Source organism: Aegilops tauschii, chromosome 2 (assembly GCF_002575655.3).
Source record: "Aegilops tauschii subsp. strangulata cultivar AL8/78 chromosome 2, Aet v6.0, whole genome shotgun sequence".
Lineage (NCBI taxonomy): Eukaryota > Viridiplantae > Streptophyta > Magnoliopsida > Poales > Poaceae > Aegilops > Aegilops tauschii.
The window spans coordinates 386,157,483-386,229,571 of NC_053036.3; the positions used below are offsets into that span (position 1 = coordinate 386,157,483).

General features: G+C 44.6%; 3 protein-coding genes, 1 long non-coding RNA gene and 1 pseudogene across 4 annotated transcripts; 1 reads left to right on the top strand and 4 right to left on the bottom strand.

Moving 5' to 3' along the window:
* The first annotated feature begins 18,019 nt into the window (after positions 1 to 18,019).
* On the top strand, positions 18,020 to 27,185 carry LOC109751430 (uncharacterized). Its single transcript, XR_012203834.1, has 2 exons — positions 18,020 to 18,470; positions 26,126 to 27,185. It is a non-coding gene; the product is annotated as an uncharacterized lncRNA (long non-coding RNA).
* Positions 27,186 to 28,344: 1,159 nt separating this feature from the next.
* On the bottom strand, positions 28,345 to 39,692 carry LOC109751435 (ubiquitin-like modifier-activating enzyme atg7; annotated as a pseudogene).
* A 941-nt stretch (positions 39,693 to 40,633) lies between these two features.
* LOC109751433 (COP9 signalosome complex subunit 8) lies at positions 40,634 to 44,770 on the bottom strand. Its single transcript, XM_020310324.4, has 5 exons — positions 44,550 to 44,770; positions 44,356 to 44,432; positions 44,068 to 44,249; positions 43,254 to 43,361; positions 40,634 to 41,042 (listed from the first exon to the last, which is right to left on the bottom strand). The coding sequence occupies exons 1-5, from the start codon at positions 44,631 to 44,633 to the stop codon at positions 40,903 to 40,905; spliced, it is 591 nt and encodes a 196-aa protein (XP_020165913.1). The 5' UTR covers positions 44,634 to 44,770; the 3' UTR covers positions 40,634 to 40,902.
* A 5,935-nt stretch (positions 44,771 to 50,705) lies between these two features.
* On the bottom strand, positions 50,706 to 51,551 carry LOC141041056 (uncharacterized). Its single transcript, XM_073507168.1, has one exon. The coding sequence runs from the start codon at positions 51,549 to 51,551 to the stop codon at positions 50,706 to 50,708; it is 846 nt and encodes a 281-aa protein (XP_073363269.1).
* A 1,759-nt stretch (positions 51,552 to 53,310) lies between these two features.
* LOC109751438 (uncharacterized) lies at positions 53,311 to 56,131 on the bottom strand. Its single transcript, XM_020310327.4, has 7 exons — positions 55,808 to 56,131; positions 55,088 to 55,168; positions 54,915 to 55,003; positions 54,744 to 54,818; positions 54,250 to 54,371; positions 53,938 to 54,147; positions 53,311 to 53,669 (listed from the first exon to the last, which is right to left on the bottom strand). The coding sequence occupies exons 1-7, from the start codon at positions 55,928 to 55,930 to the stop codon at positions 53,560 to 53,562; spliced, it is 810 nt and encodes a 269-aa protein (XP_020165916.1). The 5' UTR covers positions 55,931 to 56,131; the 3' UTR covers positions 53,311 to 53,559.
* Between the last annotated feature and the right edge of the window lie 15,958 nt (positions 56,132 to 72,089).

Below are 72,089 nucleotides of genomic sequence, written 5' to 3' on the forward strand. Positions count from 1 at the left end.
GGACAACACTCTCCCCTCTCGTTGCTATGCATCACCATGATCTTGCGTGTGCGTAGGAAATTTTTTGAAATTACTACGTTCCCCAACAGTGGCATCCGAGCCAGGTTTTATGCGTTGATGTTATATGCACGAGTAGAACACAAGTGAGTTGTGGGCGATATAAGTCATACTGCTTACCAGCATGTCATATTTTGGTTCAGCGGTATTGTGAGATGAAGCGGCCCGGACCGACATTACTCGTACGCTTACGCGAGACTGGTTTCACCGTTGCGAGCACTCGTTGCTTAAAGGTGACTGGCGGGTGTCTGTCTCTCTCACTTTAGTTGAACCGAGTGTGGCTACGCCCGGTCCTTGCGAAGGTTTAAACAGCACCAACTTGACAAACTATCGTTGTGGTTTTGATGCGTAGGTAAGAACGGTTCTTGCTAAGCCCGTAGTAGCCACGTAAAACTTGCAACAACAAAGTAGAGGACGTCTAACTTGTTTTTGCAGGGCATGTTGTGATGTGATATGGTCAAGACATGATGCTATATTTTATTGTATGAGATGATCATGTTTTGTAACCAAGTAATCGGCAACTGGCAGGAGCAATATGGTTGTCGCTTTATTGTATGCAATGCAATCGCCATGTAATTGTTTTACTTTATCACTAAGCGGTAGCGATAGTCGTAAAAGCAATAGTTGGCGAGACGACAACGATGCTAGGATGGAGATCAAGGTGTCGCGCCGGTGACGATGGTGATCATGACGGTGCTTCGGAGATGGAGATCACAAGCACAAGATGATGATGGCCATATCATATCACTTATATTGATTGCATGTGATGTTTATCTTTTATGCATCTTATCTTGCTTTGATTGACGGTAGCATTATAAGATGATCTCTCACTAAAATTTCAAGATAAAAGTGTTCTCACTGAGTATGCACCGTTGCGAAAGTTCTTCGTGCTGAGACACCACGTGATTATCGGGTGTGATAGGCTCTACGTTCGAATACAACGGGTGCAAAACAGTTGCACACGCGAAATACTCAGGTTAAACTTGACGAGCCTAGCATATGCAGATATGGCCTCGGAACACTAAGACCGAAAGGTCGAGCGTGAATCATATAGTAGATATGATCAACATAGTGATGTTCACCATTGAAACTACTCCATTTCACGTGATGATCGGTTATGGTTTAGTTGATTTGGATCACATAATCACTTAGATGATTAGAGAGATGTCTATCTAAGTGGGAGTTCTTAAGTAATATGATTAATAGAACTTAAATTTATCATGAACTTAGTACCTGATAGTATCTTGCTTGTCTATGTTAATTGTAGATAGATGGCCCGTGCTGTTGTTCCGTTGAATTTTAATGCGTTCCTTCAGAAAGCAAAGTTGAAAGATGATGGTAGAAATTACACGGACTGGGTCCGTAACTTGCGGATTATCCTCATTGCTGCACAAAAGAATTACGTCCTGGAAGCACCGCTGGGTGACAGGCCTGCTGCAAGAGCAACACCAGAAGTTATGAACGTCTGGCAGAGCAAAGCTGATGACTACTCGATAGTTCAGTGTGCCATGCTTTACGGCTTAGAACCGGGTCTTCAACGACGTTTTGAACGTCATGGAGCATATGAGATGTTCCAGGAGTTGAAGTTAATATTTCAAGCAAATGCCCGGATTGAGAGATGTGAAGTCTCCAATAAGTTCTACAGCTGCAAGATGGAAGAGAATAGTTCTGTCAGTGAGCATATACTCAAAATGTCTGGGTATAATAATCACTTGATTCAACTGGGAGTTAATCTTCCGGATGATAGCATCATTGACAGAATTCTTCAATCACTGCCACCAAGCTACAAGAGCTTCGTGATGAACTATAACATGCAAGGGATGAATAAGACAATTCCCGAGCTCTTCGCAATGCTAAAGGCAGCGGAGGTAGAAATCAAAAAGGAGCATCAAGTGTTGATGGTCAATAAGACCACTAGTTTCAAGAAAAAGGGCAAAGGGAAGAAGAAGGGGAACTTCAAGAAGAACAACAAGCAAGTTGCTGTTCAGGAGAAGAAACCCAAGTCTGGACCTAAGCCTGAGACTGAGTGCTTCTACTGCAAGCAGACTGGTCACTAGAAGCGGAACTGCCCCAAGTATTTGGCGGATAAGAAGGATGGCAAGGTGAACAAAGGTATATGTGATATACATGTTATTGATGTGTACCTTACTAATGCTCGCAGTAGCACCTGGGTATTTGATACTGGTTCTGTTGCTAATATTTGCAACTCGAAACAGGGGCTACGGATTAAGCGAAGATTGGTTAAGGACGAGGTGACGATGCGCGTGGGAAATGGTTCCAAAGTCGATGTGATCGCCGTCGGCACGCTACCTCTACATCTACCTTCGGGATTAGTATTAGACCTAAATAATTGTTATTTGGTGCCAGCGTTGAGCATGAACATTATATCTGGATCTTGTTTGATGCGAGACGGTTATTCATTTAAATCAGAGAATAATGGTTGTTCTATTTATATGAGTAATATCTTTTATGGCCATGCACCCTTGAAGAGTGGTCTATTTTTAATGAATCTCGGTAGTAGTGACACACATATTCATAATGTCGAAGGCAAAAGATGCAGAGTTGATAATGATAGTGCAACTTATTTGTGGCACTGCCGTTTAGGCCATATCGGTGTAAAGCGCATGAAGAAACTCCATAATGATGGACTTTTGGAATCACTTGGTACTTGCGAACCATGTCTCATGGGCAAGATGACTAAAACACCATTCTCCGGTACTATGGAGAGAGCAACTAATTTGTTGGAAATCATACATACAGATGTATGTGGTCCGATGAATATTGAGGCTCGTGGCGGATATCGTTATTTTCTCACCTTCACAGATGATTTGAGCAGATATGGGTATATCTACTTAATGAAACATAAGTCTGAAACATTTGAAAAGTTCAAAGAATTTCAGAGCGAAGTTGAAAATCATCGTAACAAGAAAATAAAGTTTCTACGATCAGATCGTGGAGGAGAATATTTGAGTTACGAGTTTGGCCTACATTTGAAACAATGCGGAATAGTTTCGCAACTCACGCCACCCGGAACACCACAACTTAATGGTGTGTCCGAACGTCGTAATCGTACTTTACTAGATATGGTGCGATCTATGATGTCTCTTACCAATTTACCGCTATCGTTTTGGGGTTATGCTTTAGAGACGGCTGCATTCACTCTAAATAGGGCACCATCAAAATCCGTTGAAACAACACCTTATGAACTATGGTTTGGCAAGAAACCAAAGTTGTCGTATCTTAAAGTTTGGGGTGGCGATGCTTATGTGAAGAAACTTCAACCTGATAAGCTCAAACCTAAGTCGGAGAAATGTGTCTTCATAGGATACCCAAAGGAGACTGTTGGGTACACCTTCTATCACAGATCCGAAGGCAAGACATTCGTTGCTAAGAATGGATCCTTTCTAGAGAAGGAGTTTCTCTCGAAAGAAGTGAGTGGGAGGAAAGTAGAACTTGATGAGGTAACTGTACCTGCTCCCTTATTGGAAAGTAGATCATCACAGAAATCAGTTTCTGCGACACCTACACCAATTAGTGAGGAAGTTAATGATAATGATCATTAAACTTCAGATCAAGTTATTACTGAACCTCATAGGTCAACCAGATTAAGATCCGCACCAGAGTGGTACGGTAATCCTGTTCTGGAGGTTATGTTACTAGACCATGACGAACCTACGAACTATGAAGAAGCGATGGTGAGCCCAGATTCCGCAAAATGGCTTGAGGCCATGAAATCCGAGATGGGATCCATGTATGAGAACAAAGTATGGACTTTGGTTGACTTGCCCGATGATCGGCAAGCCATTGAAAATAAATGGATCTTCAAGAAGAAGACTGACGCTGACGGTAATGTTACTGTCTATAAATCTTGACTTGTTGCAAAAGGTTTTCGACAAGTTCAAGGGATTGACTACGATGAGACCTTCTCACCCGTAGCGATGCTTAAGTCTGTCCGAATCATGTTAGCAATTGCCGCATTTTATGATTATGAAATTTGGCAAATGGATGTCAAAACTGCATTCCTGAATGGATTTCTGGAAGAAGAGTTGTATATGATGCAACCGGAAGGTTTTGTCGATCCAAAGGGAGCTAACAAAGTGTGCAAGCTCCAGCGATCCATTTATGGACTGGTGCAAGCCTCTCGGAGTTGGAATAAACGCTTTGATAGTGTGATCAAAGCATTTGGTTTTATACAGACTTTTGGAGAAGCCTGTATTTACAAGAAAGTGAGTGGGAGCTCAGTAGCATTTCTGATATTATATGTGGATGACATATTGCTAATTGGAAATGATATAGAATTTCTGGATAGCATAAAGGGATACTTGAATAAGAGTTTTTCAATGAAAGACCTCGGTGAAGCTGCATATATATTGGGCATCAAGATCTATAGAGATAGATCAAGACGCTTAATTGGACTTTCACAAAGCACATACCTTGACAAAGTTTTGAAGAAGTTCAAAATGGATCAAGCAAAGAAAGGGTTCTTGCCTGTATTACAAGGTGTGAGATTGAGTAAGACTCAATGCCCGACCACTGCAGAAGATAGAGAGAAGATGAAAGATGTTCCCTATGCTTCAGCCATAGGCTCTGTCATGTATGCAATGTTGTGTACCAGACCTGATGTGTGCCTTGCTATAAGTTTAGCAGGGAGGTACCAAAGTAATCCAGGAGTGGATCACTGGACAGCGGTCAAGAACATCCTGAAATACCTGAAAAGGACTAAGGATATGTTTCTCGTTTATGGAGGTGACAAAGAGCTCATCGTAAATGGTTACGTTGATGCAAGCTTTGACACTGATCCGGACGATTCTAAATCGCAAACCGGATACGTGTTTACATTGAACGGTGGAGCTGTCAGTTGGTGCAGTTCTAAGGAAAGTGTCGTGGCGGGATCTACGTGTGAAGCGGAGTACATAGCTGCTTCGGAAGCAGCAAATGAAGGAGTCTGGATGAAGGAGTTCATATCCGATCTAGGTGTCATACCTAGTGCATCGGGACCAATGAAAATCTTTTGTGACAATACTGGTGCAATTGCCTTAGCAAAGGAATCCAGATTTCACAAGAGAACCAAGCACATCAAAAGACGCTTCAATTCCATCCGGGATTCAGTCCAGGTGGGACATAGAAATTTGCAAGATACATACGGATCTGAATGTTGCAGACCCGTTGACTAAGCCTCTTCCACGAGCAAAACATGATCAGCACCAAGACTCCATGGGTGTAAGAATCATTACTGTGTAATCTAGATTATTGACTCTAGTGCAAGTGGGAGACTGAAGGAAATATGCCCTAGAGGCAATAATAAAGTTATTATTTATTTCCTTATATCATGATAAATGTTTATTATTCATGCTAGAATTGTATTAACCGGAAACATAATACATGTGTGAATACATAGACAAACAGAGTGTCACTAGTATGCCTCTACTTGACTAGCTCGTTGATCAAAGATGGTTATATTTCCTAGCCATAGACATGAGTTGTTATTTGATTAACGGGATCACATCATTAGGAGAATGATGTGATTGACTTGACCTATTCCGTTAGCTTAGCACTCGATCGTTTAGTATGTTGCTATTGCTTTCTTCATGACTTATACATGTTCCTATGACTATGAGATTATGCAACTCCCGTTTACCGGAGGAACACTTTGTGTGCTACCAAACGTCACAACGTAACTGGGTGATTATAAAGGTGCTCTACAGGTGTCTCCAAAGGTACTTGTTGGGTTGGCGTATTTCGAGATTAGGATTTGTCACTCCGATTATCGGAGAGGTATCTCTGGGCCCACTCAGTAATACACATCACTATAAGCCTTGCAAGCATTGTGACTAATGAGTTAGTTGCGGAATGATGTATTACGGAACGAGTAAAGAGACTTGCCGGTAACGAGATTGAACTAGGTATCGAGATACCGACGATCGAATCTCGGGCAAGTAACATACCGATGACAAAGGGAACAACGTATGTTGTTATGCGGTCTGACCGATAAAGATCTTCGTAGAATATGTAGGAACCAATATGAGCATCCAGGTTCCGCTATTGGTTATTGACCGGAGAGGTGTCTCGGTCATGTCTACATAGCTCTCGAACCCGTAGGGTCCGCACGCTTAACGTTACGATGATAGTTATATTATGAGTTTATATGTTTTGATGTACCGAAGGTTGTTCGGAGTCCCGGATGTGATCACGGACATGACGAGGAGTCTCGAAATGGTCGAGACATAAAGATTGATATATTGGAAGCCTATGTTTGGACATCGTAAGTGTTCCGGGTGAAATCGGGATTTTTTCGGAGTACCGGGAGCTTACCGGAACCCCCCGGTAACTTAATGGGCCTTAGTGGGCCTAGGTGGAAGAGAGGAGAGGAGGCCAGGGCAGGGCCGCGCGCCCCTCCCCCCCCCCAGTCCGAATAGGACAAGGAGAGGGGGGGGCGCCCCCCCTTCCTTCCTCCCCTCCACCTTTTTCCCCCTTTCTCTCCTAGTCCAACATGGAAAAGGGGGGAGTCCTACTCCCGGTAGGAGTAGGACTCCTCCGGGCGCGCCTCTCCCTTAGGCCGGCCGAACCCCCCCTTGCACCTTTATATACGAGGGCAGGGGGGCACCTCTTGACACACAATTGATCATTGATCTCTTAGCCGTGTGCGGTGCCCCCCTCCACCATATTACACCTCGATAATATCGTAGCGGTGCTTAGGCGAAACCCTGCGTCGGTAGAACATCAACATTGTCACCACGCCGTCGTGCTGACGAAACTCTCCCTCAACACTCGGCTGGATCGGAGTTCGAGGGACGTCATCGAGCTGAACGTGTGCTAAACTCGGAGGTGTCGTACGTTCGGTACTTGATCGGTCGGATCGTGAAGACGTACGACTACATCAACCGCGTTGTGTAAACGCTTCCGCTTTCGGTCTACGAGGGTACGTGGACAACACTCTCCCCTCTCGTTGCTATGCATCACCATGATCTTGCGTGTGCGTAGGAAATTTTTTGAAATTACTACGTTCCCCAACACAAAGTCAAGAACACTCGAGTAGGAAAGAGGAATGTTGAATGAGACAAGAAGCAAAATCTCAAGGAATAAGACTAAATTTGAAACCATTCTGGTTAGGACAAGATAGAAAAGGAATAATAACGAAGGAATTTATGCAGCACTCCGGCTGAACAAGGAAAGAATAGAACATGAACTTGAGAAATGGAACGATACTTGACTTGAGGAACAACACAAAACCTCCGGAAGACTTGACGGAGTGGAATGAGAATAACGGGGAAGAAGATGACAACTTCTACCATGAATGAAATAGAGAGCATCCTTAGAAGGAAACATTGACCGGAATTGTTGAGAAAATCAACAACGAAAAGAATAAGCTTGTTGTGGACTTATGGATAACATATCAAAATTAGGAGGTGGTAACCTACCACAAGCGGAAAAGATTGAAAAGCTGAGAAGAACGAGGAAATGCAAAACTCCACTTCAGAAGAATATGGAGAATTAATTGCACTTTGAGAAGCAAGAAGAAGATACTTGAGCTACACCTACAAGAATCTTGATGAACACTTGAAGAATGAATTAAATCATGACGAGCCACCGTGATGAACTCCGGTAACAAAAGAATGACGAGATAAAATTGAAGGATGAAAGGGATAAGATTAAATCCTTGCGATGATTAAGATGGAGCTTCGTGACGAGACAAACGAGAAAAACTTGGAAACTCCGGAGAAGAAAGGATTAAGGGTAGATATAGTGCAAAACTTGAGAAAGTCTTCGTGAACCACCGGTAGGGCTGGAAAGAATGAATGAATTGATATGATAACAACAGAAAGAATCTTGAACGAGCCACCGTAGGAATTGAAACGAATGACGAAAAGAGAATGAATCACCGGAAAGAATTAAAAAAGCACGAAGATACTTGAGGGAATCTAGAGACAAGAGAACGAAGAGATCGCAAACTGATTAAAGAGCAAAGCACCGGAAGAATATGGAGACGAACGAAAAGGCATGAATATAGAATAATCGGAGAACGGATTTGAAAACTTAGAACGAAGAAATATTGTGAAATGGAGGCCTCCGGATAATTGAGACGGAAAACAACTCCTGAAATACTCCGGATGGGTGAAAATAATTGTACGACTTGTAACAATTTGATAGGATAGCCATCGAGCTAGCACCGCGAATTTCTGGGAGAACGGACAAGATTTAAGAAAAACTCTTCTTCGGTCTTCAAATGTTGAGAATGACGACGAGAAAGAACACCAAAATTGTTGAGATACTCCGGGAGAATGAAAAGCGAAGAGGTTGAGCCAACAATGAAAATAATTTGAAATTGATCTTGGAAAAGCGTCTGACTGATGAAATTCATACTTACGTCCACTTCGAAAAGGATTTGAGAAAAGCTCCGGAAAATTAGAAGAGTCAGGTAAGATCCTGGGAAAAGACCTGTGGGTTAGGGCCCACCAAAAGAAACACCGTCGAGAGGAATTGAAGAAGAGGCGATGCACCGGAACAACTGCGGGACTTGAATGAGGTGACAACCTTGAAAAGATTGAATGCAAACACTATTCTTCTGAGATGTCTTCATCACTCCGGAACGATTAAATGGCGAGAGGCGAACAAGCAAGGGGAAACATTTGAGCTGAGGGAAAGAATATGGTCAACACCGAATACTTGAATTGAAACCTCCGGAAGTAAAATGAGAAAAACGATGATTAAGTAGACGAGAATTCACCGGTTGAGACAATTGAGGAAAGACTGAAGATACTCCGCACGAATGAAATTGATGCTCGAAAGAGACTCAAGCTCCGGGAATAAAAAGGGTGGGAGGGCGGGAAAACAAAGGCAACTTGGAAGAGAGAACCGACGAATAGCGTGAAGAGAAAAACATCGGTTGAAATAATGCAAAGCTTCGCACGAGTAGGATGGATACTCGATTACGGACTCCGGCTCCGAGAAGAAAAAGGGTGGGTGGGTGGGAAAAAAGCAAGGACAACTTCGGACAGGGAACAACGTCGATTGAAAAGAGCTCAGGATTGATCTTGCAAAAGGTGACGAGGATCGAAACCACTCAAAGAGAGGTGCGCCGGATTGAAAAGAGGATGGACAACGAACGAAAACTAACCGCGAGATCCTAAAAAAATTTGAAGGGGAAGAGGAATAGTTCAAAACACCTACGTCAAGATTTCTCACCAGAGCGACGAAGGGGCAGAGGAGTAAAAAGAATTCCTACCCTCCGATATAACTAGACTCCGAAAAAGTTTTGACCTAGACTCGACAACGGCCAAACTATACGATCAATCAAGGGGGCTCCTAGGGTCGGTTGAGGCTCTGATACCAACTTGTCACGCCCAAGATGCGACCCTATCCTAAAGGAACTCGAAGGTGCCACCAAGGATAGAAGCGCATCTTGAAGACGCTTTTGCAAGGTGGATATCATTACATCAACATTACATAATCGATGGGGATACATACAAGGCAAACAATTGCCGCAAGAATACATCGATACATCATACATAAGAACAACATCCGACTACGGATAAAACACAAACAGGAACTCAAACGACATCCACCCTGCTAGCCCAGGCTGCCGACCTGGAACCTATCCTCCGATCGAAGAAGAAGCAGAAGAAGAACTCCAAAACAAGCAAAACCGCTCTCGCGTCATGATCATCGCAAAACCTGTACCTGCAACTGTTGTTGTAGTAATCTGTGAGCCACGAGGACTCAGCAATCCCATTACCATGGGTATCAAGACTAGCAAAGCTTAATGGGTATGGAAAGGATAAGTGGTGAGGTTGCAGCAGCGACTAAGCAGGTATGGTGGCTAACATACGCAAATAAGAGCGAGAAGAGAAGCAATGGAACGGTCGTGAAACTAGCAATGATCAAGAAGTGATCCTAAACTCCTACTTACGTCAAAACATAACCCAAAAACCGTGTTCACTTCCCGGACTCCGCCGAAAAGAGACCATCACGGTTACACACGCGGTTGATGCGTTTTATTTAAGTCAAGTGTCAAGTTCTCTACAACCGGACATTAACAAATTCCCATCTGCCACATAACCGCGGGCACGGCTCTCGAAAGTTTATACCCTACAGGGGTGTCCCAACTTAGCCCATTATATGCTCTCACGGTCAATGAAGGATATTCCTTCTCCCGGGAAGACCCGATCAGTCTCGGAATCCCGGTTTAATAGACATTTCGACAATGGTAAAACAAGACCAGCAAGACCGCCCGGATGTGCCGACAAATCCCGATAGGAGCTGCACATATCTCGTTCTCAGGGCACACCGGATGGGCCAGACGTCGGGTTGGCATAGACCCTGGTTGCCCAGGGGGCGCCGGACATCGCTCGGTTTTGGACCAGCACTTGGAGAAGCACTGACCCGGGGGGGTTAAAATAAAGATGACCCTTGGGAGCGCGACTCCCAAGGGAAAAGAAGTAGGTCATAGGCAAATGGTAAAACCAAGGTTGGGCCTTGCTGGAGGAGTTTTATTCAAAGCGAACTGTCAAGGGGTCCCCATAACACCCAACCGCATTAGGAACGCAATATCAAGGAACATAACACCGGTATGACAGAAACTAGGGCGGCAAGAGTGGAACAAAACACCAGGCATAAGGCCGAGCCTTCCACCCTTTACCAAGTATATAGATGCATTAATTAAATAATAGATATTGTGATATCCCAACAAAGTTCATGATATCCATGTTCCAACATGGAACAAACTTCTTCATCTTCACCTGCAACTAGCAACGCTATAAGAGGGGCTGAGCAAAAGCGGTAACATAGCCAAACAATGGTTTGCTAGGAAGGGTGAAAAACATTAGAGGCTGACATGGCAATTTGGGAGGCTTGAAGAGCAAGTGATAGGTAGCGCAACATAGCGATAGAACGAAGCAACTAGCATAGCAATGATAGTAATGAGATCCAAGGTTACGGTCATCTTGCCTGAAATCCTGCTAGGAAGAAGAACGAGTCCATGAAGAAGATGAAGCCACGAAGACGAACCAAGCGTAGACGAACGAATCCTCATGATCGCAACGAAACGGGAACTATCGAGAAGAAGCACACAACATGGTAAACACATCACACATGAACAAGGCATGATGCTCAATCAAGTATGATGCATGACAAGGCTATATGATGCTGCTCATGGCAAGAGATGATGCATACAAGAGCAACACATCAAAGCAAGTTTAAATGAGGCCGGAACTAACATATAACAAATCCGGTAAGTCCTCATATGCAAGTTTCAAAATTGGTCCATATCTGAATAAGCCTTATGTTCAAGTTAGTAAACATCAAGTTAAGATGCACCAAGATGATCTACACAAAATTCTAGTCAAGTTACATATAAAGTTCATTTAGTTCGGAGCTACGGCCTAGAAGATATGAGCAAAACAAGTCAAGCATGGCATTGATGCAAAATGCATTCAAACATCAAGCAAACACACTCAAGATAAGGATGCAACAAGGTAACATGAAACTACATGCAAAACTATGCAAGTTTCATATAGAGCATGCTCAAAACGGAGCAACGGTGCAACACATACACTCCAAACAAGATATAACAACAATCTGTCCAAAACAGCAACTAGGCATTTTGCACGCATCAAAACAATATGCTACAGCACCCCAGCATGAACAAAAAAGGCATGGATGTGATGTACATTTAAAGCATGACAAAACATGAACACGGAGCTATCTCTAGAAATCACTAGAGCATGCTCAAAAGGACATGGCAAGATTGCAAATAATAACAGTTTCACAGACTTAGCAGAAATCACTGGACATGGTAGAAATAACATCAGGTTGCTAAGTTTAGAGCTATCAAACAACATGCTACAGGAACAGATCATAGCAAACAAAGGCATGGCATGAATCTAATAATTTTATTGAACAAAAGTCCCTTACTGATAAAGAGCCAAAAAGGCACAGAAGATATGATGGCACCCTGTAAACATAGCAAGTTTCATAAACAGATTCAGACTTGGCAGAAAAACGAGGTTCACCGGAGTTGTGGCCGAGGAGGTCGCCTGCGAGGTCGAGGGAGCTCGGGGGGGCGGATCTGGCCGGCCGGCGAGCTTCTCCGGCCGGGATCAGGCGGATCCGGGCGGGGCGGCGCGGTAGGAACGGCGTGGCAGCGGCGACCGAACGGCGCGAGGTCGGCGGAGGCGGCGCGCGGGCGGCGGAGACGCGGCGGCCGGCGATTGGCGCGGAGGCCGAGGCTGGCGGAGGCGGGGACGCGGGAGGCGCGGTGGGAGGCTGCGGCGGCGGGGACACGTGGCGGCGCGCAGTTGGCTACGGGAGGCGGCGAGGGCGACGTGGCACAATCCCATTGGTCGGGCGATGTGGCCGGCTGGACATGTCCAGCGCAGATGGACACGTCCGGCGGCGCGAGGAGGAAGAAGCTAGGGTTTGGACTGCAAAATTCGGGGAAGACACCTATTTATAGCTAGGGGAAGCTAGGAGAGTCCAAACGGGGAGCGGTTTTCACCCACACGATCGTGATCGAACGGCGGAGAGCATGGAGGGGGTTTTGCTGGGTTAGTGGGCTGAGGTGGAGGGGTGCTGGGCTGCAAAGAGAAGGAGGTTTCGGGCTACGCGGTTAACCATTAGGGCGTCAAACAACCTCCAAATGGAACGAAATTTGACGGGCGGTCTACCGGTGATATACCATGGCCACTCGGCAAATCTCGGCCCATTCCGAGAACATTTTTCTCCCGCTCACGAAACAAGGTCTGAGAGGGGCGACGGGCGGGTGTGGGAGTGTCGGATCACGAAACGGACAACGGGGAAAAGGACCTGATGCAAGTTTTGAGAAACATGCAGATGAAATGCAGATGATGACATGGCAAAATGCAACACGCAAGCAAATGACAAGGCAACGACAGCGAATACTGGAAGAGACCTGGCGCATCGAATCCGGGGTGTTACAACTCTCCTCCACTAACAAGATATCTCGTCCCGAGATCTTAGGATCGAGACGGAAGGAAAAAGGGATGAGGTGAAATAAGAACAAAAGAGTGAGGATGAACAAAGTCAAGAACACTCGAGTAGGAAAGAGGAATGTTGAATGAGACAAGAAGCAAAAGCTCAAGGAATAAGACTGAATTTGAAACCATTCTGGTTAGGACAAGATAGAAAAGGAATAATAACGAAGGAATTTATGCAGCACTCCGGCTGAACAAGGAAAGAATAGAACATGAACTTGAGAAATGGAACGATACTTGACTTGAGGAACAAGCAAAAACCTCCGGAGTGGAATGAGAATAACGGGGAAGAAGATGACAACTTCTACCATGAATGAAATAGAGAGCATCCTTAGAAGGAAACATTGACCGGAATTGTTGAGAAAATCAACAACGAAAAGAATAAGCTTGTTGTGGACTTATGGATAATATATCAAAATTATGAGGTGGTAACCTACCACAAGCGGAAAAGATTGAAAAGCTGAGAAGAACGAGGAAATGCAAAACTCCACTTCAGAAGAATATGGAGAATTAATTGCACTTTGAGAAGCAAGAAGAAGATACTTGAGCTACGCCTACAGGAATCTTGATGAACACTTGAAGAATGAATTAAATCATGACGAGCCACCGTGATGAACTCCGGTAACAAAAGAATGATGAGATAAAATTGAAGTATGAAAGGGATAAGATTAAATCCTTGCGATGATTAAGATGGAGCTTCGTGACGAGACAAACGAGAAAAACTTGGAAACTCCGGAGAAGAAAGGATTAAGGGTAGATATAGCGCAAAACTTGAGAAAGTCTTCGTGAACCACCGGTAGGGCTGGAAAGAACGAATGAATTGATATGATAACAACAGTAAGAATCTTGAACGAGCCACCGTAGGAATTGAAACGAATGACGAAAAGAGAATGAATCTGTCAGGGCAGTAGAAACGAAAACCTTTTGATCTGTCTGGATAGCCAATGAAGTGGCAACTTACTGTTTTGGGATCTAACTTTTCAATGTTTGGATTAAACATTTTGGCCTCAGCAGGGCACCCCCACACCCTGAAGTGTTGTAGGGAGGGCATCCTTCCTATCCATAGCTCGTACGGTGTTTTGGGCACCGACTTGCTTGGTACTCTATTGAGAATGTGAATGGCGGTTTTAAGCGCCTCCATCCATAATCCCAATGGCAAGTTGGAATAACTCATCATGCTGCGCACCATATCCATAAGGGTACGGTTGCGCCTTTCAGCTACTCCATTTTGCTGATGCTCGCCTGGCATTGAATACTGGGCTACTATGCCAGTCTCCTGCAAGAACTTCGCAAAAGGTCCAGGGACTTGGCCATATGGAGTGTGTCGACCGTAGTACTCTCCCCCACGGTCGGACCTTACTATCTTTATTCTTTTATCGTGCTGATTTTCAACTTCAGCTTTGAATATTTTAAATTTATCCAACGCTTCCGATCTTTCTTTGATTGGATAAATATAACCATTGGGAGAGTAATCATTTGTGAATGTTATGAACGAGTCATATCCATCCACACTTTTCACCGAAAATGGTCCACAAATACCAGTGTGAATGATTTCTAGTGTGCATGTGCTATGGATTGCACCTTTTTTGATTTGTTTTACGTACTTTCCTTTAACGCAATCTATGCATTGTTCTAAGGCTGAAAATTCTAACGGAGGAAGAATTTCACTTTTGACTAATCTTTCTATTCTCCCCTTCGAAATATGGCCCAAGCTACAGTGCCATAATTTCGATGAGTCAAATGTTCTTTTTCTTTTCTTTTGTTCTTTATTCGACGCGGAAACATGTTCTTTCACATTGCAAACGGAATAAACTTTTTCACGAAGTGATAACAAATAAAGCTCATCATGTAGTAAAGCATCACCCACATAAGCATTATTTAACTAAATGGCACACTTGCCATGTCCAAAATAACATTCATAATTATCTTTGTCCAAACAAGAAACACTTATTAAGTTTCTATGACATGATGGAACAAATAAAACATCTCTAACTAGAAGATTGATTCCATCAGCTAACTCCAAGGAGATATCACCGACAGCTTCAACTTCTGCTTCAACTCCGTTCGCCACTTCAATGCGTCTTTCGCTTCTTAGCGTAGTCCGCGTCGAATGGAATCCCTGTAAAGAATTTGCAACATGAACAGTTGCTCCTGAGTCAATCCACCAAGTGGATTTTGAAAACTGTGCATACAGGGATTCATTTACAAGTGAAACTATATTGTTACCTATTTTTGCCATGATTGACTTTAGCCAATCAGGACTGTCTTTCTTGTAATGCCCGGTCTTCTTACAGTGGAGACAAGTGTCTTTGTCCACTGGGAAAGGTTGTTGCTGACGCTGATGCTGATAGGAAGCTTTTCCTTGTGGCTTTGAAGGAGAACTTTTGTTGTTTTGATTGTAATTCTTTTTCTTGTGACCCTTCACATAGTTGAGTGTACCACCATGTGAGGCTTTGAGTATGTCCTCTTCTTGGACACACATTGCTATTGTTTTTCAATGTCCCATGTTCCAGGTGACATATTGTAGTTCACAACAAAAGATTCAAACTCCTTTGGCAGTGAAGCCATGACCAGGTGGACCAGGAGCTTTGGTTTGATCTCCAGATCCTCATCCATGGGCTTTAGCTTTGCTGCCATATTGCTCATCCTAAGGATGTGCTCTCTTATTCCATGACTACCACCTGTGTAGCATTCCGTCACCAGTTGCTCTAACACCTGGGTGGTATATATCTTTGAAGAGCCAATGAACTGGCTCTTTATCTTTGAAAGCAACTCCCCTGCGGAAGTGCACTCTGCAATGGAGCCCACAATGGTGCTCTCAATTGTATTCTTTATAAAGGCCATGCACTTGTTGTTTGCATTGACCCACTTTTGGTTTTCTATGATGTAGGACATCTCCAAAGGAGCATAATCCCCCCTCTTTTTAGCCCACGCAGCATCATCATCAGTGGCCTCTCTTACTGGCTCTGTAGGTCTGACCGGCTGTGGTTCATCCAGAACCCAGTCCAGATCAGCACAGACAAATGCCAGTTCAACTTTCTTCCTCCACTCACTGTGATTGTCACCTCTGAGTGTCGAAACATCTTTTAGGCAACTCATCAAGTGAAAGCCTCCTGAAATCACAATTTAAGTGACATCAATATAACAATCATATGCATTAATCTAACGTTGGTCAAATTAAACATATAATTGTCTATGCAATTAAATCTATATTACTTTGGGCAAAAAATTAGAAATAAATGCACCTTTAAATTTCAATAATAAAACATGATCATGTTATTAACAACGTTGGTCATAAAAATAACATAATCATATTCATTTTAATAATCACTTTAACATGCTCTTAAAAACTTAATTCTATCGAAACTTTTGTTAAAGAGCACTATTAATTATTTACGCAGCGGAAAAACATGAATAAAAATTCATGAACTTTTTACTATTTTACAGAAACTTTTCTTTGACCGAATAAGAAATCATGAACTTTTTTTTAGTTTTCTTTATAAAATTCATGAACATTTCTTTTCTGAAAATTTTCTGTTTGAATTTTCAGAAACTTTTTCTGTCACTCTTGAGTAAAATTGTAGAAAAGAAAATGACAGAGAATAAATAAAAAAGAGGAAAAACTAAACTGCAGCACAGCCGGCCTCGGCCCAGCTCGCGCGGCAGCGCCCGCGGCTGCTGGCCTTGGCCCAGCGCGCGCGGCGGCGCCCGCTGCTGGCGGCCTCGGCCCAGCTCGTGCCTCCTCTTTCGGCCCAATGGCCAGCGACCGCACTAGGGTTTCAATCAAGCCCGTCCATAGCGATCCGACGGACCAGCGTCGTTTTCGCCTGATCAAAATCGATCGATGCGGTGAGGGGCGAGGGGAACCCTAGTCATTTCCTCCCCCCGCGCGCCGCTCGGTTCGTTCTCGCCGCTCCCACTGGCTGAGCACGGGGCTGCGCCCCGGCAGCCCTGTCCGGCCACCAGCGGCGGCGGCTGAAGCCACCGCGCCGCGCGCCTCCTCTCCTTTTCTTTCCTCCCTTTTCTTTCTCCTGTGGCAGAGAGAGAGAGCAGCGTGGCTGAGCCCTCCTCTTCCCCACTGCGCGTGACGGCGGTCGAGTGGCGGTGAGGTTGGAGCTGCGCCGGCCGCCGGCGACGCCGTGGATCTACCACCACGCCGGAGCCCCTCCCCTATCCTTTCCCCCTCCTTTGTATGTACTGTCTCCATCCACCACCTCCCCACAGAGAGAAAGAGAGGCAACTGCCGTACGACGGCGACCTAGATGGACGGAGCGGCTGCGCCCCTGCTAACCCCTTCGCCGGTCGCGCGTTCCCCTTGCGGTGAGCGCGCCGCCGTCGAACGGGTCGATGGTGGTGTTCTTTGCCCCTGAAAAGGGGTGGTGTTCTTCTTCTCGATGCCTCGGCTTGCCGATGCGCATCGAGATCGAGAGGAACACCGCGGCCTTGCGGCGGCACAACTTTTCTTCTTTGCCCTTCTAGGGTTCTTTGGGGGAGGGAGTCTTTCTGTGATTTCTTTTCAACCGAAAAAGTCTAACCCGATCTGGCTGATACCATTGATAGATTGCTTTGGATCGGATAGGTTAGATCATTCCGGTGAACCTACCTTCTGCCTGTCCAGACGAGCTCGATCCAGCGCCGGCCATGGTGAAGTAGGGGCCGGTGACGATGTGGACAGAGAGTGGACGGCGGCGGTGGTGGAGCTTCCCGTGAGCACCGCGCTAACCCTAGATCGGTAGGGATTGTAGGTGGGGATTATGGCAGCGATTAACCTCGTAAGTCGTGCTCCGGCCCTCACATCTGTTTATATAGTGCGGGTCACAGGGGGCCACCAACTATGGTTTGATTGGGCGCCCCCGATCAGGGCGCGAGTCAGGGGCCCGTTCGACCCGTTGGGTTCGAACGGGAGAGAGATCAACCTAACACATTCAAGTTCGATCCCCCGACATCAGCGTCGGCGTCTGCCCACGCCTTCTCCTCCAAGGCTTCCTTGGGGACGGGGAGGGGGCCGTTGATCACCGAGTTCGCGCCTGTGTCGTCCTCCACGGGGGCTTCGGCTTCCTCCGCGCCGACCGCTTCCTCCGCGCTCGCGGTTTCGCTTGTGTCATCGTCGACCTCGATGGGGACTTCGGCGAGCTCCGCGCTGACCACTTCCTCCGAGCCACCCGCGTTCGCGCCTTCACTTGTGTCGTCCTCGACCTCGACGGGGACTTCGGCGAACTCCGCCTCCGCGTTCGCGACTTCTTGTGTCGTCCTCGACCTTGACGGCGAGCTCGGCGTCCACTATTTCCTCTGTGCCCTTCGCTTCGGTGCTACCTCCATCATCATCCTACTCCGTGTCCGCGACTCGTCACGCGCAGACATCCTCGGGATTGGCGTCCTCCTCTTTTGCCTCGCCAGCACCCACCCCGGTCGCCTCTTCTTCAGGTATGCTTTCTTGTTCCACCGAAAGAATCTGGTCATGCTCTGTCTCTGTGATGTACTCTGTTTATTTTCCAGAAAATGGATGTTGCATATTGTACGTGTTGGAATATTAGGCAAGTTCATGATTAATTCCAGTAAATAATTCATGACTAGAAGAGATACTAGCATGCAATAATCTAGCAAACTAGAAGAACAGCAAGACATGCATAACAGCAGCAAACACGTAACAATAGCTGTAAAAACAGACATGAACAGAGGATGTTGGACGTACTGATCGTTAGCTATTATGGGTGCGACAGTGTTGATGACGATGTTGGCGACGATCTGCTGCTGACGGCGATGAATACGACGATGAGTAGCACCGCCCGACTTGGACGGAAGACGACCCGTGATGACGAATTTGAGCAGTCGCGCACAGCGCTTCCCAAAAACCTAATTCATCCTCTCCCGGTGCAGGATCGCAAAGACGAACGGTTCCGGAGACCTGCTCTCCCACGCGCCGATGCACGCCGGCGTTTGGGATGGAGTAGACTACGATGGCGGCGCAAGTTGTGAGATGAGGCAAAACCCTAGGTGTTTTTCGGTGTGTCTCTGGCCGCAGCCGGTAGCTGTATATATATTAGGACCAGAGGCGGTATTGTGTCGCGACCACAATCCCAAACCGACTCGGTTTCTAATTCGTATACTTACCGGACAAGAAATCAAAAACTTGTCTGCCAAGACATAAAAATAAAATGGCAAAAGGAAGCTGCGCTCCTGCAAGGAGACGGACCGGATTTCGGCGGACCATTCACGCGCATGTCGCATGTACGCCCCGCCCCGCCCCGCCCCGCCCCGCCCCGGCCAGGCGAGCGAGCGCGCGCGTGTGGTTTTCCCTTTCTCTTCTCACACACCACTTAGAGTGGTGGAGAGAACCCACTATATAAAGAGGTCCAACTCTTCTTCAACTTCCAAGGTGGGACTAAACTTAGCACCACCACTTGCCATTTTACACATGGGCTTTGAGATTTCAGAAATTGCTATGGGCCTAGCCCATTAATTCTAACAATCCCCCACCAGATCTCAAATACCCATTTAGAGATTTGCCTTCTCTCACCACTTGTTTAATATACCAGTGTTTCAGCAGAGACTGTTAAGTTGAACTTCTGCCTAGAACTTTAAGCTACATCCATTCACAACTTGACAATGGACTATGCCTTGAATTGCTAGTTTTGTGTGAACAGGTTTCACTCAAAGTCTTAACCAGTACCTGACCGCCAGTAGGCTACCCCGCGGTTTGGAGCTTATACGTCATACTCCCTGGTCTCTTCGTGAGCTTACTAGAGATCACCCAAATCTCATAGACTGCGACGTTTACAGTCAGAACTCATATAGGTGTGTTCTTTCAAGACTGCTCTGTAGGACAGCATCTTTGCTAATTATAGCCAATAGAACCACATTAAGGCATGTTGCCAACCTGCCTTACAGATCTGAGCCTTACAGCTCTGAGAGTTTTGCATCTTCACTTGGAGACGATCATAAGTTATTACTCTCCTCAGTTAACCAATAGCTTGTTCTTCCCAGATCCTAATTCACGGGATCTCCGATCACAAAGGTTGGGTTACTACTATGGTGTAACATCTATGGGTCTCATACCCATCTCCCTCGATGCAATATCTATCACATTTCGTGATAGTCCCTTTGTAAAGGGATCTGCCAGGTTTTTGTCTGTTTGTATATACGTAACAGTTATTACTCCGGAGTTTCTCAACTTCCTGACAGACTTCAAACGTCTTTTCACGTGTCTTGATGACTTTGCACTATCTTTAGAATTGTTCACTTTAGCGATAACCGTTTGGTTATCACAATTCATAAGAATAGCCGGTACAGGTTTTTCAACAACCGGCAAGTCCATCAAGAGCTCACGCAGCCATTCTGCCTCAACAGTAGCTGTGTCCAAAGCAGTTAATTCTGCTTCCATAGTTGACCTCGTCAATATGGTTTGCTTGCAAGACCTCCATGACACTGCGCCACCACCATGAGTAAATACATACCCACTTGTTGCGTAAAGTACATCAACATCGGAGATCCAATTTGAATCACTATATCCTTCTAGCACAGCAGGATGCCCTGAATAAGTAATTCCGTAACTCATAGTACCTCTCAGATAGCGCAAGACCCTTTCTAGTGCATGCCAATGATCATCACCCGGGTTGGACATGAACCTACTCAGTTTGCTCACAGCAAAAGAGATATCTGGTCTTGTAGCGCTAGCTAAGTACATGAGTGAACCGACAATTTGAGAGTATCTTAATTGATCTCTCGTTTCTTTCTTGTTCTTTCTGAGTGTCACGCTGGGATCATAAGGTGTTGGAGAAGGCTTGCTATCCATAAAACCGAATCGGTTCAAGACCTTCTCAACATAGTGAGATTGCGTTAATGTAATCCCACTCTCATCCTTAATAAGTTTGATGTTTAGAATTACATCGGCTTCTCCCAGATCTTTCATGTCAAAACTTTTTGATAGAAAAGACTTGACCTCATTAATTGCATTAATGTTTGTACCAAAGATCAGTATGTCGTCCACATACAAACATAATATGACACTATTGCCCCCACCATGGCGATAGTAAACACACCTATCAGCCTCGTTAATGACAAATCCTGCAGAAGTCAGAGTTCTTTCAAACTTCTCATGCCATTGCTTAGGTGCCTGTTTCAGACCATACAAAGATTTTAACAACTTGCACACCTTTCTCTCTTCACCCTTTACCACAAACCCGTTAGGCTGATCCATATAGATCTCCTCTTCCAACTCTCCATTGAGAAAAGTTGTCTTTACATCCATTTGATGAATGATAAGACCATAAGAGGCAGCCAAGGAAAGTAACACTCGAATGGTGGTCATTCTAGCAACGGGTGAATAGGTGTCAAAGTAATCTTCGCCTTCTTTCTGAGTGTAGCCCTTGGCCACTAGCCGTGCCTTGTACTTATCAATAGTACCATCAGGCTTTAGCTTCTTTTTGAACACCCACTTACAGCCCACAGGTTTACAACCATATGGTCTATCAGTTAGTTCCCACGTTCCATTAGAAAGAATTGAGTCCATCTCATTATGAACAGCTTCTTTCCAATCATCTACATCCGGAGATGCATATGCTTCTGCAATCGTCTTGGGTGTGTCGTCCACAAGGTATACAATGAAATCATCACCAAAGAATTTTGCAATCCTTTGTCTCTTGTTCCTTCTAGGAACTTCATTGTTATCCTTCTCAAGGACTTCCTCATGTGATTGTTCGAAATATTCATCGGTTGTACTAGATTCAGGAATTATCTCAGAAGAAAATCTAGCAATGCTATGCATATCTTTCATAGGAAATATGTTCTCAAAAAATGTTGCATCACGAGATTCCATTATAGTATCAACATGCATATCAGGTACTTCAGATTTTACCACTAAAAACCTATAAGCAATGCTCCGTTGAGCATACCCTAGAAAGACACAATCCACTGTCTTTGGTCCAAGTTTGCGTTTCTTAGGAATAGGAATATTGACCTTTGCCAAACATCCCCAAGTGCGCAAATAAGAAAGTGATGGTTTTCTCCCAACCCACTCCTCATAAGGGGTTTTCTCTTTATTATTGTTGGGAACTCTATTCAGGACATGACATGAAGTCAATAGAGCCTCCCCCCACCATGCCTTAGATAAACCAGCAGTGTCTAACATGGCATTCACCAAGTCAGTCAATGTGCGGTTTTTCCTCTCGGCCACTCCATTTGATTGAGGTGAATAGGGAGGCGTCCTCTCATGAATAATACCATGTTCCTCACAAAATTCATCAAAAACTTTTGGAAAATACTCTCCACCACGATCGGACCTAAGACGCTTGATCTTTCTCTCTAGTTGATTTTCAACTTCAGCTTTATAGATTTTAAAGTAGTCTAATGCTTCATCTTTAGTTTGCAACAAATAAACATAGCAAAATCTAGTCGCATCATCAATCAAAGTCATGAAATATCTCTTTCCACCTTTTGTCAACACACCATTCATCTCACAAAGATCATAATGTATGAGTTCTAGAGGTGCCAAGTTTCTCTCCTCGGCAGCCTTATGAGGCTTTCGAGGTTGCTTAGATTGCACACAACTATGGCACTTAGAACCTTTGGCACCTGTGAAGTTCGGAATTAAACTCATGCTGGATAGCCGAGACATTAAACCAAAATTAATATGACATAAACGAGAGTGCCAAATACTTGCATCATCATTAACACTAGCACAAATTTGGTTTATTGACTTATTGCAAAAATCTGAAAGAGAAAAACGGAACAAGCCTCCGCACTCATAGCCTTTTCCTATAAATTGTCCAAATCTTGACACGATTACTTTATTGGACTCTAAAACTACCTTAAATCCATCTCGACATAGAAGGGAGCCGCTAACTAGATTCTTGTTCATAGTAGGGACATGTTGCACGTTCCTTAGTTGCACGATCTTTCCCGAAGTAAACTTCAGATCCACCGTGCCAATGCCACGAACAGAAGCATGTGACCCATTCCCCATTAGGACGAAAGAATCCCTTGCGACCTGATAAGAAGTAAACAGGGAGATGTCAGCACACACATGAACGTTAGCACCCGAATCAATCCACCACGAAGATGATTGAAATACTGAAAGCACAATAGGTAAATTACCATACCCATCAGTATTGCTAGCGGTCACCATGTTGACAGTCTTGGAGCTTGTTTTCCCTCTGCGGTCTGCACGTTCAGGGCATTCCTTGGAAAAGTGTCCAGGCTTCCCACAGGCGTAGCACTCTAGCTCAGCCTTGTTGAACTTCTTCTTCTTGAAGGTAGTAGTCTTGGTAGGCTTGTTGAAAACAGGTTTGTTCTTCCCTTTGTTCTTGTTCTGTGGGTACCTCTGCACCATGTTAGCAGTAGGCTGAACCTCACCTCCTTTTTCAGTGGTATCTTTAGCCCGAGCTTTTTCTTCAACATCAAGAGATGCAATCAGATTTTCAACTGATATCTCCTGTCTCTTATGCTTCAGAGTTGTGGCGAAATTCCTCCATGAAGGAGGCAACTTTGCAATCATGCACCCAGCCACGAATTTGTCGGGTAGAACACATTTAAGGAGTTCAAGTTCCTTCACAATGCACTGTATCTCATGAGCTTGTTCAACCACAGAACGGTTATTCACCATCTTGTAGTCATGAAAACTCTCCATGATGTACAGTTCACTGCCTGCATCTGTTGCACCGAATTTTGCATTCAGTGCATCCCACAGAATTTTTCCGTCGTTTATGTGCATGTACACATCACACAGACGGTCAGCAAGAACACTCAGAATGCATCCCACAAACATAGTATTGGCTTCCTGGAATTTTCTCCGATCTTCGTCGGTCATTCCCTCTGGAGCACCAACACTAGCGTGGAAAACTTTCAGAGCAGTAAGCCAGAGCGTGGTCTTCACCTGCCACCTCTTAAAGTGCACACCGGTAAACTTATCCGGCCTCAGTGCATCAGCGAATCCAGCCATAGTTAACTCAGGAAATTGCCTATAATTAGGTTTTTGGATTGTTGGAATATTAGGCAAGTTCATGATTAATTCCAGTAAATAATTCATGACTAGAAGAGATACTAGCATGCAATAATCTAGCAAACTAGAAGAACAGCAAGACATGCATAACAGCAGCAAACACGTAACAATAGCTGTAAAAACAGACATGAACAGAGGATGTTGGACGTACTGATCGTTAGCTATTATGGGTGCGACAGTGTTGATGACGATGTTGGCGACGATCTGCTGCTGACGGCGATGAATACGACGATGAGTAGCACCGCCCGACTTGGACGGAAGACGACCCGTGATGACGAATTTGAGCAGTCGCGCACAGCGCTTCCCAAAAACCTAATTCGTCCTCTCCCGGTGCAGGATCGCAAAGACGAACGGTTCCGGAGACCTGCTCTCCCACGCGCCGATGCACGCCGGCGTTTGGGATGGAGTAGACTACGATGGCGGCGCAAGTTGTGAGATGAGGCAAAACCCTAGGTGTTTTTCGGTGTGTCTATTAGGACCAGAGGCGGTATTGTGTCGCGACCACAATCCCAAACCGACTCGGTTTCTAATTCGTATACTTACCGGACAAGAAATCAAAAACTTGTCTGCCAAGACATAAAAATAAAACGGCAAAAGGAAGCTGCGCTCCTGCAAGGAGACGGACCGGATTTCGGCGGACCATTCACGCGCATGTCGCATGTACGCCCCGCCCCGCCCCGCCCCGCCGCCCCGCCCCGGCCAGGCGAGCGAGCGAGCGCGCGCGTGTGGTTTTCCCTTTCTCTTCTCACACACCACTTAGAGTGGTGGAGAGAACCCACTATATAAAGAGGTCCAACTCTTCTTCAACTTCCAAGGTGGGACTAAACTTAGCACCACCACTTGCCATTTTACACATGGGCTTTGAGATTTCAGAAATTGCTATGGACCTAGCCCATTAATTCTAACAGTACGTGGGTATTGCTTGGCTTGTTCTGTTGCCAAGGAAAGCATATAACTGAAAGAGAAATCAGTCGTGGTTTGACTGTATACATCTTCTTGGATTCGTCCCAACTAAAATTTGCATTGTACTACTCCCCACGACACTTATTTCCGATGGGAGGGAGTACATTTTAGCTGGTTGGTAGTCGGTATACTATACTACTCTATATGTTATGCTAATAATATGCCTAATGATACTTTCATCCGGAATTACTTGATGCTGAAATGGATGTAAAGTAATTCAGAACGGAGGGAGTAGTTATGTGAAATTGATTCGACTGTGTCTTTTAATACTGAGTTGCCTACATGCATGGCTCCATGTTCAAATGTTATCGTCATACTTTGGCTTGTGGGTTGGTAACCTATACTGCTGCTAAGTACTTGTTACTACTTGCCAAGCTGTAGTGCTAGATTGTTGGCCTTAATTACATGATATCAATTATATCTAATCAGTATACATACACTGTTTTTCTGTAGGTATTATGCTGCTAATTGGATTGGAAATGAACATAAATCAAGCAAGTACTATATATTTACATGGCTTTATACTATGCTTTCCAGATAGGTTGTTTTTCAACTCGAGTACAAATCAGTGTCATCCATCATCATGCATGGAAGAAGTGCTCGACCGACCTTACACTAACATGTAAACAGTTGTGTTGCCTTCATATTCTGATCATGGATTTTAAACATACTGCTAACAAAATGTTGGGTTTTACCTAGTTCAAAACATGACCAACACTGTGATGTTGCCTTTGTATTGTTTAAATTTCGTCTTCATCAGTATATCCCATCTAAATGGCTTCCATTTAAAAATTCTGAAGTTTATGAACAACACGTACTACAACTAAATCTAGCAGCTGTGCTCTGGAACACGGTTCGATAGAGCAAGTTAATTTCTGTTAGACTCAAAACAGTTTCACGTTAATGTGCAGCGGGTCAATTGGTTTTTTTCTTTTTGAGGATCGGTTCAATTGGTTTTTGTGCAGCGGGAGGGCAGAAGCCATCCTGCTACTAGTTTATTTCTTGGACGACATTTGTGTATACTTCAATTTTTATCTACTTTCTACTGTATTGGGTTACTTGTGCAGAACTTTATTTAATTGCTTAAATTGATCTTGCATGCCCGGATGCTCATTGGCAGCTTCTGGCCAGCCGGTGTGGAATTCGATGTTTTGGCCGGGGGAATATTGGGAGAGGCCGGAAGAAATGATATACCCCCACCCCCAGCAGCAAAACGAAGAGCATGTCGAGGAAGAAGCCGCTGACACAGAGCAGGAGGAGATAGTACAGCGTGTAATGGAATGGGTTCTTGAAGAGCCCTAACTATCGGCGCTTATTAGCATCACATGCATGCACCTAGTCAGAGACAAAGCCTTCAGTTCTTGGGAAAAGATGAATAGTTGAGCAGCTACTAGGCGGGACTAGATCTTACTCGGATGCTGCTGGATGTTGTAAGAAATGAAAACACACGTGCAACAATCTTCTGTCGACCCGTTGTATGTTACCCTCGATCGTATTCAGTTCAGTTCAGGCCATGTGCCTGTTATATGAAATGCAACAAACTACCTCTGTGTACGTGTGTTTCACTTGAGGTCTTGGCAACCGGGCATGCAATGCAGTACAGCTAGAGGCTACACATAGTAGTATCGTTCCAAGTCAGGACATGCATTTTGCTGCCAATGATGTTGGTACAATTTGCTGTTATTTGAGGTAAAGTCAATGTATAGCCTTAGCTAGCCTTCCCGCAACAACAACAAAAAGTACCCCTTCATCCCACAATATAAAATGTTTTTGCAAGCTACGTCTTATACTAGAAGGGATGGGCGCGCGTTGTTGGGTTTATTAAAAAAATATTCACTCTGTTTCAAAATATAAGGTATATTACTTTTTAAAAAATCAAACATTTTAAGTTTGATCAAATTTGTAGAGAAATATATCAAAATCTATAACATCGAATCAGTATGATTAGATTCATCATGGAATGAATTTTCATACTTTTTTTGTTTAATGTTGTGGATGTCGATATTTTTTGCTCTGAACTTGGTCAAGTTAAAGAAATTTGACTTTCCAAAAAACTAGTATCCCTTATATTCTGAAACTGATGGAATATTTAGTTTGGCGAGTGCGGAAGATGATGGGGCGTGTTTTATTTTTATTTATAATGTGATGATTTCATGGAATATTTATATTTATGTGGAAAATTTCAGCGTCAGTGGCTGCATGTACTATATTGGTGCTATAGTATCACATGGTCGCTTCCTTTTACTAGGTGGTGGGAGGGTGCACGTGGTTGATATGTTTTTATACGCCGGTTGTCGCTAATTGATTTGAAGAATCATTGGCCTAGTCTAAATCGTAAACTGAATTCAAAATTAAATACCTCAACTGAGTGAAAGAGACTCAAAATTAGGGAACATAGGGAATTAAAAGAATTGAATGGGAAAGCAACTTGAGAAATTGTTGACCCGGTCAAAATCGGGTGACCCAATTCTAAATTGAAGACCTCAGTTAATTGTGAGGCCTCAGTTAATTAGGAAGCATAGTGTAGTATAAAACATAGTGTATAATACCCTCTCTTTTTTGAGGGGGGAACTGATAGTACCCTCGGTAGGGTGGCGAGCATTGCCGCCATTGGCAGTGGCGGTACAGAAAACCGACAGTACTCTCGGATGGAAATATTGTAAGGCCTTAATGATTATCCGGTGAACCAATCATATAGTCACTGAATGAGTTTACACTCGGATTTTGTATGCATCTTGTAAAAATTGAGAAGTAAGGAGTCTACAAACATCATGAATGTTCTTTTTTTTTTTTTAAGATCCAGCTGATTGCTGGCTTGTATTGATTGATAGCAGGGAGCAGGTGTTAAACATCAAATGCGGGTTCTGATCCGAGGATCAAAGGAGATAAAGAAGAAGAATTGCAAAAGAAACATGTAAGGTGCTATGGCTATTCTCTCAGGGAGGATCCCAGAAAGGGTGCTCCAAAAATGCTGCTCCCACTTGGCGCCAAAATTCTAGTGTTCGTTGGATGGCTGCCGTGATGCTAGCTCGCGTTGCCATCTTGCCTCCGAAGGTGCTCTCGTTTCTAGCCTTCCAAATCTCGGAGAGGATGAGGATGATGCTTGTCTTGAGGGCCTTCTTGTGTTCAGGCCGCGCTGCACCGATCATTGCAGCAACGATGGCCATCGGTTTAGTGTCTAATTCTGTAATGTCATTTGATGCAATGTGATTACGAGTAACATAATACTCCCTCCGTTCCAAATTACTCGTCGTGGTTTTAGTTCGAACTAAAACCACGACGAGTAATTTGGAACGGAGGGAGTAGCATTCTATGTTCCCTTTTTCTTAAATGGTCCAATAAAAGTGAGAAGTATGAGTGATAGTTCCATAAGTTTGATCTGCTTTAAGCTGTAATGTATTCCCTGCTTGTTGTAACTAGGTTATGTTTGGACAACCTTGCATATGTATAATGCAGCGTCTGAACAGCTAATCTGCTTTCAGCTTTAATGGATTTCCCTACTTGCTGTCACTGATAAGCGACGTTCTCAGTTACATGTGAACCTGTCCTAGCCATTTTACAGAAAAAGCCAGCAGAAGGGGCACCAGCCTACCTGGCACCACAGAGGGTTGCCTCAGGCAGCGCGCCATGGGCGCGCCCCAGCCCCTAGTTACACTAGTTATAGTCATGAAATCACGTGGTACTTCAGATGTCAGCGAACTCGTCATCTTTGACTTCATCTACCCACTCGACCTGAGAAATATCCGTGCATTTCATCAAGTCCGTCAGGCCGGTGAGGTCTTCTAGATAGGTTGGTTCATTGATCGCCTGCATCACAAAATCCAGTCCTCTACTCCTGTATTCAGACAATACCTGCCATTTGTTTTGCACGAGATCAAGTGAATGAATAAACAGTACGGGTTTCAGCAAAGTTTGAACTATAAGAGTTTGCTTACCGCGTTTGAACATGCAACACATCTGCTTGAGGCATAGCCCAGGAGGGTTAATAAGTTGTACTGCGATATTGATCCCCGTATCTGGTGCGGCAACAGACCAAACGAACGCTCACTGGTCGTGCCAGCAGTATCTCCTGGAGCATGTATACTGCATAAGATGGAAATCAACTATCAGTTCACATTGCCTTCTCATAATGAATGCATCTGTCGTCTTACATAGAAACCATATAGTACACGAGTTCATGCTGTCCAACTTCCAAGTGTTCAGCTGCTTACCCATCTGGATGATTTAAGATTCTTGCAAAGAGGTCTGCAGCATATCCAGATGCAATGGAGGCCAGTCCAGGTCGTGTTACTGTGCACTGTTGGTCCAGTGTTCGGTTGGAGACCGACTGCATCAAAAGATAATAAAACATCTTATATGATGGTTGTAGTAGATAACACATATTGAGGAAATAAGTGCGATTCAAAAATCTCTGGCAACAAACGTTACATCAACTGGGGTTATAACGTCATTGCAGAAGTAACAGCCCAGTCTTTGACGGCCAAGAACATCTTCCGCAGACAGCCTAGTCGTCGCAGCAACCACATTTGGACTTTTGGAATTTGTTCCTGGACCAGCTCCATGTCGCATGGCAAGGTAGCTATCAAATCCTAGGGCTGCAGTAATAGCAATCTGCAGTTTGACAAGAGGCATTAGATTTAGAACTTCCAATGTGTAAATTATTCAAGAATATGGACAGAGTTTACCTTGTTTTCATTCGCACAGAGAAGTGTTGGAAGCCACCTACTTTCCCTTGTGTCAGTCAACAAGAACACGGCATCATGGGTAGCTACTAACTTCTGGAGACGCTTGCAATTATCAAGCACACCAGCTGCTTCCTTAGATGACACTGGATGCCCTGGCATCGGTATTTCCATTTGAACTCCTTCAGCCTCCTACAAGGCAGAAATTGAGATGAAAATGTTCTAAAAAAAAATTGAAGTACTACCTTGAGAGGAAATGAAAACTCACCACTGACGAACATCTCTCTTTTAGATGTGTGAATATTGCTGTTGCTTTCGGGACATCACGGTCACCAAATGTGTAAAGTGATTGCCTTGCCAAATTTGACATACCAACACTACCACTGTCAACCACTGTCAGCTTCCGAACACCATAATCCTGAGAAGTTGGTATCCAGCATGATTAACAAGATGTTCTGTGAGTATACTCTACAGTTCAACATAAAAGTAGCATCAAACATAACACTAACCATAAGAATGCGAGCTACATCACACCCAAGAGTTCCAGCACGTAAAATTAGACATCAAACACTAGACAACTTCCCAGAATTTACAGGGAAGCTGACAGGCAATGTCAAACAAGTGTCCAGCTTAATCACATTATTAGAAACACCTGTAAGGTCCTTTAAATATGTTGGTTGGTTGATGGCTTTCATAATAAAATCCAATCCTTCTCTTCTATATTCAGACAATACCTGCAATGTTTAGGAAGGAGAAACATCAGAAAATATACAGAACTCTTATAATATAGTGTTAGGTGTGCTATAATCTGGAACGTCAAAATCAATAAAAAAATCTTATAATATAACGCCATGTGTCCTATAATATACTTACACCATTGGAACATGCATTACAATCGTTTGAGGAATTGCCTATCACAGTTGATAAAGCACACTCTGGGAGTGATCCTTGCATCTGATGCGGCAATAAACCAAGCCAATGTTCAGTGTCCATACCAGCAATATCTCCTGGAGCATGTATCCTGCAAGAGGTATGAATTATGATACAATCCTTGAGGCACAATGTACATGGACTGTAAGTTTCCTTTACTTTTAGGGTTGAGGCGCCTATTTACATGGGCTCTTCGGGGATGTAGCACACAGGACCCTTCCTTTCCAGTCCAATTAAACTAAATATCAAAACGTGCAAGCAATCAAATCTGGATCTCAAGCACTCAACTTTTCATTCAAGAACACTTAAAAAAAGTTTCAACTCATGACATTAAAATTTCAACTCCAAAGAGGCAAAACAAAACAGGCACTGGATATGGCAACTTGCTCCTCGGGAAAATATCTGGTGCCAGGACCTCTACCAGTATTTAAACACGAAGGAAGGCAAAAGGGACATCAATAAGATGGTCATAATCCGAGAGAGGAAGATGAGGGATGTCAACCAAGTCAAATGCATCAAGGACAAAGCAGATCGGCTTCTGGTGAAGGACAAGGACATCAAGCATAGATGGCAAGAATGAGAGCTCTATCATTGAACTGGATGATTCCTTCGATGATACTTTTTGTGCGATGAATCCACGAGTCTGAGGGAGGCTTTAAAAAGGATGAAAGGAGGCAAGGGGATGGGCCCTGATTGTATCCCCATTGAGGTGCGGAGAGGCCTCGGAGACAGTGATGTTATGGCTAACTAAGTTTTTTCAGCCTCATTTTTCAGGAAAACAACATGCTCGAAGAATGAAGGCAGAGTATACTAGTACCAATCTTCAAGAACAAAGGGGGTGTTCAAAGTTGTACTAATTACGTGGGATTAAGCTGATGACCCATACAATGAAGCTGTGGGAGAGAATTTTGAGCACCGCGTAAGATAAATGACAACAATGACCATTAATCAGTTTGGTTTCATGTCTGGGAGGTCGACCATGGAAGCCATTTTCTTGGTACGATAACTTATGGAGAGATACAAGGAGCAAAAGAAGGACCTACACATGGTGTTCATTGACCTGAAGAAGGCCTACGATAAGATACCGCGGAATGTCATGTGATGGCCCTACAAAGTCCTAACGAAGTACATTACACTCATCAAGGATATGTATGATTATACTGTGACAAGTGTTCGAACAAGTGACGGCGACACTGATGACTTTCCGATTAAAATAAGACAGCACAAAGGGTCAGCTTTGAGCCCTTATCTTTTTGCTTTGGTGATGGATGAGGTCACAAGGGATATACAAGGAGATATCCCATGGTGTATGCTCTTTTCAGATAATGTGGTGCTAGTCGACGATAGTCGGGCGGGGTTTAATAGAAAGTTAGAGCTGTGGAGACAAACTTTGGAATCGAAAGGTTTTAGACTTAGTAGAACTAAAAACCGAGTACACGAGGTGCGGTTTCAATACTACTAGGCACGAGGAGAGGGTTAGCCTTGATGGGCACGTGGTACCTCAGAAGTACACGTTCCAATATGTCGGGTCGACGTTGCATAAGGATGGTGATATCGATGAAGATGTGAGCCATCGAGTCAAAGCTAGATGGATGCCGTTGCTCTTGGTCTTGGCCTTGTAGACGTAGGCCATCCTCTTGCCGCCATACCAGGCCACGTCCTCCCTGGTGTTCACCCCCTCGATCTGCAGCAGCGACGTCGTCTCGTACTGGTTCGACTTGGGCCTCTTGTATCCGAGGATGGTGCCACGGACGTAGAGCCTCACGCGCTGGCCGGTGCGTCTCACCATCTTGCTGCTGCAGCGCCGCCGGGGAGGAGAGGTTCGGGGTGAGCTGCGAGAAGGCCGGCGCAACCAGGAAGGGAGGATGGATGAAGTGGTGCCAAGCTTCTGGCGTCCTCTATGACAAGAGAATGCCACAAAAGCTAAAAGGCAGGTACTATAGGACACCGATTGACCTAGAATGTTGTGTGGCACTGAATGTTGCCAACTAAAAGGCGACATGTCCAACAGTTAGGTGTAGCAGAGATGCAGATGTTGAGATGGATATGTGGCCACATAAGAAAAGATCAGGTCCGGAATGTTGATATTCGTGATAGAGTTGGGGTAGCACCAATTAAAAAGAAGCTTGTCCAACATCGTCTGAGATGGTATGGCATATACAATGCAGGCCTCCAGAAGCTGTCAAGTGAGATCGGGATAGAGCAAACTTGACATGGGAGGAGCCCGTAAAGAGATATCTGAGGAATATCACCAAAGAACTAGCCTATCTCAACTTGTTTAGGACTGAAAGGGGTACATTTTAGTATATACATGGGCACATGACTATAATCTGCAACATAGATAACTTGAAAGGCTTTATCAGTACTTTATTACTGATATTCCTATATTTGGCTAGCTGAAAACCTACTTCCCCAGCTCTGTCCTGCTCACCTGTCCGGACGGTGTCCGTGCAGTACTGTACGGGACTCCTAGGGTGTGTTTGGTGGCATGTATGGACCTAGCCTAGTTCTCCTCTCATACATATTGAGTCCATGCATTTGTTGTTGTTTGGCAGCGATGGATGCACTGAGACATGCTGAGCTGAGACTTTGTTTGGCAGCCTGCATGCGTTTAGACATGCTGAACAATTTTGAATTCCGAATATTTTTTTGAATGGTGAACAAAATTGAAAAGCGTGAACAAAAAATTAAACATTTTTTGAAAATTTAAATAAATTTTGAGGCTTTTTTTAAAATATGAACATATTTGAAATTCTGAACTTTTTTAAAAGTTTAAACAAAAATCGAACTTTTGAATATTTTACGAAAATATAACAAAATTTGAAATTCTAAACTTTTTTCAAAATTCAAAAAAAATTGTTTTTTAATTCTGAACATTTTTTACATTTAAACAAAAAATGAAATTCTGAACATTTATTAAAAATTCAAACAAAATTTGAAATTCTGAACTTTTTGAAATTCTAAACATTTTCAAAAATTTAAACAAATTTTGAAATTCTGAACTTTTTCAAAAAAAATAAACAAATTTGAAATTCTGAATATTTTTTGGAAATTTAAACAAAATTTGAAATTATGAACATTTTTTGGAAATATAAACATATCTAGACGTGGTCTGGTGGGTGGGGACGAGGGTCAGGGCCAGTATAGCTGGGGTGCATGAGATGGGCATGGTTGAGGGCCCTTTTATGCATCAGATGGGCATAGCCCAGGTGAGCCCATGCACCCTACCAAACAAGCAAAAGTGGGTCGAATTGGGAACTTTTGCCCTCATGCACCCTCCATACACCCTACCAAACACACCTAGGCACACATAAACAAGCTACAAAAAAGTAGGTCCCAAAACGCATATTCAACACCCGGCGCCTTTTTGAACTTTGTAATCAACTACTCTTCATCGTTATCACTGACATACATACAAAAATTACATTTATGGACTTATCTTTCAGGAATTAAGTAGCTTACCCCTCTTCATGATGTAATATCCTCGCAAAGAGCTCCACTGCTTTGCCAGATGCAATCGAGGTCAACCCAGGCAGGGCTACTGTTTCATTAAGGACTAACTGCAAAACAATACAAACAAACAAATATGAAATTATATTAAGGAACTGGTGTCAAAATTGTAAGTATAAAACAGAAACAAAAGGAGAACATTTCCACAAATATAAGTCTTTATCTGGTATACATTGACAAAAGAAGTCGAGTCGTTGCAGAAACAACAGCCTAATCTTTGGTGACCAAGAGCATCTTCGGTAGATAAATTATGTCCTGGACCAGCACCATGCCGCATGACAAGGTAACTGTCATATCCTGATGCTGCAGTGATAGCGATCTGCAGTGGAGACAGAAGACCTTTAGTTCCCAAGAGCCAGTATATGATGAAGTAGAAAGATGGGGGATATATTACTTATTTAACTGAACACATGACTGGAATATATTAATTATCCTCTTAAGCCATTAAGTATTAAGATTCCTTGGTCAATATGAGCTGAGAATTATTGCAACCCCGCACATGTTAAATGTGTCTGAGATTTACCTTATTTTCGTTTGCACACAGTAGAGTTGGAAACCATCTACTCTCCCATGTGTCAGTCAACAAGAAGACCACATCACTGGAAGCTACTAATGCTTGAAGACGCTTGCAATTATCAAGCACACTTGACATTTTGGTTTTAGAAACCGGATTCCCAGGCACTGGTATTTCCATCTGTATGCCTTCAACCTCCTAAAAGGCAGCAATTGTTATCAACAAACAGATCTATAGGAAACGTAATATTCAAGATAAAGGTAGCAACGACTTACCACTGCAGGACATCTCTCTTTTAGATGTGGAACTATCGCGGTGGCTCTTGGGACACCACAATCATTATCTACGTAGAGTGATTGTTTGACTATATCAGGAATGGCAACACAACCACCATCAACCACTGTTAGTTTCCGTACACCCCAGGTCTGAAGATTTGGTTCCACCAAAAATAAAAAGGTAGGAAAGATGTGTAAGGGCATATACTGTTAAAGTTTGTTCGAAGGAATAGTATTACAGTTCGTTACAAGGGAGCATAGATATAGTGGTAGCACAAAGTACAAACCATGAGTAAGCGGGAAACTTCACAGCCAAGAGCTCCAGCACCCAACACAAGGCATCGAGCGCTACGCAACTTGTTTAAAACAAGAGAGGGATGTCGCCATCCCATAAGCTTCAAGTGCATCACCTGTTTTTCTTCATCCTGGCTGTGTATATGATAAACAATCAAATAGATTGCATTTGTTGATGATGATGTGCAAAGGAAGGTAAATAATCTTCACTACCTTGCTGGATTCAGTGAGTCAAGATCAATGGGTTTCAGTATCTTTTCTTTCTTTCGATCCCCAGCCTTTTCTCCTTCCCATCCAATAATTTCAGGCACATAATCAGAGCCATCCCAGCCTGTAATCACAACTAATGTTAAAAACAATTACTAATGAGATTGTAAAGATCTTATTCAGATCGATCATAATACCATGAGGTGCTGCAAATGATGCTTCACCAATAAGGGACTTCTCTAGATCAGGTTCCCCACGTCTTTCTCTGTAGCACAAGAACTGAACTTTCTCGATTTTCCACCGCAGGCTCAGGAATGCAATGTAGTTTCTAAGAGCCCAGCCAGGGTAATCTTGATGACCATGATCATAAAATCCAAACAGGAGCTGCTTTACCAAATAAAAGTGTAAGCAATGCATACTTGGAAGGTTCCAGAAATATTAAGAAAGTTGCAATAAGATATAATATTTTTTGCATATTATACATGAGGATTTCAGAAAAAAGACTAGAGAAATCAAAGATATTATGGTGTAGATCTTTTGGAGGAGAAGTCTATAGTTAGAAAAAACCTAGATGTAGATATTTTAGGTATTGGATCTTAAATATTCATGCATAAGAAATATCTAGCACTTAGATAATTGTGGAGAATCTAGAGTAGAGATAATATCTACCGTAGGATTTGGAAAATTATTGCCACATGGCAGTATCTACATTGTAGAACTATAAACAAGGTGGCCTCACTCTCACCAAAGCAAGCAACAACAACAACAACAACAACAAAGCCTTTAGTCCCAAACAAGTTAGGGTAGGCTAGAGGTGAAACCCATAAGATCTCGCGACCAACTCATGGCTCTGGCACATGGATAGCAAGCTTCCACGCACCCCTGTCCATAGCTGGTTCTTTGGTGATACTCCAATCCCTCAGGTCTCTCTTAACGGACTCCTCCCATGTCAAATTCGGTCTACCCCTACCTCTCTTGACATTCTCCGCACGCTTTAGCCGTGTGCTATGCACTGGAGCTTCTAGAGGCTTGCGTTGAATATGCCCAAACCATCTCAGACGATGTTGGACAAGCTTCTCTTCAATTGGTGCTCACCAAAGCAAGCAAAGAGAAGAAAAGAAGCTACAAATATGATATCTTAGAAATGGCCAAAAAGGAGCCAGTGTAGAGATAGATAGCTACTAATTGTACTAATAATTTTATGTAAACCAAATAAAGAGCTAAATATACCTCATGATAATATAATCTCCAAAAATGCATGGACCCTCAAATACTTTGATGCAAGACCAACCATCAATATTTTACATTTTACATTTAGAGAAACAATACATGAATAATAAGTATAAAGTTTAATATGAGATCACAAAAAGTTGTGATGAAATGGATGACACAAACATACCTTTTGGTGATCGCCCGAATAACCTTTCCAGCACTTAAGTTGTCTTATAACAACAGAAGAATCTGAGTATATATGGACCCCAAAAAATGGACAACCTAAAATAATTATCAATAAATATAGCAAATTAGATAAATATATACAAGTAATGATAAGTTGTGAAATATTAATTTGAAATGACTTAACAAACCTGTGGTTTCATTTGAATCGCGCCACACTTTCATTGATTTAGACAATGATGTTTCCTAGAGAAGTAAATACATGGCACTCATTACCTATCATAAAAAAAAAATATGTGATATTAGGTGCATTACCTCCTCTTGGCTTAGCACCTCTGAGGCGCTATGCAGTCTGAGAAAAGTCATTTTAGAGTTCAAAACCAACGAGGGGAATGCAACATCATAATAGACCTTCCAATTTTTCAGATCCACAAATGATATCACAAGAAACCTCAATAGAAGAGTAGGATCCTCTTCAATTTTACCGGATAAAATATCATAAAAGATCTACATCCACAATATATATACAACATAAAATTGTGAAAATTGACAAAAACCGGAAAGAATTAAGATTAAATATTTCCTATTAAACAATGTACCCTTTTTCCTTCTTCTTTGAGTAGAAGGTCCACATCTAGATTTTTGAAGCCCAACATGTTATTAGTGTTTACGAGGGTCCTCGGAACTATACAATTGTTCCTAGAGTGAAATGGAGGTGATGCTTCTAATGATTTTGAGGATAGCCTGACGAGACCCGGAATTTTTGGATGTGCGCACAAAGTATAACAGCCTAGCACAAAAATAAATAAATAATGTTAGTATATTCAAAAATACTAGAACTAGCCAAAACATACACAGATAGTCAAACTAGAAGAATAAAAAACCACAAAATTCAAGTACTTCATGGTTGGGGCAGGGGAATTCCACTTCTTTTCAGGATTCCCAAGAGTTGTTTCCCATAGAGAAAATAATGTTATGAGTGTTCACAACAAAGTATACAAGCAGAAAGAGCAATCAGGGCTACAACAATAATTTGATAAACAAATGATGTTAGCACGGGATGGAACAAAATTTGCTAGCAAGTTACACACGAAGAGTACCATCCAAAGGAACATTTGAAGTAAACCTTACAGAGTGCACACAAAATATAAGAAACTATTTTTAAGAAACATTGAGCTGACAACCGTGTAATTGGTTCCTGGCACTTTCCCACCTGCGACCGGGGGAACCCTAGCACGCCGCCCCCGCCCCAACCCTCCTCTCACGCCCCTCCTCCCCCAGCCACCGCCGAGTGAAGTCTGGCCTCCTGGATCTGGGAGGGCGGCTCGGGGCCTCCTGGACGGCAATGGGATGGCACGACTGTCGTGGCTGGGTGGCAGCATAATCCGGGTCGATGGCATTCGGACGTGCCCTAGTGTCAACGGACTTCGACGGGTGGCGCAGATCCAATATGTGTTGGTGGATGCCGTTCGGCAGCGTGCTGGTGTAGGGGGCAGCCCATTTCGTGCTGGTCTTGCCATCGCGCTTGTACTCTCCTTCCATGTAATGCAGTTGTGGTGTCAATCCGAGTCGGGCGCCCCTGAAGTTGTTGTGTTGTCAGGCGGATCTGCGCCGATGGCCACGGTGTGGTGGCGTGCGGGCTTGCCACGGCCAAGGTCAAAGAACTAGGCCGGAGCTTGCTCGACGGAGGCCGTCAATAGCCACTCGGTGTGTTGCCCCAGTCCAAGGGAACTGGCTGGAGACGCAGGCGCGGGCGCTTCCTACGGTGCAGGCACCCAAACTCGTTGTCATGCCGGGCTATGAGTGGATGGAATGACTCTGCACTTCCTACCGTGGTTGATGTGTTGTGAAGTGGGCGGTTGACGGTGTCTCGGGAGATGGATGCCGGGGGCGGCGTCCTCGGGTGGTGGTCCGCATGGTTGGTTCTTGGCGGGCACCATGATGGTGATGATGGCTATGCTTTCTTTGTTGCGTGGGCAGCAAGGGGTATAGCGGCACGCGGCTCAGGCTCGTTCTCTGTCGTTGGCAGTAGCGACGCCGAGGTCCAGATCTGGAGGCTTGTGTTCGTCATGGTGGTCCTGGATGCCTCGCTGTGGCACGGGCGAGCTGTCGAGCGAAAGCTCCGCGCTTTGGCGCCGACGCACGCGGTTGTCGCTCTCCTCTTGAGGACGTCGTTGTGGTTCTCCTCTCCGTGTCAGGTTACTGAGTGAAGACCCTTGTCTGTCTCGGACTTGGCAATGACGACGGTTAGCGTTGTCTTCCCTCCTGAGGGCATTGTCATGGAGCTTAGTTATCTGGGGTGTATCGTGACACTATATTCAGGTTTTCCTGTGTTAGTTCTCGACCACATAGGCGTGTACGTTTTTGTTGTCCGGTTATGCCCGGATCTGCTTTGTACGAGAGGCTCCTCCTTACCTTGTATATATCGTTCAGCCGTGCACCTTGGTTCGATGCTTTATCTATAAAGCGGGGCCAGAGCCAATTTCAAGAAGAAACATTGCACCACCAACTGGAGGAGCTCATAAAATAAAACTCCAGGAGCACCCACAGCTAAGACCATCTTCGATTCAATGCACAAAATACACAACCTCCTTCCGCCCTAAATCGCTACTATCGAAAAATTCGGAGACAATCAACGGGGAGAGGATGCTCACCAGTGATGGGGACTGGGGAGTCGTCGATGCTGAGGACGTCGAGCTTGAGGTAGCGGACGGCGTCCCAGAATCCCGGATCGACGCGGCTCTCGATGGCCTCCATCTCGAGCGGACGCGCATGCGTCTCAGCTTTCGCCGCCATCTTCCGTCTCGTCTTTCGGAATTGAATAACCCTTGCAGTTGGAGCAGGCTTTGCTCTGGCTTATGTATAACTGCGAAACCGGGTAAAACAGCGAACCGTCTTCAAATAGTAGTAATTCGACTCAACCTTAACCTTTGCACCAAGTCGGCCGTGCTCTGGGCCAGGCTAGGCCGGCCGACCGAGTTGGCAACCTGTCAGGACCCAACCTTTTTTTGACCTCCTAAATTCTGAAGATTCTGAAGAATTGCAAAACTTTCACTGTTCATTCTATCTTGGATCCGAGGGTCTACAATCTTCTACGGAATACTGTTTATCTCCTTTCTTGGGTCGTTTGTGATGCTGGCTATATAAGCTGTGTACGCCTAAATGCAGGCTATCTTATCTCGTGTATTTGGGCTGAACCCTAGCCGCTGCCATGTTCTGGCCGGCATAAACTTCTTTGTAATCTCCTAAATTTAGCAAGCATTCCTCTAAGGGTAGTAAATACCTGTGACATGCTGAGCTTCCCCTGTTTCTAAGTGCTCCATCTCTGAATCTCTCCCTGTTCACTGAAGGCCTGTCACAGCCCCGGTCTCGACGTTTTCTTTTTCGGTGTTCTCTTAGAGAAGACGGCTGAAAGGGGATGTGTGGTATCTGCTCCTGAGCCCAAATGGACCCGGATGAACAGTAAATTCATAAAAAAATGTTTAAAAAATCCTGATTTTTTTGGCAAACATTGTTGAATGTTTTGACTGATCACAAAGTTCATGATGGAATGACATTCATAAAAGTCATGGCAAAAAGACAAAATCAGTGTTCAAATCCATGAATGTCATTCCATGACGAAAATTTACACATTTAAAACATTCAACAATGTTTGCCTCAAAAATATCATTCTTTTAAAATTCTTTATCATTTCTTTCCAATTTATTACTGTTCACGGCAGGTGCATATGTGCTCATCTGCAGAAGAGGACTTTCACAATCAGACATATGTTCAACAGCGATCCATGGAGAATTTGCAGTGACTTGCTATTACACCCAGAATAATTTCAAACTTCACGTCACTTAAAACAACTAATAGGTTCAACATAGGCACAGCAATCTGCTTAACTTCGATTCACGCACTCCCTTGCTAGCAAGCAAACGAGACAGGAATGGCAAGCTCGCTTAACCAGAAGACGCATATTCAGTACAGAGCGATCTCTCCTTTCCATCCAAAACACAATCTAGCCGTACAGTATTAAGCTACCACCATGTACGATTAATAGTTTCCTTAAAAGCAGAAAAGATGGAGGGGGGGGGGGGGGGGGGCATCAGTGCTCCAGGTGGAAAACACATTCGGTCAAACGCTGCAGTTTGCTTGCATCAAGCTTCTGGTTAGTCTGGGGCTTTTGTTTTCTGACAGTAAGCATCTTGGTTGCCACATCCAAACTCCAACCATTTTGCACGGCATCTGCATCCAGAAACAAGGCAACGGTTTGTCATCAATTGCATTGACACAAGTAAAAGCAACAGTGCAGCAATAAAAATTGAAAAAGCACATGCATAAGCATTTTCCAAGACAACACTAATGTATGTGAAATCTAGCAAGGAAAAGCAACTGTGCAACAACAGATGAACGAACAACTAATCGAACTGGAAACCATGTTTATCAGCTCAAACCCTAATGCTCCTACCCACCAGGGATTTTGGTAAATTAAAAAGGTACGAAAGGGTGCACTTATACAAGTAAAAGTGTAGTTGGTTGCATCCAACATGTCCACTGACTCTGCAGTCGTGGTTATCAATTAAAACGTAAGCATATGGATATCAATTAAATAATAAGTACTCCCTCCGTAAAGAAATATAAGAGCGTTTAGATCACTAAAGTAGTGATCTAAACACTCTTATATTTCTTTACAGAGGGAGTACCAGCCAGTTCCTATTCGTATAAAATATCCAACAAAGTAATAATTGTGCAAGTAATACTCCCTCAGATCCAAAATAAGTGTCGCAGCTTTGAACTAAGGTTAGTTCAACCTTAGTTCAAAAGCTGCAACACTTATTATGGATCGGAGGGATTACTCTTGCTCTATTACTTTATACAAGAACCTAACTACGAATAAGAAGCAAACCGTTGTGCCTCACAGAGTCAAACTTGGCTCAAAAAAATTATGTTACACAAATAATTCTGCATTACTGTGCAAGTTGGTAAGCAAAGAATAGTGTGAAGTTCTGCGGTGTGCGTTGGCTTTGGTGTAGATTGCAAGTTAAAGTGGGGTAAAGGTTGAGAAGTTGTGTCCATTTAATCGAACGATAGTGATAGTTTGCTGGATTGTACATTCTGATTGTTGGCATGAATACCATGATAGTTTTGTGTTCAGTGGGAAGCTGAAGCGTAGCACATGTGCAGTGTACAATTAGGTAAGAGACAATATTTGATGGCCTGAAATGGAACTGTCTGCGTTATAGGAAAGGATTCTCCTTCGTGTGTTAAGTCAACCAGCAAGGCAAGGACATTGTAACAGATGTAACTTTATCTACAAGCATGAGATCATTATGCTCGTTGCAATTATTCAGAACCCCGGAAGATTGGCACTTGAATATTTATCACCTGATAAAGTCCAAGGGCCAAGGACTACATGTCAGCGCGACGAAAGGGTGGTAAGTGATGAAGTGCCAATCCTAGGGGTCGTAAAGCCAAATTTACTGATTTTTCAAATGTAAAACGGAGCAGCAGAGCACTTGCACCTTCAGGCTTCCTTTGGTTTGTAGGAATCCTATAGGATGGGATTTTTGAAGGAAAAATTCCTATAGAGCCCTTTGGTTTGTAGGAATGAATTCTTATTCCTACATAGGATTGATTCCTCTTAGACCTAATGGAAAAATTCCTATCCTATGAACCAAGTGATATCTCTTTTCCTATATAGGAACCGAGATACGTGTCATCTGATTTCCTATGACTTCCCTAGTCCTATGATTTTCCTATCCTATGAACCAAAGGAGGCCTCAAATAAATCATACTCATCTCGCTATCAGAAGGAGCGCGGGACATGTACATCACAGATGCTTAAATAGTACTCCCTCCGTTCCAAATTACTCGTCGCAGAAATGGATGTATCTAGAACTAAAATACATCTAGATACATCCATACCTGCGACAAGTAATTCGGAACAGAGGGAGTACTACCTTTGCTCGTTAATGTAAGACGTTTTGGTAGTTCAATTTGAACTGCAAAAATGTCTTTACATTAGTGAACAGAGGTAGTAGATGGACACGCACAGAAAGTAGCATGTTGTTTCTCATAATATTAGTTAGATATATCAGAAGGATATAGGATTTCTGAAAGAGATCACTGCCAGCGATATATGTGTTTAGAGAAGTATTCAAAATCAACAAAAAAGGAAAGATAGTCATCTGAAATATGCTTAGGTTTGTAGGTGCAGATAATGACACATGCTCCTCAAGGATATCAACAGAACTAAACTTTTTTTAGGTAGCAAACCATCTCCACTCAGTAACTAAATTAGAGTATGATCTTATACATATGAGGGTAACACTACATAGGGAAAGATCTATTCTTATTCTTAGATTAAAAATGCAGATTACATGTTTCAAACCAATCAAGCAATTAAACAGGTTAGAATGCTCAAAACTCGCTATTATGCTGAATTGAAAAACGTACAGTTAGTAGCATCCTCCTCGCTCATCCCCATGAAGTGAGCCACATCTGCAATGCTGATTGTGGTATACGCAGAAGTCAACAGCTCGAATATCCTCTTTCTGTAGCTTTCTACACATTACAAGCCAAAGAGAAAACTCCATGTTAACCAAAAAGGCAATAGAGCAATCGAAAACAAAAACAAATATATGAGTAGTTCCAAACATTGGAAGTAAGACAAGATCAGTTACCATGCAAGTAACAGGGGCAATATTACCGCAATGATAAGTTCAGAGATCAACCTTTTTTTCTGGCAGGAAAAGACCACAAGGGATTCATAAAAGAATTTAACCTCTCTAGATCTACAAAAATACCACATCGGTACCACAAAAAGGGCTGTAGCTGGCATAACTGTATTGTTGATTAGAGAAACAGCCCCTATCTGCATTATTTAGGGGTGAAATAGCCAACGTCTTATCTAAAACCAAAATCATATGTGGATACAATGTAAGCTCATTGGACAACCATCTGTGGGACCAATATTTCCTATACGCAGTAGAGTTCTTCAGCAACCAGACAATCATAGCAAAAAACTCTACTGCCAATGTCACATTCAAATTCAGTGAGGATCTTGTCCAATTACAAAGATAAACCTTCCCCATGAATAATCCATAAGGGGCAACCTACTTATCTGCTTCGCCCCATCCCCATCACAAAACAGAACTACCACAGCTCTCTCAGAGCAAGCAATCCGAACTACATTACATTACACAACTAGCACAGGAAGACTATATTTACCATGCTAAAAAGGAGTAAAAAAAAAAAACAAGGGAGATACCTAGGAAGGCGGTCACAAAATCAGAGATTTCAGGCCCCCACTCGAACGCCTGTGCGGAAGTATAGACCCCAGCGTAGTCACGGTTCCAGAGGCACTGGCCAATCTTCCAGATGGCGCCCAGCTCCGGATGAGCGTCCTTCACCTCCTGCGGCACCGTTTTCCACAGAAACCTCGCGCTGTTCCTGCTCACGCACACAGAACACAAATCATTGTCATGGTAGCGCTAGGTTAAAATCCAAATCCGAACGCGGAAAAAAAAAAAGAGGGGGAGGGGACCAGATTACATACAGGTCGTTGAGATAGAGATGGCCGAGGAGATGAACGGCGTAAGGCCAGTCGTCGGTGGCGACGCCCCGGGACGCAACCTGCGAGTCGAGTCGTGCAGCGCGTTAGGGGAGGGGGGGCGGCAGAGGGAGGGGAGACGCTTCGTCGCTAACCCTTACACGGGTTGGACGGGGGAGAGGGGAAGGAGGTATCCGTACCTGGAGGAAGAGGTCGTCGCAGAGTGTGGCGATGGCGGAGTAGGACTTGGCAGAGAGCGCGGCGTGGACGGCCGAGAGATCCATCGGAGGAGGAGGAGGAGGAGATCGCCGGCGGTGTGATGTTGGGGGGCGAGGGTTTTGGCCTCTGAGATTGTGCGATTTCAGTAAAATCCGGGCAGCTTTCGACGTTTTGTTTCCGGAGAGAGATAGAGAGAGAATACGGAAAGAATAGAACATGGGATGTGCATATCAATCAAGCAGATCTAGCCCATCCAGCCCAACTACTTTTTCGTGGACCAGCCCAATCAATTTTGTTGGTCTGGGAAAACTCTGGTTTGAAGTTCAGGCTCGCCAAATCAGTAATTTAACTACTAATAAATCTCAAAAAAGTAACTAAATTACTATTATTTTCATGATTCACATTTCAGTTATTTATTTATTTTATGAAAATAATCAATATTTATTATAAAAATTCACCGGAAGTATGCACCTGGAAATAATAAAAATTACATCAAGGTCCATGGACTACCAAACGACCACTGCCGTCGCCAGAACGAACCGTCGCCACGCCGTTGTCGCCACTCCCATGCCAGAGTTGTCTTGACATTGTCGATGAAAGCCGGGAAGCCTTCGTGCACGTGCCCCTAACTAAAAAAGATTGGCTTGCTATAAAATGACATATATCGAGATCTCAAGTTGCTCTGGATCTTAGTTGAATATTCTGATATTCCTGTTCTGCATAAGTCGATACAGACATACAGCCTAAACCTTGACAACCATGCTTAGTCGGTACTTCTTTGTGCCTTTTTCTCCTAAGAAAACTTCTTTGAGGCTTTTTTTGTTTATTTCCATAAAGTTTTTTTTACAAAGTTGCTAAATCGGTTTAACAGTTAAATTGGTTTGTTAAAAGGGAGCTTTGTCGTGTTAATCCAAACTCACAATTGAATTTTTCATTTTGTTAAAGGGAGTTTTTTCTACATTCATGTGCTAATACCTATATGCCTCTAGTTATGTTCAACAATTTTAAAAATTGTTAGCATGAGATTTTGATGTTGGATGCACTTATCGCATATCAAATGTTCTTCCACCTCTTCCGAAGCATGCCACTACTAACTTTCCTTCTGAAACTTCATCAATCATTGTACAGTACATCTTAGATTGCTGCCGCGGTAGGTAAACTTGAAGTTGTTTAGAAAATTGTTAATACTGGTCGCATGCTTTCCATTTGTTGCCAAAACGTTACCAGAAAATTGCTCTAACTATGTGCAAGCACGGTGCAAGTGTGATGCCACAGAAGTTGTGAATATGTACAATTATACTCTTGCTATATTATTTGACCTCTTCATTAGGAAGCACGGTGCGAGTTGATTCACCGGAGGTAGGAAGTCATAACGATTATGTGGTTTGAAAAAAGCCTAAACTACAATATAAAAAATTAAGGGGCAACCCAAATTCAAAACGAGCAGTATTGGTAGGGGTTAATATTAATCTAACAAAGTCCGCGCAGTTAAGTAAGGTGCGTGTGGGGGGGGGGGGGGGGGGAGCATCAAGCACCCTGCAATTATTCAAGTCTCACTTGTTTGCTTGGCACATTTATAGAAGTAATAGTTTGCTTTTTTTTTTGAGAAATCTCGCTCGCTTTATTGATTCAAAACAATGTTCATAGGTACACGGTTTGGGTCATGAGGAGTGCCCAACCAAATATGCCTCCCTATATCTAAATTACAAGCGAATTTAGCGAGATTATGAGCCTCGAAGTTATTGTTCCTTCGCTCGAAAACAAAAGAGCAAGAAGAGAAACTAGCTCTACGGTCTATTATTTCATGTATAACAGCCGCATTGGCACCCCCTGTGCCTTCATTGATGTCTTGCACCACACCTTGGCAGTCTGAGGCTACCATGATATTCTGCTCGTAGAGATCCTCCGCCAAAGATAGGGCTTCTCGGCAAGCGTATGTTTCCAAAATAAGAGGGTCTCTAATTCCTTTAAAGACAACTGCTGACGAGCCCAGAAAATTACCATCTGAGTCTCGGCAGACTGCAGCAACCACTCCCACTCGTCCGTTCCTTGCTAGTGCGCCATCCACATTGATTTTGCCAACCCCAGCTGGAGATGGGTTCCAACGGCGCTGCTGCCCTGAAGCTTCACGTACTTGCACTTTTTGTTGAGCCGCTGGGATTTGTTGAAGCTCCTGAAGATAAGAGTCTACAAAAGATACTGTCTGGTGGGGGTTTTGGAACAAATGTTCATAAATTGCCTTTCGCCTCGCGTGCCAAACAGCCCACAAAGTGACGACCATTCTCGTGAAGCTCACGTGGTCTAATGTCTCGTGAAGTTCAAACAGCCAGTGCTTTGCATGAGGCTCCTCGTTCCCTGTCATCTGCGACACAAGGGTTTCATCCAACAAAGCCCAAATGCACCTCGACATTGTGCATGACAGTAGAGCGTGTCTCCACGAGTCTTGGCATCCACACAGCGGACACACACTCTGTGTTGCCATATTCCTTCTATGTAGGACATCCGTAGTTGGTATTGAGTGTTGAGCGAGACGCCACAGAAAAACTCTGATTTTTTATGGGACTTTCAGCTGCCATAGACGGCCCCAAGCTTCCTCTTCCCTAGCATTTGATGATGAATCACCCCTTCCCTCTAGCCAAGCTTCTCTTTGAAGTTTTGTTGAGACTAGGAGCTTGTATGCCGAACTGACTGTAAACCTACCCTTCCTATCCGGGTTCCAAGCCCAAAAGTCCTCCGTATTTCGTGTGCACACTAGGATCTTTAGGATCGCTTCAGCATCGAAGGGTAAGAAAACCGTTCGCACTAAGGTTTCATTCCATGAGGCGGTGGCCGGAGACAGAAGATCGGCTACCCTCGTGGGAGGTGTCGCCACTAGTGATGCAATTGGTTTAGGAGCTGTTTCTTTGGGAATCCAGTTGTCCTCCCAAATGCGTGTAGTTAAGCCATTACCAATCCTTCTGATTATGCCCTGTTTCAACACATCTCGCCCCTCTAAAATTGCACGCCATATTTGAGATGGACGAGAACCCAACTCGGCCTCAAGAATAGATGAGTTAGGGAAATAAGATGCCTTCAATAATCCTGCACTTAAAGTGGCCGGTTCATACAGTATCCTGCAGGCTTGTCTAGCCAGCAGCGCGAGGTTGAACAGTTCCATATCTCTGAATCCTAGGCCCCCCAAGTATTTTGGCCTCATCATCACATCCCATGAAACCCATGCTGGTTTACGCTCACCTTGTTTACATCCCCACCAGAACTTTCTGATGATAGTCTTTATGTGATCACAAAGACCTCTTGGCAACTTAAAACACGACATGGAAAAAACCGGGATAGCTTGAGCTACCGATTTTATTAGCACCTCCTTTCCTCCTGCCGACAAGCACTTGCTCATCCATCCTTTCACCTTATTCCAGACTCGGTCACTCAAGTATTTGAACGTACCTTTCTTGGAGTGCCCCACATCAGATGGCATTCCTAGATATTTATCATTAAGTGATTCATTTGGTACTTGCAAAAAACCCTTAACAGCAGTCCGTACAATTTTTGGGCATCCCCTACTAAAAAAGATGGATGACTTATCCCTGTTAACTCTCTGTCCCGATGCATTGCAGTATGTATCCAATAGGTTTGAAACCGATTCTGCTCCGTCAACACTTGCCCTGAAAAACAGCAGGCTATCATCCGCGAATAAAAGATGGTTCACCGGCGGAGCCGATGGTGCCACCTTGATGCCGCTGAGCTGGGATGACTGGTTCTGAGACTTTAAGAGGCACGAAAGGCCCTCTGCTGCCAACAAGAAAAGATACGGTGAGATCGGGTCTCCCTGTCGAATACCCCGTGTAGGCTTGAACACCTCTGATTTGACACCATTGAACATCACTGAAAAAGATACTGAACTAATCATAGTCATGATAACTTTAACCCATTGTGGCGCGAAACCAAGTTTCTCCATAATAGCCCTGAGATAGGGCCACTCCACTCTGTCATAGGCCTTCATCATGTCTAGCTTTAGAGCACAGAAACTGTTAGATTTGGATCTATTCCTCTTCATAAAATGAAGGCATTCATAGGCTGAAATAATGTTATCCGTGATAAGCCTACCAGGCACAAATGCATATGTTCTTAGGATATAATATCAGGCAACACGGCCTTCAAACGATTCGCTAAAACCTTGGAGGCAATCTTGTAAAAGACATTGCATAAACTTATGGGGCGAAACTGTGACAGTAAGACGGGATTTGTTACCTTGGGGATTAAAACCAGTAACGTATCATTGAGCCTCTCAGGGCTTTCTTCTCCATTAACAATAGCAAGCACGGCCCGGGTGACAGCCTGACCACATACATCCCAATGCCGCTGAAAAAAATGCGCCGGAAATCCGTCTGGACCCGGCGCCTTTGTTGGGAACATTTGAAACAGTGCTGATTTGACCTCTTTCCCATCATATGGAGCCAACAAGCTTGCGTTCATCGCTGCAGTCACCTTTACTGGAACATGCTCAAGCACTTCTTGCAAACCTTGGATGCCCTCCGACGTGTATAGATTCTTATAAAATTCAAGAGCAAACTGCTGCATCTCAGTTGGATCATCGGTTACCTGACCGCTTGGCTTCTGTAGGGCTTTTATCAAGTTCTTTCTCCTCCGCATCGAAGCCCTCATGTGAAATAAGTGTGTGTTTCGATCCCCTTCCGCTAACCATTGCACCCGTGACCGCTGTCGCCACATTATCTCTTCCCGCAAATATAATTCAATCAGCCTATCATTTGTCTTAACTTCAACATGTGACGGCCCCGTTCTTTGTGGTTGGTTTCGTAGTCGCTCAAGCTCCTTTTTAAGTTTTCTAATTTCGCCTCGAACACTGCCAAAGGTCGTCCTCGACCACTCTCCTAGATTTTGTGCTAGGTCATCAAGATTCCTACGCACCTCCTCAACCATCAGGTGGTGACCATTGGGTTCCCATGCAGATCGTACGGTCGGTTTTAAATCTTCATGCATATCCCACATGACCTCGTATCGAAACAGCCTGTCCACCTTCCTCCCTTGAGCCGGTCTTAGGCTTAGTAATATAGGACTATGGTCTGACGTGGCTGCTGTTAGATGTTCCACTCCTGCCTGGGGAAAAAGTTCACACCATTCGACCGACCCCAAAGCTCTATCCAACCGAACACGCGTATAAGTGCCCCCGGTCACTTTTTTCTCGAATGTCCATCTTGTACCACTGAATCCCAAGTCAGCTAGGCCACAAACATCAATTGCATCTCGGAACCCTTGTATCTGTGATTGGCTTCTCGTGCCAACTCCATCGTGCTCATCATGAAGGAGCACCTCATTAAAGTCACCAATACAAACCCAAGCCATATCATGCAGACTCGCCATATTCTTCATCGTATCCCATGTTTGATGATGCAGATGGGTCTGAGCTTCCCCATAGAAACATGAAAGCCTCCATGGAGCCCCACCCAGATTGGTAACCTTAGCATCAATGTGATACCTCGAATAGCCCAAATTTTCAACCTTTATTTCATTATTCCAGTACATAGCCAAGCCTCCACTTCTACCGGAGGAATCAACAGCAAAAGCGTTATCATAACCTAAAGTACTTGCCAAACTTTCAGCCCTAACTCGAGAAATCTGAGTTTCAACTATGCAAAGTACCCTAGGGGCAAACTTTTGCGCTAATTCACGCAGCTCTTGAATTGTCGGGGCGTTGCCTATACCCCGACAATTCCAACATAACAGATTCATTGCTCCCGGCGGTCCTCCACTAGGGAGGCCGCCGATCTTTGATCATCCTTCTTGGATCGTTTCACTACCTTCCGTGGCGAGACATAAACAGGCGGCAGCGGTGGAACCTCCTCAGCCTTTTCAGATAGAACCAGTTCTGTAGAGCTCCCCGGAGCCACAACATCTTTCCCAATGTTGGACTGAAGGTGTTGGTTTTCTGCAGACTGTCTCTTGTTACTTCCCACCGTTGCTACCACTGCCATAGCGTCAGCCGCGTCTATCATCGCATGCGTCTCCCCTGGCCCGGAGCCTCCATGAGACGGTGTCCTATCTGCCCTCACATCCTGCCTACCTGCCTCATTGCGTGGCTCATATTGGTGTGTGTTGAAACGCCAACTCTGGGCTGGGTTGTACTACTCTCGCCCTTTGCCTCTTCCTCCAGCGTTCCTTGGACCTCCTCGGCCCCTCTGACTCCCAAAACCCCCTCTTCCTGGTTGCCTGTAACGGACATTATCAGCCAAAACAAACTCGCCCCACTCAAACTTAGTTTCATCATGAACGCCATCGCCACATTCCTCATGCCAGTGCCCGCACTCGCCACAGTTAAAACAAAAGACCGGCAGTTTCTCATACTTTATCTGGTATCTAACACGTTCATCTCCCTTCTTACAGGTCACAAACCTCTTGATCTTTGCATTGATGTCTATCTTCACCCGAACCCTAACAAACTCACCGAAGAAACCTGCTGGCAGTTTAAGTTGAACTTCCTCCACATCACCGATGCGCGATTCCATCCCCCTGACTGCAGGTTCAATTAAGAAGTTATCTGGGAGCCGATGTATCTGTGCCCATACTGCCAACTTGTCCAGCTTGATGCTATCAGGTTTTTTGAAGCCATCGTACTCAACCATAATCACCGCCTGGTCTCTGAACAACCACGGCCCCTCGGCCATAGCCTTGTTCCAATCCCCCAGACAACCAAACTGAGCTGTGAACAAATTGTCCTTAATCTTCCTCCAGACCACCGTTCTCGCAGGATTCCACGCTGCACGCATGTCCCCATATAGAGCATTAGGGCTGAAAGTCCTTGATGTATGCACCCTGGCTATGGCAAGCCACTTCGCCGGCACTCCCAGGTCCGGTAATTCCTCCTCCCACACAAAGTCATCGTCTTCCTCCTCCTGCAAATTCAACCGGGCAAGTAACTCATCCGTCGTCTCCTTACCCTGACTCCCCTGCGAGCTTGAACTAGCCGCCATGATCAAACCGATCTGCCTGGCCCTGCGAAAAACCCTAGGTCGAATCTCCCGAAGTACCACACGAACCAAGGCCGGGTAAGGTCACGAGGGACCTCCCTTGACCAGCCCTAGTCTGAGGATACACCAGAGAGGATCCGCCGGGGGGAAGAAGATAAAATCCAGCGGCGGCGCCGGAGTATGTCGAAACCCTAGGCCGTCGCCTTAGGGGAAGAAGATTCTGCGTCGCGCGCGTCTAGAAGTAATAGTTTGATTGGCACATATATAGAAGTAATAGGCCCCCGCGTCGTCCCCTGCATCGGGTGGCTCCCCAGACCCTAGCCGCCAGGCGCCACCTAATCTCCCTCCCTTACCTCCGTCGCCGCTGGAGGAAGCCGACAGGCTATGCACCGGCGGCCGGTGGCGGAGACTCTCCTCTCCCCTCTCGTCGCATCGGGTGGCGCGGGCACGGGACACCCAATCATGCGGGGCTCGACCCGGGATCTGGGCCACAGCGGCGACATGGCGTCTCGTCCCCGAGACTGCGTGTGGCGACGTTGTGGTGCTGGATGGTGGCGGTGGTGCTGTGGAGGCGTCGTGGAGGTTTGGGGGTCGTGGTGGTGGCCGCCCCAGAGGCCGGCGTCTCTTGATCTGGTCGCCATCTCCCCTCTTTGTGCGCCTCCATATTTGGGTCGTGGCCCGGTCCTTGATGCAGTTGGAGCTGGGGTTGGAGATTCACAGATCGGTCGGAGGTGAGGTTGGTGAAAACCAGTCCTTGACGGCGGATGATGGCGGCATCTTGGGGCGTCGTTACCTTGATGTCTCCCGCCTCAGGTTGCTCCGGGAAACTCTAGATCTGGGCCTCCTAGATCGGACTATGTCGACGTTCGGCGTTGTTATACCTCCTGGGGACATCGTTTTGGAGCAACTACTGGCTAGAGGGGTGGCTGGGCCTCCGCATGCTTCTCGTGCGGTGACCAAGGTGGAGCGGCATGCCATCGACCTACCATTTGATGGGCACGCGCAGGAGGCTGGTGTTGTCCGACGTCGTGATGACATCAACAGCAGAAGGGTCTACTTGCCCCTTAAGATGAGGGCACATCATCAACCTCGTAGGTATGTGAGGGCACATCATCAACCTCATAGGTATGTGACTTTCGGTTGATGTGTATTTATTTTGTGACCCATTTATTTTGTAAAGCCTTGTTGAATAATATACTTGCAAAGGCTAGTGGTAATCCTCCTTTTCAAAAAAATAATCAGGCTGCGAACATATTCCAAAAAATAATCAGGCTGCGAACATATTCCTTTGAATTCTCAACCAGGAGACGAAAAATAATCAGGCTGCGACTTCCTTTGACGGCCTGTTTGCGGGCAAACGAGGAAGGGGAACAGGAGTTTAATTCTAATTCCCTTTTCCCATCTCAATTACCAGGCCTCGCCCAGGTAATAGATAAGTGGGACTTTTACACGTGAATTCCCCTTCCACTTTCCTGTCGAATTCCCATTCAACCTAAACAAACAAAGAAATAAAACTCTCTAAACCTCAAACTCCCATTCCCTCTCTCCAACTCCACCGAACACGCTGTGAATTCTCAACCAGGAGATATAGGCAGAGCAAACAGAGTAACTTCTATGTTTTTCATGTGTGCCCAAGCCCACAAATCCTGATCAAGGATTGCCATAGGAATACTCTAAATCGTCAGCACACCGGGCAAATTGATTCCAGCTGCCATGCTCGGATCTTCAGAAACAAATAAAACGATGGGCAGCAACAACATCATAAACAAATTTTCTGAGCTAGATTTAATGATAAACACATTCAGGATGCTACAATGCACAGTTGGAATGATAACCAGGTCTGGTATATGAAAGCAAATGGAAGAATTAACCTAGCTACAAAATCATAACTAGCCTCATCCCCCCCACACTGAGTCACTCTATCAACTTTAAACATAAACCTAACCAGATACAACAGCCATTAATCTAGCAAAGATGAGACTTGTCGCATTCAGTCGATGGGCCAGCCAATCTACTCTTGAGGAGATCCTTGAGGAAATGGTCCACGGCCACGACCCCCACCGCGTCCACGGCCACGTCCACGACCTCGGCCTCGACCACGGCCCCTTCCTCCATCACCCTCTGCACAGGAGATTCATAAGATAACATTGCTTAGTGGTGATTAAACCCATATTCAGAGAGGCAACTGGAAAAGAATTATTCAAAGGAATGCCAATTTATAATATCATCACTTCTTTCTACCTTAGTCAAAGCACAATATTAGCATCACATTGAGAATTTAAATATTATCTGTGGTTCTGCAAATCTCTAATTAAGTGGTGAAGTGATAAAAACCGGGGGCAAAATTAAAAACTGAGGGCTGTTAGTAGAAAATTTAAACAGAACTAACCATATCCTTGCACAGGAGGCCCATTATGCTCCATGCCATGATACCCACCAGCTTCTTCATTTACATAGCCATACCCATCACCACCATAACCCCTTCCAGGCCCAAAGGACCCACGCCTACCCCTTCCTCTCCCTCTGCCACGATATCCCCGTGGACCTTCCATGTCTCCATTCTCATCATCATAATCTGCCCCTCCATCACTGAACCCTCCTATATCACAATGGCCCAAATGTAAAGAAAAATTAGGAATAAAACAACATGACCAAAACCCATAGTTAACTTACAATACAGTGTAAACAGGCAGATATTTACCTCTTCCCCTGCCCCTTCCCCGGCGACCACGGCCTCTTCCACGGCCACTTGGCACGTCCTCTGCATCCTGATCAAATTCTGTTGGTGGCCTGACCTGATCAGCTGGTATCGGTAGCTGGTAACTGCAGAATTCAAAGCAGTATTACAAATGTGTCAAATAGATGAGTCCCCAAAGTAAAATTGTGCATAGCCCTATTTAACAAACAAAACCAGGATTGTTTCTAAACTAGGCAAAAGGCGTGTCTAGGCAAAAAATTCCTACATAAATATTTGAAGTTATAAGTGATTGCAAACTCTCTCCAGTCCTTATATACAAGTGAGCATGCGCTTGTCAAATGAGAAAACATAACAAAAACCGAGGCAGAACCATGTCGTGATATAACAAACCATCGCAGAAATAAATTCCATGGCATGTGAGAAACTATATGCAGGTTACAACTCCCCACCAAGTATGGATCAGACATACAAAAAAGGAAAAGGATGATGCTACTAACCCAGGAGACGATGTATCCAGCTCTTTCTTTGACAAGGTAATGGTAATCAAGGAAACATGGCGAGTAGTCTCGAGTCTGTCAAGAAGTCATACAAGAATTCTGTCAGAAACACACTGTACTTCAAAAGCTGGTAAGTATTTACACTATGCTAATAAATCAAGTGCTTCTTACACATTCAGGCCTTCTTCCAACGGCTCCCAAGTGTCAGTTATATTGATTGATTCAATGGAGTTATTCTGATGGAGACCAGCAATCCTTCTCTGCTCAGACATAGCTTGAAAATGTTAACTTGGTATCACTGCAAGGTGTAGTAAGTATCTACTAGCAATCTGAATCAGTTCTACCTTGAGAAGCTCCACAATGGCCACTGTCTTGTTGATAGCCCTTCCCATAGCCTTTATAACAATTTCATCTGTGGCTTCTTCCTGTTATGGACAGAAAGTTATGGATGCTTTAGGTACTTATTAATAAAAAAAGAAATAGATATGCCCAAGATTATCGTTCTAAAATTTATAAAACAGCAACGGGCACAAATTCAAGCGAAGGAAGGCACTCACCCACTCAACCACAAGACAACCTAATGACTATTGAATCTTACTGGCATAGCATAGATCCACACACATAAAAAACAGTAATACTAGCAATGATGATACATTAATAAAATTAATAGCATCCCAATGCCCAATTGTAAACTCGAATCGAGTAAGTAGTATAGCTAATCAGTAGATTCATAAAAGTTGCATACCAAACATAAACCCTAGATATCAACCAACAATAACAATAAACAAAGCATCGTACGGAAAGCGGTCCCTTCCCCAAATAGTACACAATATGATAGCGAATACTACTAGTCAAACCAACGCCTATAGGACCATAACGAACAGCAAGAGCCATTCGAACAGTAAACCTTTGCGATTGGATGCCCTAATCACCTAACCAACATCGGGACTGAACCCGTACTAAACCCTAACCAAAAATCGCCAGGCAAAAAAAGGACAAACGATCTCCCCGGTCCCTGGAACTGACGGCACCGAGCGGATGTGGACAGGCAAGGCGGCGCTTACCTGGAGCAGGGCGAGGGCGTAGGTGATGTAGTTGCGGGTGCGGCCCTGCGCCGTGATGCGGATCTCGTTGGCGCCGATGGGCGCCTCCTCCCGCGGCTTCTCGACCCTCTGGTAGCGATCCATGGGCGCTGCTCCTCCTCGACCTTCTTCGCCGACGCGCAGACGCGAATCCTCTCGCTCGGACTACGACGGGTGCTCTGTGGTTTGCGGTCGGTGGAGATAGTCGCGGTGGCCTCTCGAGGGGGTCGTCGCGGTGGCTGATATAGGAGCGGAGGGGAGAGGGAGGAGGAGAAGCAAGCGGAGACGGATAGGGTAGGGTTTGTTCGCATGGGGTGGACTGGTCCGACAGGGACCCGGTTTGGGTGTACGGGCCCGGCACGTTCGGTCGGCGTGCTGCGTTGGGTGTTCGGCTGCTTGGTCTGGGCCGTCGGTTCTGTGATCAGTGGCGATGGTGGTCAGAGAGAGGGATTTGTCCATGTCTGGTCAGTATGGACGCGTGTTTGTTCGTGTGATCTGTGGGCTCATCCAACATCTTATGGATAGTGAAGAGAGTTTCTTTTGAGTAGGCATGTAAAACTTGGTCAAAGTCAAACTTTATAAAGTTTGACCAACTTTATAGAAAACATATCAATATCTACAATACTAAAACTATATGGTATGAAAATTAATTTTATAATTCATCTAACAATATTGATTTCATATTGTGAATCTTGATAATTTCGTGTGATCTGTGGGCTCATCCAACATCTCGTGGGTAGCAAGTGTTGTTTCTTTCTTTTTCTGAAAAAGTTTTATTTCAATATACATTGTAGAGTTAGAGCAATTCAAAACGTTTCTCAGTTCTCTAAAATAATCGTCGTTTATGGAAAGTTGGAGAAAAAAGAGCTACAACAGTTCCTGTAAACTGGCCTTACGTTTAGAGGATCACGTAAAAGAGGCATTTTCTCCACTCGGTTTTATGGGAAGATACCTTCTCGTATCTTTTCGGCGGGATTGTAACCAGCATGAAGCTTCCACGCATGGCCCGTCGAAGCGTCGTCGCCCCACCGGAACCTCGCCAGAGTGTTGCCGCACCTCCACGCCATGCGGGGTCATCCATGTCATCGTCGTCCTCTGCGTTGGTGATGTGATCGTACGACCCATGCGTGTCCAGCGAAGGGAGCGGAAGCATGAAGAGAATATCTGATGGTAGTTGATCGGATGCTTCGCGTTTGTGCGGCTGGGTTGTTAGGGTCCCGTGTCCTCCTGCCTGGCTCGTGTGGTGGGTTATGTCGGTTTGTTTGCCTATTTATATTCCCCATGTCTCCTTCGTTTGCCTTTCTTCTCTTTTTTGGACATCGTTGACTGCTCTATTTAATTAGTGACGCCTTTCATGGGAGTACAAACACTTAGCGGATCATTCGTGAACATGTTGTTTGTAAGTTGCTTCACTTCGTGACTGTGATTGGTCGCTTGTGCTTGTCGTGTGGCCCGTCCTGTCGGGGACACGACTGACTATCCCATCCAAGGGTTGGATGGTGATGTATCTGGTTCACGTTCTGATTCCCTGAATTCAGTTTTGCCTCCATGTTACATGTCTGGCTCCCGCTAGGTAGGGTTGTGGTCGTTCGATCTTTTTCTACCCGGCATGGCAAAACGAGCCATCACGATGACGCTAATGGTGCTGGAGCAAGTGTCGGTCCCCACCACGACACATGGGGTGGCACACGCAAGGTGAGACAATGGGTGCGCCGTCTTCATAGGCCAGGCCTTCAGTTACCGTTTTGCCATCCATTTTTTACGATTGATCCTATTTATGCGCAACAAAAAGGTTCCCATACCACGTGTATTTCATGCACTTAACTTCTGGCATGTAATTTGAAATAGTTTGCTTAAGTTTTAGGCTTCAGTTGGTCTCCGCGCCAATGGCACAATAGGTCATCTATATGAAATAAATCTTACACTCAATTCACATGATGCCAATTTTACGTGTATTGGGTACCCTTCAACCCTCCTACGAGCAGGCAGTGTGATGTCCCCGTTTATAATCATGCACTAACCAAACACGCATCAGGCATGATCACAAACGGTGACTCGCGTCAATATCATAATACAACTCTACGACACGAATTTAAACATAAATCTTTATATTACAAGCCAGGGTCACGAGGACCCATAATATATCAGTCATGAAAGCAAATATTATTTGAGTACGGATATAGTTAGACAAGTTCTGCCTTAAGAGGGCTGAACAAAACAACAACACTAGATCGAAAGGCAAGGCCTCCGGCCTGGGACCTCCGGACTACTCTGGTCGTTGGTCTCCACGTAGTAAGCACCATCGGGGTAACCTGCATCCGCGGTGCTACCAGCTGTTCCAGCAATCGGGTCAAATGAAAAGAGTAGCAAAGCAATGGTGAGTACTCATCCAAAGTATTCGCAAAACTTACATCAGATCTATACTAAATATGCATCGATATCAAAGGAATGGAGCTATATCTTTTGACTAAACTGCAGAAATGCCAACATAAGGGGAGGAAGCTCAACCTATCGAAGACTGCATCTTTCAAAAGTAGAAGAGAGGAGCATATATGGTGTAATCCGGTACATACATATAGCAAAAATCTGCCCAGAGATCCTCTCTCGTCACCCTGTGAGAAAGCGATCTCCAGGGTATCTGTCTGTTATCTGGGTGTGTTTTATTGAGTATCCAGTTTTAGTTGTAAGAGGTAAGGATGCAACTCCAAGTCTTCCTGTTACCGTGGACACGGCTATTCGAATAGTTTAACTTCCCTGCAGGGGTGCATCACATTTCCCGATAAGCTCGATTACCTCTAGCCGGACACACTTTTCTAGGTAATGCCCGACCTCGGATGATCGACACACCAAAGTCCTACCTAGGCTCTCCAAAGAGGTCAACACGGTGATCTACATCCTAAGCGCGAAGGGGTCATGGGCCAATCACCCTAAGCACTCATGCACGTTGCGAGACTAGCCGGGGACCAAGCGCACCTCTATATAAACAAGTAGGTGGTTCCTGCTCAGCCCAAAATCAGTCTACTCCACTGTGACATCTGACAGAGCTTTTGAGAGGAATTGACGGTGTCGAGGGCCCCATAAACAGTTATCCCGCGTGGTGATTAGTGTGTATATGTCAGTGGCAGTCTCAGATCAAATACCCAAATCTCGTTTAGCGTGTTATTATGAAATAACCGCGGACACCGACCAGGGCCTAGGCCCACCTCTCTAATAGGTGGTCTCTACCTGCCATGTTGTTCCTCCACAAAACTAAGTTTCCAGTTCAAGAAGCGGAGGGCTATCTAGGCGTACCGATTGTAAGTGAACCAAAACCTTCTCGTTATTTTGGTTTAAACAATCTGAGTTCCTTACACTACAAAGAAAAGACACGTTTGTGAAATTATGGCCCGAACGAAAACTTTTTCTGTCATGGTTATGACACTTCTATGACGATAATTGTGACAAAAACACGTATAATCATAGATGTGGTGGGCTCCTACTTCTACGACAAAAAATATGACAGAAAATGGACTTTTCGTCCTGGGCGGGCCGGAGACGCACCTACATGACATTCTTTGGGCCGTCCGTGACGTAAAAATCGTGGTAGAAGTGAGGACGAGGAGAATTTCAGGAGTTTCCGATTATGGTGGGTGGTTGGGGCCGAGCGATGCAGCGTGGTTTGCGTGTTTCTCTCGTACGTACGCGCGCGTGTGCGAGGCGTTTGCTACTAAACCCTTGCGAGACGTTCGCTTACTGAACCCGAGCGATCGCACTAGCTACGTACTAAACCCGATCGATCCTTGGCTACTAATTGAACTTGAGCGATTCCTTCGCTGTTATAACTGAACCCGAGCGATTTCTTCGCTGCTAACTGAACCCGATCGATCCTTCTCGCTGCTTGTTGGAGCCAATCGAGCCCTCATGCGAGACGTAGCCAGCCGGTTTTGGGGTGCCTCTCGATGAACAGTGCCCGTTGCTTCCCCGCGCGCGATACATAGAATGAGTCGAGACGTGGTGAGTCAACCTAGACGGTTGGTTGGCCGTGGATGAACAGTTGCCTGGTGGGGATTGGAACAGGACCCCGAGGAGGCCGCCACACCCAAGCCGGTTGGGGGTGGTTGAACAGGACCCCGTGGAGGCTGGATGAACAGTAGCCGGTGGAGGCTGCATGAACAGTGGCCCGTGGATGAACAGTAGTTGGTGGAGGATGGAGGAAGTCATGGTGGATGAACAATAGCTGGTGGAGGCCGGAGGAAGTCGGCGGTGGATGAAAAGTAGCCCGTGGAGGCTGGAGCGAGGCAGTAGATGGTGGATGAACAGTAGCCCGTGGAGTCCCGTTTTGCGGTATGCCACAACCCTCCCAATGAACAAGACCCCATTTCGACCGTAGGTGCTCGAAGAGAAGTCCGTATCCTCAGTCTTTCGGTACGCCACACCCCTCCCGATCAACAGCACCCTATTTTGACCATAGGCGATTGAACAGAAGTCCACTCCTCCGTTTTGTAGTAGCCGGACCCTTCTCGATGAACAGGACCCCGTTTCGACCGTAGATGGTCGAACAGAAGGCCGTTTCCTCCATTCTGCGGTACGCCAGACCCCGTTTCGGTTGTTCCGTCCAAGCCGGTTAGCTCCCGTTGAACAAGACGCACTCCGACCCAGTCGGTTGCCTCCCGATGAACACGACGATGTTTCTCTGTTCTGGCCCAACCGGTTGGCTGCCGATGAACAGGAAATCATTGATGTACGCGTTCGAGACCACGTCCGAATGTACGTATGTGGTCGTCTTTTTTGCAACATGACTGTACATATGTGTACACGATTTAGACGGGGCTTCCTGAACTTCTACCATTTCTCACTCGGCCACGATTCATCGTGGTAGACAGACCGATCGACCAATACGCAATCATGTGGAAGAAGGTTGTTGTGACGCCCCGATTCAATCGTACACTAATCATGCACGCAAACCTGTACGATCAAGATCAGGGACTCACGGGAAGATATCACAACACAACTCTAAAACATAAATAAGTCATACAAGCATCATAATACAAGCCAGGGGCCTCGAGGGCTCGAATACAAGTGCTCGATCATAGACGAGTCAGCGGAAGCAACAATATCTGAGTACAGACATAAGTTAAACAAGTTTGCCTTAAGAAGGCTAGCACAAACTGGGATACAGATCGAAAGAGGCGCAGGCCTCCTGCTTGGGATCCTCCTAACTACTCCTGGTCGTCGTCAGCGGCCTGCACGTAGTAGTAGGCACCTCCTGTGTAGTAAGAGTCGTCGTTGACGGTGGCGTCTGGCTCCTGGGCTCCAGCATCTGGTTGCGACAACCAGGTAGAAGGGAAAGGGGGAAAAGAGGGAGAAAAGCAACCATGAGTACTCATCCAAAGTACTCGCAAGCAAGGAGCTACACTACATATGCATGGGTATATGTGTAAAGGGTCATATCGGTGGACTGAACTGCAGAATGCCAGAATAAGAGGGGGATAGCTAATCCTGCCGAAGACTACGCTTCTGGCCACCTCCATCTTGCAGCATGTAGGAGAGAGTAGATGGTAAGTTCACCAAGTAGCATCGCATAGCATAATCCTACCCGGCGATCCCCTCCTCGTCGCCCTGTTAGAGAGCGATCACCGGGTTATATCTGGCACTTGGAAGGGTGTGTTTTATTAAGTATCCGGTTCTAGTTGTCATAAGGTCAAGGTACAACTCCGGGTCGTCCTTTTACCGAGGGACACGGCTATTCGAATAGATAAACTTCCTTGCAGGGGTGCACCACATAACCCAACACGCTCGATCCCATTTGGCCGGACACACTTTTCTGGGTCATGCCCGGCCGCGGAAGATCAACACGTCGCAGCCCTACCTAGGCACAACAGAGAGGTCAGCATGCCGGTCTAAATCCTAAGCGCGGGGGGGTCTGGGCCCATCGCCCATTGCACACCTGCATGTTGCGTACGCGGCCGGAAGCAGACCTAGCCCCCTTAATACAAGTGCGAGCTTACGGTCCAATGCAGCGCGCGCCGCTCAGTCGCTGACGTCACAAAGGCTTCGACTGATACCACGACGTTGAGTGCCCATAACTTTCCCACGTAGTTGGTTAGTGCGTATAGACCAAATGGCCAGACTCAGATCAAATACCAAGATCTCGTTAAGCGTGTTAATTGATGTAACCGCGGACACCGACCAGGGCCAGGCCCACCTCTCACCTAGGCGGTCTCAACCTGCCCTGTCGCTCCGCCACAAAGATCCACGCGCGGGTACTCCAACGAGCCGGCCCGACTTTAGTCACCACAGGTATCATGTATAGAGTATATAAGTATATACCCGTGATCACCGCCCAAGTGATCACGGCCCGATAGTATAGCACAGCAGACGGACAAGAATGTAGGGCCACTGATGGAAAACTAGCATCCTATACTAAGCATGTAGGATTGCAGGTAAAGGTAACAACAGTAGTAGCAAGGACAGGCTATGCATCAGGATAGGATTAACGGAAAGCAGTAACATGCTACACTACTCTAATGCAAGCAGTATAGAGAAGAATAGGCGATATCTGGTGATCAAGGGGGGGGGCTTGCCTGGTTGCTCTGGCAAGTAGGAGGGGTCGTCAACTCCGTAGTCGAACTGGGCAGCAGCAGCGTCGGTATCGGAGTCTAGCGAGAGAAGAGGGGGAAGAAACAATAAATATAATGCAAACATATGCATGACATGACAATGAGCGTTGTTAGGGGGGCCCAATCGCGGTAGTAGGTGATACCGGCGAAGGGGGAAACATCCGGGAAAGTATTCCCGGTGTTTTGCGTTTTCGGACAGATGATCCGGAGGGGGAAAGTTGCGAGTTCGATATGTTAGGGAAGTGTGGCGGACGAACGGGCTGCGTATCCGGATTCGTCTCATCGTTCTGAGCAACTTTCATGTAGAAAGTATTTTCGTCCGAGTTACGGATTATTTTATATGATTTTCTAAAGTTTTAATCATTTTATGATTTTAATTATTTATTTAAATCCAACATTATCCAGAACAGTATGGGATGACGTCAGCATGACGTATGTGTGATGTCAGCAGTCAACAGTGCGGTTGACTGGAGTCAAAATTGACTTGTGGGTCTAGTGGGACCCACCTCTTATTGAGCCAGAGCTGAAATGGATTTGTTTTAAACTAACTATGATTAACTAAGTGCGGGCCCCATTAGTGAGTGACTAATTAGCCCAGATTAATTAGATTAACTAATTAATTAGTTTATAGTGTGGGGGCCACTGGTCAGCTGCTCGGACCAGCCCAGTCAGCACGTTGACCCTGGTCAACTGGGCCAGCCGGGCCCACGGGGCCACCAGGCAGTGACCCAGGGGTGGCCCCAGGTGTGCCAGCTCAGCGGAGCAGTCGAAGTAGCTCCGGCGAGCTCGCGCGCAGCGGCCGAACACCGGCGAGCGTCGGGTTTCGCCTACGGGGCACCAAAACGAGCGCCGTCTCTTGCGTTCGAACGAGGAGAGTGCCCGCGTCTAGTGGTGGCGGTGGTGTGGCCGGAGGTGGCCGGAAGCGGCGGCGGCGAGCACATCGGCGGATGGCCGGAGTCGGGCGTGAGGGCAAATGGTGGTATGGGGCACGGTTTTACGCGCGGTTGGGTGTGTTCGAACGCACACGATAGCGCGCGTCGAGTGGCGGTGGTCGCATGCACGGGGGTGGCTGGAGACGAGCAGTACGACGTCGGCGGCGGCGGGGTGTTTCGGGCGAGCAACGGCAACGGCGATGTGGCGCGCTATTGGGCAAACGGGAGGGCTAGTCGGGCCCTACTCGACGTGGCGAGTTCAATGGCAACATGCCCGTGACCATTTGGTCACCGGAGACTCGTCGGCGACAAGCTCCGCGGTGCTGCGTTCGGGCGGTTCGGCGGCAGCTAGCTAGGGCATGCGAGAGAGCAAACAGAGAGCAGGAGGGGTGGAGCTCACCGAGCGGCACACACGAAAGGCCCTTGGGGGGTTTAGGAGCTGCAGAGTCGACGGCGCTCGTCGGAGACGCGCCGGGGATCCGAGGAAGAAGACAAGGCCGGGGCAGCGTTTGAGGGTGCCTGGCGTCCTGCGGCTTGACGGGGAGGCGTAGTCGAGGGAGGCGGAGCGAGCGGACACGTCGGAGAGGCGCGGAGGTCGCGGTGGCCGCGAGTTCTACGGCGGCGAGGCCATGGCGGCGCTCGGTTGCGGTGGGGGAACAAGGGGGAGTGGCGAGGTGGATCTGAGGGGAGAGGGAGAGGCGCAGGAACCGAGGGCGAGAGTGGGGGCGAGTGGGAGGCGGGATCGAGGAGGCGGGGGCGTGGCAGCCTTATCCTCTCCTCGACGCCGACGAGGGGGGTCCGGTGGCGACGCGCCCCTGTTCTGACCCGGGTCGGGGGAACAGGGAAGGGAGACGAGGCAGGGGGGCTGGGCCGGCGGTTGGCAAGCTGGGCCAGGTGGGCTGGTCTAGCCTGTGAGCTGGGCCGCCTGGTCCAGTGGGGGGGTTCTTTTTTTCTTTTCTTTATTTTTCTTTTCTGTTTTATTTCACTTTAAAATACTTAGGCACTTTCTAAAAAAATGTTTTCTCCACAATAATTACCAGTGCAATACTTGGCACCCACCGAACATTTTTGTTTTGACTTTTGAAAACTTTGGGTGTTTGTCACTAATTCAATTTTTTGAATTTGAAATGTTTTGAACTAACACTTGATTAGCAACAGTAACAGAGATGACATGGCATCATCAGGAGAGTTTTACTGTAGCCTAATTATCCGGGTGTTACAGTTGTAAGTGCATCAAGTGCCCCCTTAGTGGTTTTGAAGTATTGAAGGCAAAGATGTTGAGGGACTAATGTGTTTTTGAGTGTACACATGAGTTATAGTCCGTGAAGATTTGGGTTAACCCATGGAAGACGACCCCTAAAGATATATTTCTTCAAGTGATGAAATTGGTACGACCTTTGAAGAAATTGATGTGAAGACTTTGAAGCTTGAAGACTTTTGTATTCGTAGTTTCTTTCTTCTTATTTGAGTCATAGGAAAAACCGTACTGTTAAAGGGGGTCTAGGTGAATCATATTTCACATTTCCAAAGTGATACTCAAACCCATTCATACACTAGCCGCTTCGAGTGAAGCCTTTGGAAATCTCTGGAACAACTGACGAATTTGCTAGCGGCAATGACGAAGTTCATCTGGTTGCTGACGAATTTGGTCACGCTAAGGAGTTAGGATTTCGCCAGTGCGATCTGCCTATCGTGAGTAAATTGAGTGCCTCGACGAATTTGAGAGTTCGAATTCTGACCGTTGCTGCACCGTGGGCCAGCTGTCGAGTGGATCCTTATCCTGACAACAGTCATATTTGAGAAGGGCATTTATGACAATTCATGTCGGGTTACCCCTTGCTATAAATAGCCGCCCCCACAACCACTTGTTGATTGGCTGCTCTAAAGAGAACTTGACACTTGTCATTTGAGAGCAACCCATCCTCTGATGACTTCGAGAGAATCCAAGTGAGGAAAACCCCAACTAGAGCCAAAGTGATTGAGCATCACTAAAGAGATTGATCTGTGTGATCCGACACCTGTTGTCTTTGAAGACTGTCATTCTTCCAGACGGTTAGGCGTCAAGTTCTAAGCACCCAAGATTCATTGTAATGTGTCAGTGAACAAGTCTGTGAAGGTTTTGGAAGTCTATGATACGTCTCCAACGTATCTATAATTTTTTATTGTTCCATGCTGTTGTATTATCATTCTTGGATGTTTTATAATCATTTTATAGTCATTTTATATCATTTTTGGTACTAACCTATTGACATAGTGCCAAGTGCCAGTTGCTGTTTTTGCATGTTTTTTACATCGTAGGAAATCAAAAACCAAACGGAGTCCAAACGCAACGAAACTTTTTGTGGATTTTTTTGGACCAGAAGACATCCAGTGGGCCGGAGAAGCACCTGAGGGGTGCTCCGAGGGGAGCACAACCCACCAGGGCGCGCCTGGGGGTTGTGCACACCTCGGGTGCCCCCTGAACCGCCTCTTTGCTCTATAAATACCCCAATATTCCAGAAACCCTAGGGAGTCGACGAAAATCTATTACAGTCGCTGCAAGTTCCAGAACCACCAGATCCAATCTAGACACCATCACGGAGGGGTTCATCATGTCCATTGGTGCCTCTCCGATGATGCATGAGTAGTTCGTTGTAGACCTACGGGCAGGGACGGAGCTCATGTGTAACCACTGGTGTCAATTGACACCAGTGCGTTTCAGTTTTTAAACTAGCGTGCTTAATAAAAGTTGCCTTTGACCCCAGCGAAAAAATTCGATTGACCCCAGCCCACCGACCATTTAGCTTCACAAGCCCAAATGCCAGCCCAACTACAATCGTAAACTCCCTAAAAATAAAGAAGAAGACCTTAGGCTACGAAGCCCGCACCATATTTGGTCTGGGCATCCAGCAGGTTGCTCGGCAGCAGTACGTCGTACCCGCATGACCACACTTGTTCGTCTCTTTGCTTAATCGCCTCCTCGATCACAAATTCTGCGCTGCAAAAGAAATACTATTCTAGTAATTTGAATATAGCGCTCTCATCTCTTGATGGAATTACACAAGTGATGAATCAACGACTCATTTATTTTGATCTGCTCCCCATCAGCGGTTGGCTGCTGCATCACAATCTTTAATAGTCTAATAATCCGCAGACGGTGAGTGCCGGAGTGACTTATCGCCAGACCGCACGATACACCGACGTCATGGGCACATGAGTTAGTTCCAAGATAAAATTCCTAACCTTGCTTATTTTGTATTTGTCTTCGTTGATTCATTTTGGAGTTACATATATATATTCTTGTTGGCGGTAGACAAACACTATCAGATGCAACAGGGAGTTCAAGAACACCTACATCAAATGTTGGTGCTACGTACTATAAAGCCCAAATAAACTCGTTCACTGCTTTTAACTTGGTTAAACTTGTGAAACTAGTGCTTATTTTTACAGTTGCCATAACATCAGGGCGAGATATCTTTCAACAACGAATATTGTCCAAAGTGTTTGCATCGAAAATGAGGTCGCCAGTGATTGCATAATTGGCTATGTGGAGAAAGATATATTTTCTACCATTACTAGTGATGCCGTGATTGGTCCATTTATAAGAGGATAAAAGATTGCGGGAAGTTATAAATGTGACTCTTGCATCATTCATGCTTTCCCTTAATGATATGTTTAGTTATATATATTTTTAATCGGGTTCCATTGATGTGAATATAGTGTGTTTTGTTTGTGCATCATTTCTAGGGAGTTGCAAATGAAGCCCTAAAGTCATATGTTATTACTTTGTTTCTTTTCCCGGATAGACAAACAAGTAGTTTTATGACTTCCCTCAGCCAATAGTCTATATGACAATGTTTGTATATAACAAAAATTATATCATAGGTTCATTGCATATTTGTTTCTTTAATTGCCCTCTGAATTTATTTATTGCCCTGCCGTAGTACTATAGTGGGCTAGTGGCTGACACCAGTGCCCATTTTTTCTAGCTTCGTCCCTGCCTACGGGTCCGTAGTTAGTACCTAGATGGCTTCCTCCGTCGTTTGATTCTCAATACAATGGTCTCTTGGAGATCCATATGATGTAACTCTTTTTGCGGGGTGTTTGTTGGGATCCGATGAACTTCGAGTTTATGATCAGATCTATCTTTTTATCCATGAAAGTTATTTGAGTCTTCTTTGATCTCTTATATGCATGATTGCTTATAGCCTCATATTTCTTCTCCGATATTTGGGTTTGTTTGGCCAACTTGGTCTATTTATCTTGCAATGGGAAGAGGTGCTTTGTGATGGGTTCAATCTTACAGTGCTTGATCCTAGTGACAGAAAGGGAACCGACACGTATGTATCGTTGCTATTAAGGATAACAAGTGGGGTTTATTTCTACATAAATAGATCTTGTCTTCATCATGTCATCGTTCTTATTGCATTACTCCGTTTCTCCATGAACTTAATACACTGGATGCATGCTAGATAGCGGTCGATGTGTGGAGTAATAGTAGTAGATATAGGCAGGAGTCGGTCTACTAATCTTGGACGTGATGCCTATATAATGATCATTGCCTGGATATCGTCATGATTATTTGAAGTTCTATCAATTGCCCAACAGTAATTTGTTCACCCACCGTTTGCTATTTTTCTCGAGAGAAGCCACTAGTGAAATCTACAGCCCCGGGTCTATTCTTTATTATATTTGCCTTTGCGATCTACTTTTATTTGCTTTCATTTTCAGATCTATTAAATCAAAAATACAAAAATACCTTGCTGCACTTTATTTTATTTGCGATATATTTATCCAATCTATTACAACTTTCTCACGTCCGTTTGCCAATTTCTGGCGCCGTTACCCGAAAGGGATTGACAACCCCTTTAACACGTCGGGTTGCGAGTATTTGTTATTTGTATGCAGGTGTTGTTTATGTAGTGTTGCTTGATTGTATTTCTTTTTTGCAATCCATGATAAATTCCCCCCATGCTTATGAAGAAAATAAAGCTTTTACTAAACATATTGTTGATGCTATGATGAAAGATTTGGAAGAAAAATTGGAATTAGAAGTTTCAATTCCTAGAAAATTGCATGATGAATGGGAACCTACAATCAAAGTCAAGATTAAAAATTATGAGTGTTTTGCTTTATGTGACTTGGTTGCTAGTGTTTCTACAATTCTGAAATCTTTATGTGATGTGCTTGGTCTTACCGATATTGAAGAATGCTCTTTGAATTTGCACTTGGCGGATTCTACTATTAAAAATCCTATGGGAAGAATTAATGATGTTCTTATTTTTGCAAATAGGAATTATGTGCCCGTAGATTTTATTGTTCTTGATATTGATTGCAATTCGTCTTGTCCAATTATTCTTGGTAGACCGTTTTTACGTACTATTGGTGTCGTGATTGATATGAAAGAAGGCAATATTAAGTTTCAATTTCCACTAAGGAAGGGTATGGAACACTTCCCTAGAACAAGAATTAGGCCACCATATGAATCAATCATGAGGGCATCTTATGGATCTAGAAACAAAGATGACAATACTTAGATCCTTGCTTTATGCCTAGTTAGGGGCGTAAAACAACAACGCTTGTTGGGAGGCAATCCAATGAATAAAATTTATTTTTGCATTTTGCTTTCTATTCTTGAGTGTTTGCACAATTATGCTACTGTTATGATTGTGTTTTTGTGTGTTTTAAATAGTGTTTGTGCCAAGTAAAGCATTTAGGATCATGTTGGGTGATAGTTGATTTGATCTTGCTGAAAAACAGAAACTTTTGCGCTCATGAAAATAATTCTCATTTTTAACAAAAGAGTGATTTTCAGTTGATTCTTTTTGCAGAAGATTAATATACAAATTTTTCATGTGGTCCTAATTTTTAAGAATTTTTCGAGTTACAGAAGTATTAGAAATATCCAGATTGCTACAGACTGTTCTGTTTTTGACAGATTCTGTTTTCTTTGCGTTGTGTGCTTGTTTTGATGATTCTATAGTTTTTCTTTCATGAGTTTTTGCCATATAAAAGTTGGAATACAGTAGATATAATGCAAGAATAAAATATGAATTGGTTTGCTACAGTACTATAGTAGTGATTTGTTTTCTTATACTAACGGGTCTCACGAAGGTTTTGTTGAGTTTTGTGTGATTGAAGTTTTCAAGTTTTGGGTGATGTTACGATGGATGAAGGAATAATGAGTAAGAAAAGCCTAAGCTTGGGGATGCCCATGGAATCCCAAGCTATTATCCAAAGAGAAGCAAGCAACTAAGCTTGGGGATGCCCGAGTGGCATCCCCCCTTTCTTCTAACGACCATCGGTATTTTACTCGAAGCTATATTTTTATTCGTCACATACTATGAGTTTTGCTTGGAGTGTCTTGTATGATATGAGTCTTTGCTTGTTTTGCTTTTTGTTTTGAGTCATGAATCCTTGCTGGACACACCTATTTGAGAGAGCCAAAATTATGCCATGACTTGTTAGAATTGCTCTCTATGCTTCACTTAAATCTTTATGAGCTATGGAATTGCTCTAGTGCTTAACTTATATCTTTTTGAGCACGGTGTGCTTTGTTATTTTTTAAGAAATGCTCTCATGCTTCACTTATATTTATTTGAGAGTTATTTTTTTTAAGAAAATCTCTCTTGCTTCACTTAAATTAATTTCAGAGAAAGAAATATTATGCTCATGATCTTCACTGATACTTGTTTGAGCTTATCAAAGCAACACATGAAAATTAGTCCCAAAGTGATAGATATCCAAGAAGGATATAATAAAAACTTTCATGAAGATCATTGGACAAAATAAACTTGATTCCTTGTAATAGTTTTGATATATGATGATATGATATGTGAGTCATGTTGATGAGTAATTGGGCTTTAGTAAGAATATTGGTGTTAAGGTTTGTGATTCCCTATGCAAGAACGAAAGTCAATAGTTATGCAATGAAATCATATCCTACTTGTGGTGCATTATTCGGTGTTAATTATGCTTAATGCTAACTTATGAGATTATTCGTTTCTTGGTTGGTCGCTTCTCAATCTTTTGCTAGCCTTCATTTTGCACTAAGTATGATCACTACTTGTGCATCCAAAACCTTTTGAACCATTTTTGCCATATGAGTCCACTATATCTACCTACATGATGTATTCTTTTGCCGTTCTAAGCAAATTTGTATGTGCCAGCTCTAATTTTCAAAATAAACTTCTCTTTTGTGTGTTTGTACCGCTAGCGAGGTGGTGAGGGGTGGCTAATATTTTCCATGCTAGATGTGTTATTCTCACGATGCGTGTTTATTCACTTGTCATTGCACGAGAGTAAGGCAAAGGTATTAGGGATGCCCAGTCCCGAAATGAAAAATGAATTTACTTTATGTTGTCAAATAATAAATTCCTTGGAAAGTGTTGGTATGGAAGGCACCCGTGGATACGGTTAGCCATGGAAAGTGAAAGTATGGTGGAAAAAGGAATAAACTTTAGTTTTTGTTTGGGAACCACCTATGATATATCTAGCATGGAAAGTGTTGGGAACTCTAAGTCATTTTCGTTGGTGGGAAAAGCATACCTCCCAAAATGTTTTTATCTCTATGTTTTTCGCTTTGAGCTCTGGCACCTCTACAAATCCCTACTTCTCTCTGCGAAGCGCCTTTCTTTTACTTTATGTAATTTTTATTTTTAGTTTGAGTCTCCATCTTCTCTTAAAAAGAACCAACTAGGAGTCACTATGATCGTACTTGAGCATTGGGTGCAGCTAATATGCGGGTGTGTTTCATGAATGGATCAATTGAGCATGATGAGCTAGGGATAGCTTATTTTAGCGTTGATATTTTGAAAGACATGGTTGCTTGTTGATATGGTTGAGTATTTAAGTCTCATGTCAAAACTAGACTATTGCTTTGAACCATATAAAAGTCCAAATGTCCATGCTTTAAAGAAAAGAATATGAGACGCATGTTAGGCAGCATTCCACATCAATTTTTTTGTTTTTTTACCATTTACCTACTCGAGGACGAGCGGGAATTAAGCTTGGGGATGCTGATACGTCTCCAACGTATCTATAATTTTTTTATTGTTCCATGCTGTTATATTATCATTCTTAGATGTTTTATAATCATTTTATATCTTTTTTTGGTACTAACCTATTGACATAGTGCCAAGTGTCAGTTGCTGTCTTTTGCATGTTTTGTACATCGCAGGAAATCAATACCAAACACAGCGAAACTTTTTGTGGATTTTTTTGGACCAGAAGACATCTAGTGGGCCGGAGAAGCACCTGGGGGGGTGCTCCGAGGGGAGCACAACCCACCAGGGCGCGCCTGGAGGCCCAGGCGCGCCCAGGTGGGTTGTGCCCACCTCGGGTGCCCCCTGAACCGCCTCTTTTCTCTATAAATACCCCAATATTCCAGAAACCCTAGGGGAGTCGACGAAAATCAATTCCAGCCGCCGAAAGTTCCAGAACCACTGGATCCAATCTAGACACCATCATGGAGGGGTTCATCATGTCCATTGGTGCCTCTCCGATGATGCGTGAGTAGTTATTTGTAGACCTATGGGCCCGTAGTTAGTAGCTAGATGGCTTCCTCTCTCTCTCGTTTGATTCTCAATACAATGGACTCTTGGAGATCCATATGATGTAACTCTTTTTGCGGTGTGTTTGTTGGGATCCGATGAACTTTGAGTTTATGATCAGATCTATCTTTTTATCCATGAAAGTTATCTGAGTCTTCTTTGATCTCTTATATGCATGATAGCTTATAGCCTCGTATTTCTT

Coding starts and splice junctions, on each gene's coding strand:
- LOC109751433 (XM_020310324.4), bottom strand. CDS start 44,633: ATGGATCTCTCGGCCGTCCACGCCGCGCTCTCTGCCAAGTCCTACTCC. Junction 44,250..44,355: donor CATCTCTATCTCAACGACCT/GTATGTAATCTG, acceptor GTGCGTGAGCAG/GAACAGCGCGAGGTTTCTGT. Junction 41,043..43,253: donor CGAGGAGGATGCTACTAACT/GTACGTTTTTCA, acceptor TTCTGGATGCAG/ATGCCGTGCAAAATGGTTGG.
- LOC141041056 (XM_073507168.1), bottom strand. CDS start 51,551: ATGGCGGCTAGTTCAAGCTCGCAGGGGAGTCAGGGTAAGGAGACGACG.
- LOC109751438 (XM_020310327.4), bottom strand. CDS start 55,930: ATGGATCGCTACCAGAGGGTCGAGAAGCCGCGGGAGGAGGCGCCCATC. Junction 55,169..55,807: donor ACGCCCTCGCCCTGCTCCAG/GTAAGCGCCGCC, acceptor TGTCCATAACAG/GAAGAAGCCACAGATGAAAT. Junction 55,004..55,087: donor CCATTGTGGAGCTTCTCAAG/GTAGAACTGATT, acceptor ATGTCTGAGCAG/AGAAGGATTGCTGGTCTCCA.